At 35.5% G+C, this 72,089-nt stretch overlaps 2 protein-coding genes across 6 annotated transcripts; both read left to right on the forward strand.

The window, feature by feature from the left end:
• Positions 1 to 863: 863 nt before the first annotated feature.
• Positions 864 to 1,629, forward strand: LOC110871950 (probable calcium-binding protein CML25). Its single transcript, XM_022120720.2, has one exon. It carries the CDS (start codon positions 959 to 961, stop codon positions 1,499 to 1,501), a length of 543 nt encoding a protein of 180 aa, XP_021976412.1. The 5' UTR covers positions 864 to 958; the 3' UTR covers positions 1,502 to 1,629.
• Positions 1,630 to 15,435: 13,806 nt separating this feature from the next.
• LOC110870794 (NAD-dependent protein deacylase SRT2-like) lies at positions 15,436 to 34,961 on the forward strand. 5 transcript variants are annotated; one of them, XR_002553241.2, is made up of 8 exons: positions 15,436 to 15,715; positions 15,809 to 15,885; positions 15,989 to 16,084; positions 16,485 to 16,529; positions 16,866 to 16,937; positions 17,325 to 17,454; positions 17,548 to 17,613; positions 34,315 to 34,961. XR_002553241.2 is itself a non-coding variant. In XM_035976404.1 (8 exons), the coding sequence occupies exons 3-8, from the start codon at positions 16,017 to 16,019 to the stop codon at positions 34,325 to 34,327; spliced, it is 390 nt and encodes a 129-aa protein (XP_035832297.1). In that variant the 5' UTR covers positions 15,436 to 15,715; positions 15,809 to 15,885; positions 15,989 to 16,016; the 3' UTR covers positions 34,328 to 34,961. The 5 variants fall into 5 exon arrangements, 4 of the variants coding, with proteins under 4 accessions (XP_035832297.1, XP_035832298.1, XP_035832300.1 ...); XM_035976404.1 differs by having other exon boundaries at positions 16,866 to 16,933; XM_035976405.1 differs by having other exon boundaries at positions 15,820 to 15,885; positions 16,866 to 16,933.
• Positions 34,962 to 72,089: the final 37,128 nt, after the last annotated feature.

The raw sequence follows: 72,089 nt of genomic DNA on the forward strand, positions 1-72,089 counted from the left end.
ACCATATCGGGATACTTCACGGGCATGTTGACGGGTTAATGATTAACACTAACACAAAACTAAAGTTCTAAAGATGTCACGCACCTGAAATCATGTCAAACACATAATTCCAAACATAATACACGAACCAATGGGTTAACATAGACATAACCGTTTAACCCGAAATTTTATTATTTTTAAAATTTCATTTTAGTGCTCTAAAATTACAAAGCTACCAAAAAAATACAAATGTGAATTATGATTAATCTACTAAACATCATGCCCAAATGGCCCTTTCTCATTTATTTTTAAAATTTGATATAAAAAGTTCAATCAATCTAATTTGTAATATAAAACAAATATTTTAAAAATTATAAAAAATAATGGATTTCGACGGGTCAACCGCAAGCCAACCAGATTGACACGAACCTAACCTGTTTAGTTAAATTTGTTCGCATGTTTCGCCGAAACCAAACCTAAACCCATTATAATATGTCTTAACCCATGAATTTCATTTTACATTTATGTGGTGTATGAAACTGTCATCCCATCGGTAGGAAATATACGAACGTCTTTTATCTAAACATAAATATTTTAAACCTAAATACCATATAACCTTTATACCCATAAAAATTTAAACTCACATCATTTTTACGGGACACAACAACCACCACCAATTAGGGGGAAAATCCGGTAACCCACCCGTCTGTAAACACGACCGTGAAATTACTGGTAAAAAATAAGGACATATATATTAAAATTAAAAAGGGTATTAAAAGAATTTAATACTATTTATCCCCAACCCCACATAAATGTTCCAAAATACATGGAAAATTAGCTATATATCATACATATTGAGTCGGTTTGAGTTTCCTAATTATATGGACGTGCGCTACACACAAAACTCCCGTGAATCCTATACAAATACACCAATTACGCCCCCCTAAAACACACCCCAACCATCCTTCTTTAATCCATCATGGGTTTAAAGAATCTATTCAACCGAAAAACAAAGAAAAACTCAAAAAACACCCCCCAAAACGTCGTCGTTTCACGTGTGGTGCGTATGCGGATCGAAGAAGAGCTAGAACAAGTATTCAACAAATTCGATGTTAACGGCGACGGCAAGATCTCGTCATCCGAACTTGGATCAATGATGAGAAGCCTAGGTCACGAGCCAACAGAAAATGAGTTACAAATAATAATAAATGAACTTGATGGAGACGGGTTTATCGGTTTGAAAGAGTTCATCGAGTTGAATACCAAAGATATTGGATCCGTTGAGTTGTTGGAGACTTTGAAAGACGCGTTTTCTGTTTTTGATGTCGATAACAACGGGTTGATTACCGCGGATGAGTTGTGTAATGTGTTGGGGAGTTTGGGGGAAGAGTGTAGCGTCGAAGAGTGTAGGAAGATGATCGCGGGTGTTGATCGAGATGGGGATGGTATGATCAACTTTGATGAGTTTAAGGTTATGATGATGAATGGTGGTTGTTCAAGATTTGGTGTGATCGAAGAATGAGATGGTTAAGATTGGAAGATTTGGTTTTGAGATTTTTTTTATTAATTGCGTATCATGAAACATATGGGAATAAATTATTTCCTAAATTTGATAGAATGAATATAAAATCTCTCTTCTTTTATGTCTAATGTTTGGTTTCTTTACTTGTATGATTTTATACCTTTTAAACTCTTAAGTTAGTTGTACGATTTTATACTATTTAAACGCTAAAAAACGGAGTGAATTTCAAGTTTTATCCTTTATTTTTAGGCCACTTTGCAAGTTTTGTCCTTTATGTTTAAATTTGACGAGTTTTGTCCTTTATGTTTAAAAATCAAGCACGTTTTACCCTTTATGTTTAAAAATCAAACACGTTTTGTCCTTTATGTTTAAAAAATCAAGCACGTTTTGTCCTTAAAAATCAAGCATAAAGGACAAAACGTGCTTGACTTTTAAACATAAAGGACAAAACTCGTCAAATTTAAACATAAAGGACAAAACTTGCAAAGTGGCCTAAAGATAAAGAACAAAACTTGAAATTCACTCCTAAAAAACGCTCAAAGTTGGTTTTTATGAATATGAATTTATATCATTAAAAGATTTTCTCAAATTTACTTCCCTTATTTTTAACGGATCTTTCTCGAGCCGAGGGTCTCACTGGAAGCAGCCCCTCTATCCTCTATTCCTACAGGGGTAGATGTAAGACTGCTATCTTAGCTCTGCTATTGATGTGATTTATTGAGTATGATGATGATTTTTAAGGGATCTTTCGTTTATTAAAAATCACTTAATGCTCTAGTGCTATGAATTGGAAATTCAAGATAAGGACGTGTAACATCAACATAAAGTCAAATAACATCGCTATAAAGTTCGGATAAATATTAATATCGTGAAGAGAAAGATGTGAAACGTCCTTTTTTCTTAGTATATTACGTATCCTCTAGTCATACTCTTCAAATCTACACCAAAATCCACTATATGACCAGAACCCTCAAATACTTTGACGAGTACATCTTTACCACACACATTGATACCACTAGGGCTATACTCACTACTTTTGGATGCATAAAACCCTACACAAATTGGCATCATCGAACAAGTCTTTGTAGCCTAATTCTTGTAAAACCTTTTATTATTGATAAATGTTTGACACAAATTATAACAATTCAAAAGAAAAAATAATATTTAACCTTTTTGAAGAAAAATATTCAGAGAGAATTCAAGTCTTCATTGTCAACTTCTGTAACTGAATTAACTGCATGGTTTATCTTTAACCAGAAAAAGGTTACATATCAAACAAACGGGTGATGGTGGGCAGTTGTGTGATATCTATATAGAATTAGGTTGCCTAATTATATTTTAGTCGCTTAAATTTGCTTGAAATAATTTATATAACATGTCATCTTTGAGATATCATAAAAACTTTATGAATATATGCTTATCAATTAGACGTAAAAAAACGTATGAATATATGCTTATTGTTATATTATAGAGTAAATTACAAGTTTTTGACCTTGGTTTTGTGTAAATCAAATGCATCTAATTTTGTTTGGATTTTTTAAGCAATATTGACACACTTTATATTGTTTTGTTGTCACATTATAGAGAATCAAATTGATATTTTTTAACGACTAACGAATCATCCAAATGGGCTACTGGCGAAATTCACCACATCGGGATACACTCGCCTCCGAATCGAGGAAAACCCTCACCTAGGGCCGAAGCCCGTGAACACTCACCTGAAAGTATGACAGTGCGATAAGTTAAAACCCGTTCAGTTCAAGGTTTGAACTATCGATCGCCACATATTCACCTAGTCTACCATCATCACCGGGTGCCGCTGAAACTAAATGGTGGGGGGCTGGAATCAAACCTGGATCACTTGGAACACCAGGTCTCTCTCTTACCACTCCACCACCAGCTCATTGACTCAGATTAATCATGATTATCGCAAAATTTTTTAAGTTTAAGTTCAAGTCTTTTCTTTTACCATTATTGGAGATAGTGGCCTCAACACGAGATTTGTCCCTTAATAAATAACCCATTAGGGACGAGTTCATCGATGATTGACCCATTAAAGGTTGGGCTCAATGCATCTTCATTGGGCCGGGTCACTTCAATTGTTTTTTTCTAGAGCTTTCCGGTAACATGAAAACAACGGTTATTTTTCAAAGATGCTAGTAAAGTAGTAAAGGCGTGTGTTTTACTTCAATCCATTTTCTTAAAATTATTTGACTTTTAAGCTCAAACACGCTAATATTCAACTCTGATTCTAATATGATAACTTCTATTATTTATGTAAAACTGTGTGATTGGAATCACATCATCATCATACTCAGCAAATTCCACCACGTAGAGTCTAAGAAAGACAAGATGTAGATAACCTTACCTTTACTTCGTAGGAATAGAGAGACTACTTTCAATCAGACACTCGGCTTGATAGTAGTTTTGCATCAAGCTTTGAACATAAGGCACATAACACTCAACAATCAGGACAAGGCCTATTAGTGCATGTACCATTTTATCTTTCGGTTGTTAACGCCACCACATGATACATGATTAACCATTCCCCTCTTTTAATGCTATTGTCACGAAATTAGTAAAATAAAGCTAAAATTAGTTCAATTTCACTTTTGTCCCCCGAATGCCCACACATACATATATTATATATGCATATCGCAAGCGATACGTATGTGATTGGTATGACATCTAGCAATTAAAAAGATGTTTATGAATCTGGAATACGTTAACTACGTACATTTGAAATTTCATTTTCTAAAGGCATGTGCTTTACTTTAGTCGGCTTTATTGAGACTGAGTTTGGATGGACTTTAGTCGGTTTATTAAGATTGAGTTTGGAAATCACTTATTGAATTATTAGTTTTACTTATAACTTAAAAAAATGTTTGCATTGATATAAGTGCTTTTTATTTAGACTTTTTTTTAAGAAGGTGTAAAAAATTGTTTTTCAAAAGCCACAAAAACCTGTTTTTATCATAAAATTACCAATCTAACATCACCCATTAAAATAAGAATCAAACACGAAAACTTACCTCATTCTTTTTGGTCATTTTACTTTTTCCACTATAAAAGCTAATCCAAACACTTTTTTTTTTTTTTTAAACATCCTTTAGGAAAAGTCATAAGTCAAAAAGCACTTTGGACAAAAAGGACTCGTGGACTTAAATAAGCAATCCCAAACACCCACTAAAACTGTTTTGATTTTGTAGCTTCAAACTAGGGGTTTTTATGGTCCGTTTTGACCAATTTATGATGAAAATTTTGGCTACGGCTTTGAAAAATGACAAACTAAACCAGTTGGGTTTGGCCACTTTTGCCTGTGCGGCTCTTTCATGATTCGGTTTTGGCTGTTTGAAGCCGATTTGTTACTACTTTCCTCAAAAATACTTGTATTATTTTTTTTAGTCATGATCATAATCTATATACCTAACTACAGATAAGGGTTCCTGTAAAAAGGGCATTTTCGTACAAAGTGTAAGAAGTCTATATAGGCATGATGTTTTAAAATTTTAGGTATAATGTTTTACATTATTTTTGGCATAATATTATATAGAAAAACACCAAACATAACAATTTAAAACACAATTAAACACAATGCGAAGAATTAAATTAGTGTGTTTTAAATTTAATGCTTAGAATACATATGATTGTGTTATAAGTTGTTGTGTTTGATATTTTTTTTATATTATACCATATCAAAAGAATATAAAATAGCATACCTAAAATTTAAAACATCATCCTTACATAGACTCCTTACATAGACTTCCTACATATTCCAAAATAATATATATATATATATATATATATATATATATATATATATATATATATATATATATATGTAATAGCAAAGATTAAACAGCCGGTTCGGTTTACAACACCGATTCCAAGTTTTACAACGGGAGAACCAAACAACGAACCAAATTGTTTGGATTTCAAACCAGCCAAACCGGCTGATTTGCTTAAGTTTGGACGGTTTTGTTGGTTTCAAAAGTTTTTGAACACCCCTTATTCCTCAAACAAGCTAATACTCAGTTCTAAGATTGATATGAATTCTTCAAATATTTGAGTAAAAATATATTACATTTTACAATTTAATTTAACATGTAAATGATATGAGGCATGGGATCAAATACAAACTCTTGTTTTTGTAAGAACCATAAGAACCAATACATAAATGACAAGTGTTAATTCAATTAAAAATTAGTTTAGGGGTAATTTAGACATTTTGACCATATTTATTTATAATTAATTAAAATTAATTATCAAAATATCCCTAAATCCATGCATATTAATTCAAACCAAAATTTGAAATTTTGTAACATATTCAGATAAACAAACCTTCAGGAACCACAAAAAAAAAAAAAAAAACATAAGCACACCCACATAAACGACATTAGAACAATCAAAAAAGGAACTTCCATTATTAGCACTCCCGTTTCAATAAAAAAAAAAAGAACTTCCATTATCAACGACCTTAGCACAATCAAAAAACGACATTAGCATAACGTAAGACCATCCACATTATCATCATTCTCGTTTCAATCAAAAAAGGAACTTCCATTATCAACGACATTAGCACAATCAAAAAACGACATTAGCACAATCAAATAACGACATTAGCACAATCAAAAAACGACATTAGCACAATCAAATAACAATATTAGCACAATCAAAAACGACATTAGCACAATCAAATAACGACATTAGCACTCTCTTAACACCACCGTCTGGGCATCCGACTGTAACACCAACAAAACAACATTAGCACAATAAAAATACGACATTCCAACGAATTTATTTCTAAATAGGCTCCCGATAACAACATAAAAGGAAAAAAATAACAACAGATACTATTACATAACTAGCACAATTTCATTTTTTTTAATTTTATAAACAACACATATTGTTCTATACTAGCACAATTTCATTTTTTTATTTTATAAACAACACATACTGTTACATACTAGCACAATTTTTTTATTTTTAATTTTATAAACACATACTAGCACAATTTCATAATTATTACATAATTAGCACAATTTCATTTTTTTTAATTTTATAAACAACACATACTGTTACATACTAGCACAATTTCATATTTTTGTTTTAATTTTGTAAATAACACATACTATTACATAACTAGTAGAAAACAAATTTATTTATAAATATGCTCCCAATAACAACACAAAAGGAAAAAAAATAACAACACATAAGAATTACATAATAAAATAAGAGCATACGTATAGATTTAAAATTAACATAATACATTTTCATATTAGCACATTCCAACTACGTAACTAGCACAATTATAAAACATGTTTTTGTAACTTTTTAAAAAGTCATTTTTATAAATAAAAAAAGTATATCAATATGGTACTCATATTAAAGATAAAAAAATACTTGATTTTATGGTATAATTTTTTTCCAAAATTAATGAAATATATAAAAGTTATTTTAGTTTAAAAAACTTGGTGGAATTAGTATTTTATAGGAAATGACTAAATGACTAAAATACCCTAACTTGATAGTATTAATTATTAATTATTGGGGTTTTATTTGTAATCAATATCAACCCTTAATTTAAACTATCAATGGCTTAGATCTGTTCTTATGGTTCTTAGGGTCTGTTTGGTACGGGGTAATGGAATGGACGAAGGAATGGAATGGACGAGGTAATGGAATGGACGGGGGAATGCAATGGATTATTACCATTCCATGTCTTGTTTGGTTACCATGTGAATGGAATGAATTATTATTGTGTATTGTTCGGTAGGCAAGAAAAACGGAGTAATAAAATTAGCTGTGAGTGGTGGTGGTGGTCGGTGGTAGTGATTGTGGGTGGTTATAGGTGGCGGTGGTAGGTGTCGGCGGCGGCGATGGGTGGTGGTGGTGAGTGCCGGTGCAGCGGTGACGACAGTGGTGCTGGCGACAAGGTGGTCATTGGTGGTGGGTGGCAGCAAAGGTGGCGGTTAGTGGCGGCGGTGGCGGTTGGTGGTGGCGTCGACGATGGTGGTGGGCGGCGGTGGCGAGTGGCGTTGGCGGTTGGTCGCAGCTGTGGGTGATAACGGTGGCGAGTGGGTGGTGGCGGTGGCTGTCGGGGTGCGGTGGTGGCGGGTGGCGGCGGTGGCGGTGGCTATCGGGGTGAGGTGGTAGTGGGTGGCGGCGGTGGTGGGTTGTGGCGAAGGTCGTGGGTTGTGGTGGTGTTGTTGAATGGTGCAAGATGGGATGGAATGGAAAAAAAACATGGGGGATGGAAGGAATGATTTTGAGGGAATGGAATGTCTTTTGGAATGGATGATTCCATTCCTTTGACCAACCAAACACTCTTGTCTTCATTCCCTCGTAATCACTCATTCCATTTCACCTCTCATTCCTGCATACCAAACACTACCTTACGGTTAGCATTGTTTGTACAGGATCTCAACCCAATGATATGATATCAAACAGTCAGAAGATTTTTACATAACAAGAAGTACACACTCTTATGTACCGGGCCCAATGGACCCGTTATTCAGGCCTGATCAAATGATGTATGTAAGTTGAGATATTTTCAAACTTTTTTTTTTTTTTTTGCATCTTTTTTTTCAATTTAAGTTGAGATATTTTCAAACTTTTATTCTTTTGTTTTTTGCATCTTTTTTTTAATGTTATCACTTATCACTTCATCTTTTCTAAGATTTTAATATTTTCGGTTAGGTTCTTCGTTCAAGATCTCGTAACTAATTATCGGTTCTCGATAGAAAGCAAGTTTTAGAAAATTTAACCATCAAAGTGGTCCGCTGCTCGGATCTTGGTCAAACCGGACTCTTTTTGAGACTCGAAACCGGTATACCAGTGGCGGATCTAGGATTTCGACAAAGCAGGAACGTTTTATAAATAGGCGGTAACGAAATCGAAAAAACGTCAAATTTTTCCAAAATTTACACTAAAAACGTCAAAAATTTTCCGTCCAAGCGGTAGCGGAGGCTACCCCTTGGTCCTATATATATCCGCCCCTACGGTATACAAAAAACTTAGATGACCATTTCAATATGCAACTATTGAAGATGATGCAGATGAAAGAAATGATGCATGTAGACATAGCTTAGAAGCAATATAGTGCCCCTTTTAGGCACACCTACTTTACAATTGATGATCTATGCATAAAGCAAGTGCTATTATAGCTTATTTTGTAATTCAAAATTGGTTTGTAAATGTTGACTTATTATGGAAAAATCAACAACTCATATAAAAGTACAATATGTAAATATTACATAGATAAATTCATGTTTGAATAAGTAAGGGGTTGTTTGTTTACCTCTTAATAAGGCTCTTAATGGTTCAGACCTCTTACTGGTTCAACACTTAAGAATTCAGATTATTTGTTTCACGAGCAGATGTCTGAATGGTTCAGACATTTGCCTCTTAATGGTTAAGATTTATACAGAGTTTGAATGGTTAAGTCATTTAATCTGAATTGGTCAGACATTTGCCTCTGAACGGTTAAACATTATACAGGCTCTTAATGGTTCAGACATCTTACTGGTTCAGCACTTAATGACTTAGACCTCTTACTGGTTCAGCACTTAATCATTCAGATGTTGCCAAACAGCACCCCCTAAAGCAATTTGTATATGATTTTTCAATTTTTATTTTTGTCAGCCTCAAGATTAAGACTTTGGTCAAAAACCGTTAGTTATAGACTTATGTCTTAAATAGACTTATTTCTTAAACAAGGTGAAAATTATTGAATATTAATTAAGTTGTATTATTGTTTTAGTTAGTTTCAAATAATACGAGTCAAGTTTTTAGTGTTTTTTTATTGTTGATAAGTGATAACATTTCCTATAAGGGATTAAATTAATTCAAATGAAACTAAAATTTATTTTTTTTGATATAGTAGTTATTTTCCAGATATTTATCAAAACAGTAGTTCTGAAAGGCTGTTTTATTTAGATAGCATATTCTCACCGTATCAAGAATTCCAGAATATATTAAATTAAACCTAGAAAATTTTATCACTTGAGAAAACATTTTGAGAAACTTAATATTAAAATTAATGGCAGAAAAAAATACTTATTTACTTATAAGATACCTATTTTTTACATATCTACTTTTTTGTTACACTATATCTTGAATAGATTGATTTATGTAACATTATTTGTATATTAAATAAAAAATATTAGGTTTTATACGAGTAAAAATAGATAAACTATCAAGGATATAAAATTAGTCAATCACGACCATAAATCTATAAAATAATTGGAATCTATATGAGATATTTTGGCTGAAGAAAACTGGTGTGGATTGTTAGACTGGAAGGTATGGGGGCCGGCTGATGCCCGGCTAGGCCCGGCGCCGGACCCCCACACCGCCCCCCTGGGGCTCGGCCCAGCACAAGCGGCGACCCACAGCCGGGTCCGCCGTGCCTCTCTCCTTCTTCCTTCTCTCACATATACCTATACATATATACATATATATATATATACACAAAGGGGTTCATCCCCCACCCCCCTAGGTCCATCCTCTCCAAGCCACTCCTACGTGGCGCGTACGTGGCGGCTGATCCCCTCCAAGCCCATCCTCTCCATACCCTTTAGTCTTATTTTTAATTATTTTGTCTATTTGCTTCTGGTATATGGTGGTTGGAACTTGGAACAGTCTTGGCCAATATCAAACCTACACGTGTACAAGTTTTGATGCATAAGTTACAAACAAGTGAAACTTGGAACAGTCTTGGCCAATATCAACTCTTATTTGGTGCAAAGTGAGGCACTGGTGGGCAATGATAGGAGATCCAGGAAAATCTGGGTTGGATCCTTGAGTCAAACGAGTTTTACCGGTAATTTCACTGTCGTGCCTACGGACGAGTGGGTTACCGGGTTTTCCCCGGAATCGGTGGTGGACTCGGGTTACTCTCGGAGTACTCCGTTTGTCCAGTGGGTGCCCCAAGAATGCTCGAGATTAATTCTGTTGGCCGTTCAAAAAACAACCAAGTGAAACTATCCAAGATATTCTCATGACCTTTCATGATATTTGTTGCACAAGATACAAGTATTTAATGCACAGAAGACGAGACCGGTAAACAAATACCAACGGTAAAATTAAATAGACTAAGAAAAACCGTAAATAAAAATAGTGCACTATTCAACCATCAAAAGTATTTACATCTAAAGAGCAAAAACACCATGACCACAAATCATGACGATGAAAAAGAAAAAAACATCAAACGACTAGACAAATAGTCCATAAATATGCTAGTAATTACCGACGGATATCGGACGGTTGGAAATTCCCAAGGGCGAGCGGGAACGCTTCGGCTGCCTTGAGAATTCGCGTAAAACCGATCTGATTTCCGGGTGATCAAGACCCGCGGGGTGCATCGTTTTTTCTAACTCCAACTTGATTTTCCGCACTTGGCTATGAATAGCAACCACCCCACCTAACGTAGACTTGACGTCAACCTCTTCCTCCTCCGCGGTGTGGTGGTGGTTGTTGGTGGTGGCATCCATGGGTTGAAAAAGAAGAGCAAAACCTCACAAGGTTTTCACCTCTAACCGGTTTCTATATGTTTGAAAGATGTTATAATGTTTATATTGTAAACATATGGACTATTTATATGGGGTGTATGGAGAGAGAGAAAAAGGGGGTGTGACATGATAATTTCATGAAAGATTAAATTATTGGGAAATTTCCTACTTTATTTTGAGGCGGTTTTATTTTATTGGTGGTTTTATTTTTGTCAACTTATACATTTTAGTTATATGGTTATCTCTATTATTTAAAGAATATTGTAACATATTCTCAGTATCCTTAGATAAATGTTTATCCTTTTATATAGAACCAAAAAAAAAAAAAAAAAAATACTATAACTGGATATGATTAAGCAGTTCAAATGATGAGTATTTAGATTTGATCATGAATGGTGAATTAATTTTCAATTTAGGTATGATATTCTACATTTATCACCTCTATTAAGATTTAAAATCCGCATGTTACTTGCAATTATAACAAACTTTTAAATTTAGAATTTATTTATATGAATACTTAAATTTTTAAAATTTACATACGTGATTTTAAATAAATAATTAATTACACAACTTATATGCTAAATATATCTATTATTATGACAATAATCTATTAGAAGCAATTACCTTCTACGATTAGTAGTATTCAATTTTGAGTTTAAATCTAAAAGGTATGTAAAAATCTTTCTAACCATCCAATTTTAAATGAGGACTTATTTATAACTCCTAAAAAAACCTCACTCAGTCTAGCCAACCTAGCGCGGACCCAGTTAAGACAACGTAAGTCTGGGCAGACTTGGCTAGGGCCGTCAATTAGGCGATGTGACATTGGGTCACTCAAAAAGAAAGTCACCGTTCCAAAAAAGTTACTTTTATGTTAAAGCATGTTAATATATAGTCTTGGATTATAGTGAGCCAAGGGGATGTGATTTACATGATTGAAATAATTAATGTGATTGATTTTGTATTGACCTATGTAACTTAAAATTTCAGTTATAATGATAGGATATGAGTGAGAACCATTGTATGATTGTGATTAAACTGAATTCGATAACAAGGGCTCGAGTTTTACTCATCCGTCTTAAAAACTCAGGCTCATTCGATTATAGATTATGAAAGTTGGAGTTTGATTCAAGAAAAGTTTAATTCATTTTAACTTGAATAAGTAATAAATCTATTAGACGTCCCAATTTTATGGTGTGATAGATAGTAAGGTGTACTTCCTCTATTCAAAATACGAAGGGTTTAATAAGTTGAAGATATACGAGTACTTAAAAGTTAGTTTGTCATTAAAAAAATTTACAAGAGAAAAAAAATATATACTCAAGGAAAATAAAAAATACGATTTAAATTGAAAACGTTTGTTTGGTTCGGAATGGAGAGGGTGTCTCGAAGCGTGTCTAGTGATAAAGATATGTTGATGTGGCAAGTTTGACTATTATTAATATTCCCAAATTGCCCATAGATTGGATGAATAACCACCTAACAACCATTTGGTAGTTAGGTCAATCTTCTGTTTGGGTTGACCGAGCTTCATGTTTACTTCGTGATCAATTTGTGTTCTCACTTCTCACTGATCTATTTTTTTTAGTGGCAAATAATCTTGTAAATCTATTCTGTCCGAGGCTATGTCCAAGGTGGATTCATCAATTGTCATGAGACCCTTCCTCGTGATGCGTGGGAACCGGATAGAATCCGTAAACCCTCGGCCCTCGTCAGGTTCGAACTCGGGATTAAAGCCCCGATTCGTCCCTTCACTCATATGTCCAACGAAAATGGCTCGAGTGAGAATCAAACTTGCGTTTGCACTAGGGAAGACATACCTCTTACCACCGAACCGAATTCTAACTGATCTAATAAATTGTTTATTATATATCCACACATATTTTTTTTTATTTTACTTCTTTAGTAATTATTTTACATTAGACAACTTAAATGCTTGTAATAAACTATGTAAAGTGTGTCATTAAACATTATTTAATCTTCAAAAGTGAGAAAGATTGGCCAACCCCTTTCTACATATTTCACCAACCATAACCTATACTTTACTTTGACTCCATCTTTCCCATGCCTAAAATAATTGCTTTCCACACCAAGGGTTTGTTATTTTAAGAATAAAGTAACATCTTCAAGAAGTAACCTTATTAATTTAAGAAAAACTTAATTACATTAAGCTTGAACTTAAGGTCGAGTTTGAGCGCTATAAACTTGTTTGAATAAAAAATGCTCGACTAGATATCCAACTAGGAAAGCTCAAGTATAAATTTGTGGAAGCCAGAATCAACGAATCAAATACTCATCAACTAAATAAAAAATGAATATCTCCATCCCCATATTCACTAAGCTTATACTAGCATCTTCGACATCATCTTAGGAAAATGGAAAAAAATTATATCACACCATCATCTACGTGACTTTCAATGTTTGGAAAGCAAAGAATGAACGGGCGTCCAATAGAGTATATTTCTTCCTCTCAAAATTAAACGAGGAGAACAAAACACATTTGTTTTAGTGGATTATACACGGATACAAATAGTGAGATAGTAATCTATGTGTTGGTTAAATTGGTGTTGCTCCACGTTCACCTATTTCTAACTATTCTTGTTCAAGTTTTGTATTTATTTTTGTGTAGTTTTTATGGGTTCATCTGTTATATGGTTTTTTTTTCTTCTAATTGTACTCTTGACTTAGCACATTTAATTTTATCTAATTTTTACTAACTAGAATTACGACCCGCCGCAATGCGGCGGGGATTCTTTAGTTATAACTAAGTCGATTTAGGACGCACACGTTATGTTGAACCTGTCAGACAGGAAAAAATAGACGATGTAAAAACGTTATCTCTGACATTTTAATCCTTTGAAATATTGACCAAACGTAAATGTTCTTTAAAAATAAGTCAGCTACTCGAGCCACAAGCTAGCTCGAGTTGAAGACGATACAAATACGGAATGGTATTAAGAAAAGTCAAGAGGGTATGCTTGAATTAAGTCAAGATGGTATATTTGGATTAAAAGTAGAACATCATGTAATTGTATTAGCTGGGATGACTGGTGCAAATACCCTTTGTATATGTTTTAATTTTTTACCCTTTGCCCGTTTGGGTCGGGGGTGTGTGTTTTGTATGGTCTTTTGCCCGTTTGGGTTGGAAGTATTTTTTTTAATGAATTTCTTTTTTTTTAAAGTCAAACTAAATTGAATGAAAAGTCAATATGGAAAAACATTGGGTTCATATCTGTTTTCTTGTCGAATATTCCAGAAAGAGGAATAGCTGCCACGTGTTATAGGAATATAAGGGTGTACGGGGTGTAAGAGTGGAATGCATTCGGTGACCCCATTCACCTAAGGGGAACACCGCCGCCATCCCTTAGGTGAGTGGGTGAGGGGAGTGAAATGGGTGGGGGTTCACCGAAGAGAGGAGAGGAGAGAGGGAGGAGAGAGGGAGAGCTTGACCAATCAATGCTTTTCTTTTTCTTTCTTTTTTTTTTTTTTAAAAAAAACCAATTCACCTAAGAGGGGAGTGCCGCCATCAATTTAGGGTGTTAGGGGAGTTTAAGAGGGGAGTTGACGTGGCACACGAGGATTGGTTGGGCGTAAGAGAGGGGACTCACCTCTTAGGTGAGCACCCCTTACACCCTAAGTCACGAAGGGCAATCTGGACAATTCACAAGATTAAAAAAAGACAAGAGGGCGATGGCAAATAATATATAAAAATGATGACGTGGCGAGAACGTAATGGCGCGTGGTTGTTGACGTGAATTGGCGGGAAGGTCGTTATGGCGGTTATGTTTTGTGGTCGGCTGCCGGCTCATTTTGCGTCAAGCTTCCTCTATCTTTATTGCCACGTGTTTCAATTTCAAGTATAGTGATTATTATTACTACAATTCTTTTGAAGTCAATTTATATACGAAACGAAAAATATTTGTAGATAACAAAACTACTTTAACTTTATATATTTGCCGATGATATCTGAATCAAGTGGTGGAATGTTTGTATTTCTCTTAGTGAATGCATGTTCAACTCCTATTTGGTGCAGAGTGAGTCATTAGTAGACAATGTAAGAGATTCAGGGAACTTGAGTTTGATCCTTGAGACAAACAAGTTTTATCGGTAATTTCACTGTCGTGCTTACGAGCGGGTGGGTTACCGGGTTTTCTCCGGAATTTGTGGTGGACTTGGGTTACTCTCGGTGTACTCCGTTTGGTCAAGTAGATGCTCCAAGAGCGCTCGAGATTAATTCTGTTGGTCGTTAAAAAAAAAACTTTATATATTTGATTACATCATCTATAATACTATATAAAGCAAATCTCATGTACAAGATTGTAATTTTATCACGCGTATAAATTTTAAAGCAACATGTACAAGAGAGAAAAGCCATTTTAGAGGGGCTAAACTCAGACATATTCCAATGATTTAAGACGCTCGCGGGGTATTGTTGGGATTTCTTGGATTTGTGGATATGAAACGTGTCACCTTCCCTTTATCCTACATGCTTCCCTTTTCCTGTTACCAGCAGACTCTTCTGTTTCCTCTCAAAATCCTCGTGAATCCACCGGTAATGGTAGCTATGGGACTAATTGTTGAATAATACCACACATCAGCAACAAAACACCACGAACCGCCTTCAATTGTTGGAGCAAGCCTGGTGATGATGGCTTTGGAAATTATGACCGGTTGCTCTCTTCGTTCTTCCTTTCTTGAGCAGGTTCGTTGGGTATCCAATTGCAAATGTAAACTACTATTTTTTTTTTAATTTGAGATGTTATTGTTGTTTGATTGAATAAACCTGTGCCCTTAGGGTTTTAACAGCTTCAGTTGTTTGTGATTAAGGACCAATACCAACAGCTATATGTTAATATATAACCACTAGATCAGGTTCATTCTAATTCTATTCTATTCGTATTTGTAATTGTAAGTGTATTTGAATTTAGCAATACAAATACAAATATGAAAGAAACTCACATTGATGTCGATGAAGAGAGGAGCAGGGGTATGAAGGGAATAAAATGGTGAAAATTAGGGAATTTGAAGAGGAGACTCTTCCTATGCCATCTCAAAGTTGTTATACAAATCTGTAAGTTCCAATATGTTGCCGATACTAATTATCATTTTGTATTCTGTAGAGTTAACAAATGTTTAAATTAATAAATATGTGATACAAAATAAAGAGATTAGCTACACCCAATTGCCCAAATTGACGACTTTGTTTGAGAGTTTATTTGGTGTACAAAATAAAGATGTTATCTACACCCAAATTTGGTGTTTTGGTGCATGCAATATTTAAATTAATAATTATGTGATACAAAACAAACACGTTTTCTACACCAAATTTGGTTTTTTTGTTGCATGCAATGTTTCTAACGGGTCAGAGTTGCGAATGCTGGCTCAGTTTTCTCAGAGGATGTTTGATACAACTGTGGGTTTGTTGATTGATGTGTTGAAAATAATTAGTGCTGCTAATCGGTTTGTTGAAGGTTGTACTTTGGCACAAGAATGGTGATTATCCACATGGTCATAAGGTACACCTCTTGATGTATAAAACAACCTTCTATTGTGTAATTTTTGTCGTTTGTACAAAAAGTTTGTATTCCTGATTTTGTGAATTCGGTCGCGAGGGGGGGGGGACGAGTTGGGATTGTTGGAATGGGAAGTATTGGGCTTCATGTAGCAAAGAGGCTTAACGTGTTTGGTTGCATCATTTTATACACCTCAAGAAACAAAACAAAACCACACGTTAAGTTTCCTTTCTATCCTAATGTGCAACAACTTGCAGCAAAATGTGAGATTCTCATAATCTGATGTGCATTAAATGACCAAATGGAACAAGATTTTGAAAGGTTATTTTAAACTTACAGGTTGTACCCTGATGCTAATCCGGATGTTTTAAGTGGATTTCATTATCTACTCAATGGGAAACAAGTTTGTAGGTGATTCACCTCTTTATTTGTAAGGATGATCCTAAAAAAACAGTTACGTGAGAAATGAAGCAATGATAAACGCTTTTAATAATTTTGAACATGAAACTTTTTAGTCAAGTATCGTATGCTCATATGAACAAATCTTGTTTTGCCTATAACCTGTTTTGACCCATTATCAGAAGCTTCCCAGTTTGCCATCTGTAGTCACGTACCTATAAAATAGGACTGTTGAAATGGTCATAACACAATACACTAACAGTTCGACTTTTTTAAAACTACAAAGCTGTGTTGGTGGGTTGGCCCACTTGGGAAGATATTGTAAAGTTCACAGGAAAGCAACCAAATTATCATTTGGTGGTTCTGTAAAGTATGTTCAGACAGTTTGCATAATCTCAGCTCCTGGCACCACTTGGGAAGGTGTTGATATTCCACCAGCAGATTCTTTAAAAGATAGGAAAGTGGTCCCTGATTCGGATCCACCAAGTACTAAAGATGTTAATCTGCTGTATAAATTTGTTGATAAAAGGTAAGCGGTGATGCCATAAGATTTTATACTGTGATTGAATTTTTAATCTCGTTTAACCAGCGCTAGAGGCTTAACATTCCCGACGTTGTGCAGTACAAAACTTGTTGCGCCGACTGGTGCTGACATAAGCACGGAGTGTGGAATTCATGATTATAGAAGGTACGTCCAATCTATATCTACATTATAATACTTCTAGAGGTGGCAAACTGGGTAACCTTTTGATTGACGCGCTGGATCTGAAATACTTTTTTTCCAAAATAATTGATCTTTTTATGTTAATCAATATTGCGTCAAATGTGATGACAATATTGTGCATAATAATAGTCTAACTGAAAGTCAAAACGTTTATCGTAAACGATTGACTTTTTGGCTTTAAAAGCCAAATAAATGAACTAGTTACGAAATGAACACTTACAAGTGGTCCTAGGGACTGAAAAGAACTCAGAGGATGCTCCCATATAATTCTGGAACTTCCAAGATGAGAGATAGGAGAAAAGAATGATAGGTGCAAGGAAAATATGGTGAAGAACACCTCTATTTATAGTTTTCAAGAATCTCTAGGATCTTGCCAAGTGTTTAGGAGGGTTATGAGATCATTACATGTGTTATTCCAGCTGTTTAAAAACAACTAACAATCCATAGAATTTAATTAAATGGTTTGTTGTTAAGAATGGGGCTCAAGCAAAATATAAAACCAATAAAATAAACCAGCTTTGCTGCTGTTTCTCTTGCTGGCGGCCCTCGAAGACAGCAGGTCCATGGGTCGCGACCCGCGACTCTGTCCGGCCCAGCTCCAAAGTTTTGTTGTTTGGCAGTTATGGTGCCTCACATTCTTTTAGTCGTCATTTAGCTTTCAAGTTTTGTTATTTTTGGCACATTATTTTCTTATATATTATGTAATCTAAATATAAGGCATGAATACCCCTAGTGGCCGGTCTTAGGCACACCCGGGAGTACGATCGAACATCACGGAGTTCCCAGTTCGTTTAAAAGGTCTCTCAAAGGTGTAGATTTACACGTTGACGCTTATAGTCCTTTTAACGCACAAACTTGTGCGTATTATCGTTTAACGGCATAAAAGCCCTTAACGGCCAATATTAGGCATTCCCAAGAGTATGATCAAACATCATAAAGCTCCGGGTTTGTTAAAAGGTCACTCAGAGGTAAGAATTAACATGTTGACACTTTTAACCCTTTGATGCACAATCTTTGGATTTTATCATAAACGGTTTCATTTATCTAACAAGTGGCTCTATAAGAGAATACGAATACCGTGTAAGGTCATTCAGAGGCTTAGTTTAAGCATATTGACACTTTTAGTCCCTCTACATTCAAGCATCACGCGTGATGTTTCACATAACACCGCTGCCACCAACATATATCACGCGTTAAACTTAGCATGCGTGACATTTATCACGCGCTAAATTTCGAAAAAATGGAACGTTGGGGCTTGTTTCCGTTGAGAACATGACCGTTTGAGAGGGTTTTTTTTTATAAAATCCAAATAATTCTCCAACTCAATCCAAATATTCTTCCTTCAAATCCAAACATTCTTCAGTAGGTTATCAAACCAGTTTTATGGTTCACTTGTTATTTTTCTTTCTTTCAATGAAGTTCAACAATAAAAGCAGTTTCAAACAGTTAAACTGGCAAACACAAGTCCATTTTTTTGTAAACCAAATCTTTCAAACAACATACACTACATCTCAACTGTACTTTTGTAAACCAAATCTTTCAACAACATTCACATACACTTTCAATCTTTACCTGCCCCATTGTAACATTGCAATAGCTTCTGCGGCTTCAGCCTCTACCAATTCTTGCCCATGAACAGCCTCCACTCCTACAACAACCGCCTCTGCCCCCATGAACCGCTTCAACCTCTACCAATTCGTGCCCATGAACAACCTTCGCTTGTAATACCATAACCCTTTCTTTATCCCGACGATATGTGACCCAGGGCAATTGAACTTTGTTTTTCCCACGTTTTATCTCAGTGTCATGTGACTCTAGTTCCTCCTCATCACGATTTTGTAAATGCGATGTACTGTTGCATGACTGCTTGACCCGGCGTAATTCTTGCGCCATCTCTTCAGATGCTTTCTTGATAGTAACTAGTCGTTCCTTCATCATCATCACAGTCTGTTCCACACTTGAATCATCTTTAAGCTGACCCAAGAGTAAATCCAATTGTTCAATATTATTTTTGAAACCTTCGAATTCACCGACCACATATGATAATGTGGTCTCTGTTGAGTTCTTTGCGAGACTCGCATTGACCCATTTGTCACGGAGTTATTCTTGAACTCTCGTGCGACACTTAGAATACTTCTAAGTTCAGCCTCGTTGTGATGAATGTGTGGTTGATCTTGTCTTTGAACCAACCTCCATTTGTATTGATGCAATTGACATACCTTGACGACAAGTGTCCGTCTCTGTCTTCATTTTGTGAACTTGGTTTCTGTCTATGATGCAAAATTTGTTTGCAAACAGAATAAGAAAGGCCGATTCTTTTGCGAAGAAATCCTGGCCAAGCACGAAGTTATGTTCTTTTATTGGCACTACCGAAAGGTCGATCTTACCTTTCCATTTGCCGATTGTGATTTTGATGTCGTATGCCATCCCAAGTATTGGTTAGACGGGTCCATTCATGGTCTTTATCATTGCGTCTTGTTTTGTGACTCGAACACCGAGTCTTATTGCTTCATCTATTGAGACGAAGTTATGGCTTGCTCCTGTGTCAACTAGTGCTTTAACAGGTCTCCCGTTTACCACCATGTAGATGAGTTGAAGTCCTTCCGACTTCTTTTATGGTTTTGCGGTTGTGGATCTTTTCTTTTCCTTGTTCGGGAGCTTTTTGATGTTATATTTTTCCTGTGTTTTTTGGGAGTTTCTTGCGTATTTAAAGTGTCGATCAATTTTGCTTCTAACTCATCAAAGTTTTTGTGAAAGTTTTGGATCTTGGCGTCTACCTCACTCCGCAGCCTTGCGATTTCCTCCGGGATCATGGCTTGCATCTCGAGGCGTATGACTTCGATAGCGGTTTTGAAGTCTTCTTTGAGTCCTCTTAACTCATCTCGCAATGTTCCTAAAGCGTCTAGCATTTCCAAGGAGCAATTGACAAGAATTCCAAGTTGTGTGACCGAAGCTTCGACATTAATCTTCATTTTGTCTAAGGATCCAGCCAAATCCATAAACACGCTTTTAACTTCTTGTTGATTCTGGTTGTGATAACGTGCCTCTTCTTTACTAGAGATGATTTTCTTGTTCGTTGCTCCCTTCTTGCTTTTCTTCTTCGCCATCCCAATGAACCGACGCGGCTCTGATACCACTTGTCACGGAGTTATTCTTGAACTCTCGTGCGGCACTTAGAATACTTCTAAGTTCAGCCTTTTGGATGGGTTTAGTTATGTATAGCAGCGGAAGTCTTTGTTTGTGAGGATCACAAGTATGATTTTGTAGTGCAATACTACACCAAAGATGGTTATGTATTACTTAAACAAAGTTACAAGTACAAAGTGTTTACAAGAAGTTGGGTTATGAATGAGTTATGAGGGGGTTATGTGGGGTGATCTCAAAATGAGACCCTAACACCTATTTATACTAGTTTTAGAGAATTCTCAATCTAGAGAATTCCTTACATAATATTCAAGATATTTATGAGCTGAATTCTATAGCATTCTTGCCAAAATATCCAGCATTTTCAAGTGTTTTCAAGAGTCTTCTAGAGAGTTTTTGGCTGCAACTTTTGGGCAGAATTATGCAGCCTTTTCTAGATTGTTCCGAGCACTTTGAAGGCTGATCTAGGACCTTCTAAGGGTGCCAACACGTTCCAGTATTCTCTAGGCTGTTCTAGAGACTTTCGGGCAGCCCTAGACGCTTCCTTAGTGTTCCGGAAACTTCTGGAATGCTGAAATTTTGAGTTGAATTTTTGCGGGGCATGACACAATCCTTTCTTTCTTCAATTCTCATATCTTTCAGATGGGTTCTTGGATTCTTGCGTTCGCAGTTGCGCATGAATGTTTCATATTCAAACGCATTTTTTAAAAGCCCGATAAACAGGCATTCGGGATTGCATGATCTTCGTTGAATTTTACATGTTGTGCATGGGGTAAATGAAGATTTACCCATGTTTGATGAAGTTTTAATGGCTTGAATTTAGGGAGAGAATAAGAGAGAAAGAGAGAGAGAGAGAGAGAGAGAATAACCAAAACCAAACTATCGTTTTTATAACTCAACTGTTTTATTTATAAGCGACTAACAAACTTATACAACTGAAATTCAGGATTAATTAAGATCAAATTCAAATGACAACATCAATAAGGGGGTAGGGGTGGTCATCACTCATCACTCACAACATCCAATCAAGTTCCGCGATGACATCAACCATTATTTCATCACTCACAACCTTTTTTAGTGGAAATGGTCATCACTTGTGATGGAATTTCATCACTCACAACCTTTTTTATTTTTTAATTATTAATTAACAATAAAACACTAAAATTATAAATTTCATTTAAATAAAACCTAAATTACATACTAAAAAAACTAAACATTGGAAATAAAAAAAACCTAAAAAGACCGACTTAAGCGGATGGCATCTCCCACCCCCACTTTTCACATATCTCGCGTTTTTGTTGAATTACGACCGACTTAAACGGTTCGTCAAGATTGGTGTGCGGCTCTAACAAGATTTTTAAATCATTATGTTTTTCTATTGTGTTCAAGTGTTTAGTATACGCCTCCTCGCGTTGAAGTTTTGCCATCACAAGTTTTTCTCTTCTTTCTTTGGATTTGGTTATTTCCACCAATTTAGCCTCTTTGATTTCGGAGATCAACTCCACCACCGCTTCCTTTCCTTTACTTGACGAATCACCACTTTTCTTGCGGCGCAGCCTTGTAGGTGTATCTTCTTGAATGGGTTCGTCAACGGGTTGATTGGGTTCGTCAACGGGGTCATCGTCCAAATTCATTTGGGGCAAGTTATCAGACGCGGAAGTAGTTACCCGAGTCGGAGGTCTTTGATCTTTTGGGACCTTCTCTTTTTTTTTGTAGCCGTCGGCCCGCCCATGTCGACTAAATCAGCCGGTACCCACTTTGGGTGACGTCTCGCAACCTCCCATGCTGCCACGTGCAGAAAACTCATCTTTTTGTATAATCGGCAATACTCGTCGGTGGCGGTTTGCATGATAGTCGCCTCGCTCGCTCCACTTTGTGGATTTCGGTTCTACAAAAAATGAAAAAAAAAACATTTAAAATTGTTTTTTTGTTTTTTTTAAACTGTTTTCTGTATTTTATAAAAAACCAGTTTTCTATTTTTTTAACAAACTGTTTTCTGTTTTTTTTTAATTTGAAATAAAAAACAGTTTTGTGTTTAAAAAAACAAACAATTTTCTATTTAAAAAACAAAATGTTTCCTGTTAAAAAAAACAAATTGTTTTTTTATAAAATCCGAATTTCTGTTTTTTTTTATAGAAACAGTTTTCTGCTTTTAAAATATAAAGAAAACAATTTTATGTTATAAAATTAAAAAAAACAGTTTTAAATTTATAAAAAAAAAAAACATACCACTTGACTGAAACAACCGTTGAATTTACTAATTTTCCGGTTCAAATCGGTCCACTTCGACGTCATTTGATCCATGTTTCGGTTCGTTGAACCGGGAAGTTGGCTAAAATGAGCCATGACTCGTCTCCAAAACGTTTCTTTTCTTTGCTCGTTGGAGTATTTCTTGTTTTCGGAGGTGTGCAAGTACGCCTTGACCAAGGCAACCTCCTCCTCGCTCCTCCATTGTCTCCGAACGGATGATGAGACAACTTCTTGAACGTCTTCGTCTTCTTCTTCTTCTTATTTTTCTTCTTGAACGTCATCTTCATCGTCATCGAGATTTTGTTGTGGTTCGTGGCACGCACGTGCAAAATGATGGATGAGGGTGTCATCTTCTAGTGGGTCGACTTGGTGGGATTGGGTTTGACAGTGTGGAAACGATTGGGGTTGAAATTGGTGAGGTTGAAACGGTAGAACGAACGGTTGGTTTTGATACGGTTGTGATTGAAATGGTGGATATCGTTGGGTTTGAAAGGGTGGAAATTGTTGGGTTTGAAAATGTGGGACTTGGTCGGGTTCGTTTTGCAACGTAAAGCGCGCCTGTTCGACAAGATTCGCTCGAACCTTGGGTCGCACGATATTTTTCTTCGAACCCGTACCTCTCTTGCTTGGACCTTCCATCTTTGTATTGATTTTTTTTTCGAATTTGGATGAATGTTTGGATCTGAAGGAAGTATTGAATTTTTTTGAATATGGAAGAATGTTTGGATTTGAAGGAAGAATGTTTGGATTGAGTTGGAGAATTATTTGGATTTTATAAAAAAAAACCCTCTCAAACGGTCATGTTCTCAACGGAAACAAGCCCCAACGTTCCATTTTTCGAAATTTAACGCGTGATAAATATCACGCGTGCTAAGTTTGACGCGTGCTATATGTTGGTGGCGGCGGTGTTATGTGAAACATCACGCGTGATGCTTGGGCTATCACTCACCACCCTGGGTCACATAAGAAGGGTAAGAACAATTCTCGTTCATTGATCTTAGATTTGGGAAGGGTAAGAAGGATTCTAGTCCATTGATTTTAGACTTGGAGGGTTGAGATTAGTTTTAGGGAATCTCTCCACATGCAAGGCACATGCAAATTCCCTCATCAAATTTAAAACGTCCATAACTTTTTCATACGACATTTGTTTGTTTTAAATTTACCATAATAACGAGCGGTTTTTTTATCTTTACTATGAGTATGATGTTACCATATAAAAATAAAATAAAAAATTTCACTTTTACTAGGTTTTTTTTGTATTGTGTCTTTCAACGGGGTTTTGGTCCTTACATTTTTACTAAGGTTTCTATACATTGTGTTATTATCAAAACTTATAACACCGTGTTAATTTGGGTTCAGTTCATTGCATTTTATTAGAACCTATAACACAATGTATGACACAATAAAGATGATGTTATATTTGGGTACTCTATGCATTGTGTTATAGGTTCTGGTCATTGTGTTTATTCTGCTATCCATTATGTTTTAATATGTTGTTCATTGTATATTAGTCCGTTGTCTATTGTGTTTTGGTATGTTATCCACTGTGTCTTTTATCTGTCGTCATCAATTGTGTTTTTAGTGTATTTTCCATTGTGTTTTTAGTTTGCTACTCATTATGTTTTACGTTATATCCATTGTGTCTTTTATCTGTTGTCATCGATTGTGTTTTTGGTCTACTTTTCATTGTGTTTTTAGTTGATACTCATTGTGTTTTACGTTATGTCCATTGTGTTTTTATATGTTGTCATCGATTGTGTTTTTGGTCTACCTTCTATTGTGTTTTATGTTATGTTCATTTTGTAAGACGCAACTGGATTTTCTCATTGTGGTTTACGTTATGTCCATTGTGTGATACGCAACTGGGTTTTCGAAAGTTCTTTTCTAAATATAACAATATGGTACTCATATTAAAGATAAAAGACGCTTGATTTTATAGTATAATTTTTTTAAAAAACAAATGACGTATAAAAAGTTATGGACGTGTAAAAAATAGGGGGATATAGCATGTGACTTGCATGTAAATAATCTTTTTATTCTCTTTGACAAAATTACCCTCCCCACTTGATTACTTTTGGGACACTTGTCATTTTATAGTGACTTCTTACACTTCTTATTTTAATACTCCTTTATAGAATAACTCAAACCATTACACTTCTTATTTTTATACTACGTTATAGAATAACTCAACCCATGAAATTCAAATTGATCATGAAAAGTGATATCACTTCTAATTTTAATGTTTCATTTACTTTTTAATTCTACATTCAATATTTATGTATTTTCTTAAAAAAAAATTAATCATCTTATTTTTTTTGTTTCCAATAACATGTGTTTGTTAACTTTTCTGTAACGCCCTAACACGTTTTAACCGAAAAGACGCAGCGGAAATACGTACCATAAAATTTCTTTCATTATTAACATCTTAACTTACTTGAAGTTCATCTTAAGGTGACACTTCTATATTGAATACATCATTCGAACTCATTACGAAATAGAAACATAAACAGTGTTTACTAAATTAGTTATTCAAACATTCCCGTACAATCTAACTTGTGACTCGGTCTTCGATCTCCATCCCTCGATGATCCTCCGTGACTCGTACAACCTACACTTACCATACAAATTCAAACGTTAGTACACATTATGAACGTAACAAGGTTCATACACTTTTACTTTCCATTCCGTTATTCCTTTGCATTTAAGCATGTCCGTCTGAGTATACACTCCCTGGTGAAACTTCAACATTGTACCTGCATCATTCCTCATTCTCATGGTACACTGTTATTAGCATCAATACTTAATCGTAATAAAAACATACGAGCATACGTACTTACCTACTGGCATACAAATTATACATACATACTTGCACCCATATATATATATATATATATATGTTCCTACCTACACGCGTATGTACCTTCATACTTTAATACATAATGCTCACGCTCATACATAACTACTTGCGTACATACTTACACCGACACCTACATAAATACCTACCTTCATACATAACCACATGCTTAATTCATTACCCCGCATACTCGCTTACGTACCCCGTTCTTATCTGCACATCTTAAACGCCTTCAAAATATCTATCGGGTATGTCTCGGATCTTAAAAATGACTTTCATACTCATCCGTAACTTACCAAGCCATTTGGTAGGGTTAAGGAACATTATAAAGACTTAACGAGGCTTGGAATGGGTTCACGGGGTCTGAGTTCGAAGAAAAACGAAGAAATTACATAAACAATACTTTTAGACCTGACCTCCACCGTAAGCTACGGTGGCTACCGTAGCTTACGGTGGCCCCAAATGCTTACGGTAGAAATAAACTGCCTTACTGCAGAAATAAATGCCCAGCATCCACCGTAACTTACGGTGGCACCGTAAGCTACGGTGGTGCCCAGATCAGCACCCCACTTTCACACTAAAATTTGCATAACTTGCTCGTTTTTGATCCGTTTTACCCGATTCTTTTTCCTACGCGACCGTAATTTAATTCTCCATCACATAGAGTAAAAATCCAATATATGGACTACCTAACCTTATGACTTTTAAGCCTTCGGCTTATTACCCTTTTACCAAATTTTGACCCGTTCATGCATATATCAACATAACTTGTTTGTTTGACCTAAATTCCTCATGAACCTTATAATTTCAACGTCGTCTATCATATAAGGTCCCAGTCACGGGTTTCTTACAACATCTCAACCCATTTCCACTTAAATTTTATTTTGACCCGTTAAGGGTCTTTACGCATTTTTTAAGGACTTTGACTCGCAAAGATCATACTTTTCGCTTTCATACATGTCCAAAGTAATCATTTAATCTAATTGCTTGTTTCTAAACAACCTTTTAAAGTCATTCGCCCGATATACCTATCAAGGGCATTTTTGTCAACTTCGCTCCATCCTTTACAACAAAGGACTTCATTGCATATTTAGCCAATCTCACTACTTAACTATAACTCTAATTACACATACCTGGCTCGGATCAAAGCTATGACCCGTTTTAATACTTCATCCGCTAAATTGCTTGTTAATAGCAACGAATTTCCTTTCGCTATTCATTTTGTGAATTCACAACGCTTTGACAAAACAATTCATTAGTCGATATCGCCAAATGGTGATATCTTCACCATTTGACCCGTTTTATCTAAATATCCATTTTATCCTTGTGGGATTTTAATTATCCATCATCCCATCCCTGTAACTTATTCCTTTATTAATTCACAACCAAAATTACCATAATACCCTTTTATCCCTTTTTAACCATCAAACTTAGTTTCTTTTCATGAACACATGTTCCGACCCGTATCAAAACTTGTCGGAACTTCATACTCATTTATAAACTTATCATTTTCATAATCTATACAATGAATAGGTATTCTACAAGGAGGGTGTAAGCTTAACTTACATTGCATCCGAGTACGCTTCCCGTGCACATAAGTTCCATTTGACTCGCTTCTTTCCCAAGCTTCCATGTCGCTTATCAAGCATCAACTATCATATATCATTCTCAAGATAGTTAGCTTATTCATCATTCATCACAACCTTTTCATTACACGGATCTTATATGGAATTTACCGTTCAACCTTATAACATGCTAATCTATCATTTCTTATCCGATTTTTTAAACATTCACACACATGTTTGATTCCAAACATCATTAACATAAGTAAATCATCAATTTACATCACATTATCTAAAACCCACTTCATAACTACATTATTAGTCACTTACTAGTGATCTAAACTTAAGTTCTTCATAATATCATCATACCCTTGGTGTGTGTACTACCTTCTAAACATAAAGTACAACTAGTTCATGTTAGTGCACCTACGTCTGCTGACTACGTCTTCCATAGAGTCTTGAAGCTGAGCAGATCAAACATGGCACGGAATCCTAGAAATGCAAGTTGTATATGGATCGCTTATTAGTCTCTAGCTTAGGATCGCTCATGTGTCATAGGATTGTTTGGATCGCTTATATGTACATTAGGTGGATCGCTTATGTGTCACAATGTCGGACCGCTCATACGGACATGTCGTATGAGCGGCCCAAGCATGTCTATATATAGCAGGAGCGATCTAGCACATAGTTGATGGTGTATTGTTCCGGTACTCTGCCGAAGTGCTGTCTGATCGTGTAATCGCATTTGATATCAATAAAACAGTAGGATTAAAGTGAATACAGCTTGAATAGCACCGAATTATTAGTTTCCGCCTCTTAATTTGGATACGAACTTCTCTGAACGACTCAAACAGGTCGACGAACAATCCTACAAGTGGTATCAGAGCTCAGGAGGAGGAGTTCTTGCCATTTTAGCTGCTGTTTTTCTGATTTTCTACACTTTCTTCACTTTTTCAAAATTTTTCACGGTAAAACAAGCTCAAAATCACACAGTGCACTCGGAATCATGCATTAACAAATCCTTGAAGTTTTCAGAACTAAAATCGACCTAGAAAGTTGTTTTTTAGGTGATTTGCTTTTTCAGATTCGCGCAAAAGGTGACATCAGCATCTGGACCGCTCCAAATTACGTGTTTGGACCGCTTCAAGGATCATTTTTTAGTTGGACCGCTCGAAATTCTAAGCTTGGATCGCTCATTCGAACATATTTGGATAGCTCATTAGTACAGTTTATCTGGACCGCTTGAATTGAAATTGCCTGAACCGCTCGAATGAACAAGCTTTTGAACCGCCTTTAGTGACATTGTTGGACCGCTCGAACTAATCCTTGTGAACCGCTCGAACGAACATCTGTTGGGTCGCTCGAAAGAACAGTGTGTTTTGGACCTCTTATTTGGTCGGATCGCTCGAACGGACATTGTATTTTGGACCTCTTATTCAAACATTTATCATATAGTTGGTTCGCTCTTTTGGACAGAGATATAAGATTTGAAACTATTGTAAAATTGTGAACAATTTGAACAATGGATACTGAATTTTATAACGCTTTTGCTACCCCTGCCTCGATTACTCAAAGTGCTTTGATTGAAAATGAAACCGGAACGTCTCAGAAACCACCGAAACTCATGGATATTGATGATTACAACGTGTGGTCGGAACGATTCGGAAATTGGGTAGAAGCCTATCATCTTGATGCGTGGGAACACACCGAGGAACCATATGTTAAACCCACAAAGGATGATGTTGTGAATGGTACTCCGCTAACACTTAGAGAGATGAGTACTGCAGACAAAAAGAAATATCGAGATGAAAAACTGATGGTGAGTCTACTTCAGCAAGCGATAAAAGAAGATATTTTGATACTGCTTCAACATGACGGAACTGCATATTCGATTTGGACAGAATTGGAAGCAAAGTTTACGGGAAGTGACGATATGTTAAAGAACAAAATGTCTCTTATGAAGAAGGAATTTGATTTGTTTCGGGGATTGAAAAATGAAATCACCAAGCAAATTATTGATAGATATTGTAACTTGGTGAGAAATATGACAAAGTTAGGTATTAAGAAAGATACTGATGAGTTAATTGAAAAACTTGCAGATGCGCTTCCATATGAAATCTGGGGAACATTTTTGATGATGCTGAAGTCCAACAAAGTGGAATATAAAAAGATGAAACTAGGAGACTTCATAAAGCATTTGGAAGCTCAAGAGATGGAGCAGAGAAAGATCGCTAGGATGAAGAACTACGATGGAGAGCAGGATATCAGTTTGTACTACAAGCATGGTGCTACTGATTCAACAAAGTTCTCTCCTAAGATCGAAACTGCTTACAGTGTTAAAGATTCTACTGAAAAGAAGACATCTCAGGGATCAAGCAACAGCACAAGATTTTCATCTTTTGATCCTAATATATCTGTAATAAAGAATGGTAGAAAACTTCAGTGTAACATTGTGTTAAGCCTTGAAAATGATCAAGACTACACTGAAGATATTGCAAAAAATCAAATGTCTTTGTTAGGGATGATTTTAGAGTCTTATAGTTGTTTTGTTGCAGGAAAGATCGGTAATCCAATGCTCACGAAAGAGGATTACGATCAAATTGATGCTGAAGAAATGGAATTGATGGATATAAAATGGTGTATGGCGAGTGTGATAAGACGCGCTGAAAAGTTCAAACAAATTACTGGTCGTGATGATTTTCGTGATGCAAACGTTTCAACTTTAGGTTTTGATAAATCTAAAGTTACATGTTTTCGTTGCAGGGAAAAGGGGCATTTCAAGAGAGAATGCAAAAACCGTGAAGCTACCGGTGCCCAGAATCCTTTCGGAAACAATGATTATCACAAGAAGGCCATCTATCATCAAATCACTCAACCAGCACAACAGCATCAGGCACAAACAGCTCATGGGAGAGATGTGGTTGATAAAAAGGCATGTGTTGTTAGTCAGGGAAAATATGATAATTTTACCTGGGAAAAGTATCTTCCGAAAGAAAGCAAAGTGTGTTTAGCTGAACAAAATGACGAGAAGTTGGCTGAAGGATTTACTTGGGATGATTTCTGTACAGATCAAGACTTTATGGCCAAAAATACTTCTCATGCTTTCTTTGCTAATGCCTATGATTTGAAATGTGCAGAAAGATGCAGAAAAGTCATGGAAGCTGCTGAAGAGAGACAAAGAAAGAACAGAGAGGAGGCAGAAGAGGAAGAGAGATTGAAAGAAGAAGCAAAAGCTGAGAAATTGAGAAGATCTCAATTTTTAAATTCAAGCAGGACAGTGAAAGAGGTTCCTGAATTCGAGATTAAAGTGGATGCTGAACCGGTCTTGGTCCAAGAAAAGTGCATGAACTGTGAATCACTGATTAAGCAGAACAAAGAGTTGCTGCACAATATTCACAAGCTGAAAGAATCGTATGATACTATGAACAGAGAAATCAACAAATATACTGATTATGATGGTGAACAAGCTGAAGCTATGAATACTTTGAAGATAGCTTATCTGAGACAGCTTGATACGGCGAACTTTAACATAAAGAAATGTGCAGATCTCGAGCTTGAGTTGGCAACACAAAAGATAGAAACTGAGAAAGTTAAGAAATTATTAGACAGTTACTCATGTTCTACTTTTGTTGTTGACAGGATTTATCCGGTGGTGAAAGATTTGAAGACGTTCAAAGAAGAGCAGACATCGGATGAAGAAAAGTGTGTGACAAATGAAGAAGAAAAATTGAAAGCTTCTGGTAAGAAACCGAGTGTATCCTACAATAGATGTCCGCCCCCGGTTGAAAATGGATATTCACCTCGAAATCCAAATTCAGAAAGAGTCAATAAAGCGATCAATTTGAAATGGGAGTCTGGGTCGTCGGATAATTTGCCAGAAAGTATTGATGTCACATATACGTCTTCAGACACTGATCATGAGTCAAAGTTGATAAAAAGTATGGTCGATCAGGTGTTAGACACAGATGACAATGAGGAATCAAAACCGAAGTCTAAACCCGAGTCAAAGTCTGGGTCCAGTGCGTCAAAGCCAACAGTCAAAAAGGACAAACGGGTTTATGATAAAGAATTTTCACTTTCAAAATCTAATTTGAATGATGAATCGGTCAAAGTGGCATATACTTTGAAAGGTTCTGACAAATTATATTCTGATGAGAGTTTTCCAATAAGAAGTGTCAGACTTGAAATGATTCAAAAAGTTTTCAAAATAACAGAAATTAATATTTCTGAAATAAAAGATTTTAATCTTAATGGAAAACTAAAACAATACACTTCAAGAAATCAACAGAGAATCAACAAGAAAATGGGTTACAATTGTGGTTATAGTTTCCAAAAGAAACCAAACCATAATTGTAATTACAAAAGAAAAGGTCTTGGTTTTGTTCCACAGAAAAACTATAAAAATGAAAAAGTTTATAAACCAAAAACAATGTTTGTTGCAGGAAAAACTACAGAAGCTGAAAAAGAAAAATCTTTCAGAAATCAAACGAATCAAGAATTCCTTGCTAAGAAGCAAGAGGACATAAAGAAGAAGGAAGATCCGAAGAAGGTTGAAAAGAGATCTTGTTTTCAGTGTAAAGCTGTGGGTCATGTTGCGAAAGATTGTCCAAAGACATTTCGACCAAAACAAGAAGTCTCAAGAAAAATGAAAGAAAAAGTTGTTGAGAAGACTGAACTGTCAACCCGGAAGTTCACAGGCTTTGAGAATTCGACTTATGAAAAAGGAGAATCTTCAAAGAGTGCTTCAAAAAGGAAAGAAAATGTGCCAAATCAGAAATGGGTTGTGAAAGGTTCAGGTAATTGTTCTGGTGATGAATCTGATTCCATAAAATCAGAGGAGCCACGTGGTGAGAAAAAGGTTGAAAAGAAAGTTCCGAAAGTGGGACGATGTGAATTTTCCGCAACTAAGTGCTAAAAATTACAAATCTAAAATCGGAAAAGTTGAAATTTCAAATCAGTTTTATTCTGACAGAAAGAAAATTGATGTTGAAAAAACTTTTAACGGAAATGTAAAACGCATCTTTGGAAAAATGGTTAGTGGTAAGGCCCAAAGCATTCAGGATTTTTATGCTTCCAAAGGATGGGTTTACAGGTCGGTTGAAAGAAACAATTAAAACGATGAGGTTACACCCAAGGAAGGTCAGGCTTGGGTGGATATATTTTTTCAAGAATAAAAACCTGACTTGCCGGAGATCCCAAGATGGTATTGTGGATCATGTATCGGCATCTTTCTAAATCTGTTTGTGAGGTTTTTTGCAGGACTTGCCGGAACTCCCAGGTTTGTAAGCGAGGAGTAGGAATCGGCACCTTGAGAATTCAACCAAAAGATGGTAATTGGTTGAAAAACAGGTTTGAAAAGCTTAATTGCTAAATCTACAAGTGGTTGTATGGTAGTGATTGGTGTAAATCTTACAAGTGGTTAAATCAAGGTCATTAATTTGAACTTGAGTTAACTATCATTCATGAAATTGGTAAACAATGTGATGATTTTGCCCCATTTTTACAAAAGGTAAAAACAACAAAACTTATTCTCCGGAAAAAAACCATTCTGATTAAAACAAACTTAAGTGTTTTGAAATCATTATGGGAAAATAGTTTGTTGTGAGGGGGAGTTCTGATTGTTTAAGCCAAAACAAATGGAGAATTGAGGTGTTTCGATATCAGTTGTCATGTTCTGTATAGTTTGTTTTCAATTTTCATTAGATGTATTTGAATTTTAGGGGGAGTAAGAATTTTTAGAAAATCCAAAAACATCAGAAAAGTTGAAAAAGCCAAAAACATGATAGTACATCAGTGAACTATCACAGCATGCTAAAGATTCGTAAAGTCAAAATGTGATAAACAATCTTACTGCGGATGTGTCAGTAGATTTTTGCACATTTAGTAAATTGAAACGAGATATAAACCTAAATCAAAGTTACTTAATTCGTGGGTAACTATTCTTGAATATATGGGTAACCCCCGAAATCTTGTTTGAAAGGTCTCGTATTCTGAGATACTAGGTCTTTATGCTCAGTGATATCTGGGGTATTATTCCGGGACTTCTGCTGTATGGAAATACTGACCTAGTCCCCGAATAATACTTTCTGCTAAAAGTTTTGAAACACAAGCCGCCCTCAGCAAACTGATTAAACAATAAAATTGGTAATCTTTGCTGTTGTAACAAAAGATCCTCTAGAGGGGACCCACCAAAAGTCGAGCCGTCATCTCTCTGCTGAACGGAAGTTCTGACCTGAGCTCTCACGGTTTCGCATTTACCCCTTTACAGATATCATCTGTGGTATACTCACCTGTAAGACTGAATATTTGGGATCTAGATACAGGAGTATATTCAAGTGGAGTGATACACAATTAAGTTTAAGTCTTTAAAACATTAATATCGTATCTCGAATCAGTTGAAATTTGTGTGAAAATTTAAGTGGACAAATATACTAACAATCTAGGTAAATTGTTTAGAACTTAATATGTAATCAAGCTTAACGGTGTTTGTGATACGTTTCATAACTGATATGATCCTCTTGCACAAACTCACAAAAATATTGTTTGTAAATATTTCAATTTCTGCATTTACTTTTATTCAAAAATCCAAAAAGATTTTCAGTGTGTTTTAGCATAAATTGTGAAAAATCAAAAAGATTTTCGACAACTGGTGTTGAGATGCTGATTTTCGAAATTCAAAGTGCTAAACTTGAAGAACTGGTTTGGTAATGTTTGTGGATAGTAAAGTGGTTTTGATAAGAACTAGTAATAAAGTCTTGAATGCAAAATCATTATTATTTTGGTTTAACATAGCTTCTAAATTGTTGAAAAGTTTTAATATTTGTAGAAACTTATGGTTAGGTAGAGGTTGTGCAGGTACATGTGTTAAAGTGCCAGGTTACGATCTGGAACCTGATGGGAGCCTGTTAACGATCTTAGAACCAGTGAAAGTTTGAATTCCAGACTACGATCCCAGCTGTGTGAGAGGGGGAGTCTGAAGACACCGTATCAACATTCAAGAGAGAAGAGTTTGTTGATGATAAAGAGAGAGAACGAGGATTCTTGGAACGACAGATACTTCAGAGGTAGATTGTCAACTGATGAAGATTGTAGAAAGACATGTGTGAAGGCAGATTGGAAAGATATATGAAGACTCCGTCAACATCCGAGGGGGAGTTTGTTAGTGCACCTACGTCTGCTGACTACGTCTTCCATAGAGTCTTGAAGCTGAGCAGATCAAACATGGCACGGAATCCTAGAAATGCAAGTTGTATATGGATCGCTTATTAGTCTCTAGCTTAGGATCGCTCATGTGTCATAGGATTGTTTGGATCGCTTATATGTACATTAGGTGGATCGCTTATGTGTCACAATGTCGGACCGCTCATACGGACATGTCGTATGAGCGGCCCAAGCATGTCTATATATAGCAGGAGCGATCTAGCACATAGTTGATGGTGTATTGTTCCGGTACTCTGCCGAAGTGCTGTCTGATCGTGTAATCACATTTGATATCAATAAAACAGCAGGACTAAAGTGAATACAGCTTGAATAGCACCGAATTATTAGTTTTCGCCTCTTAATTCGGATACGAACTTCTCTGAACGACTCAAACAGGTCGACGAACGATCCTACAGTTCATGCAAAATCTCCTAATCTCATACATAATTCATCAAATTCCACTTCCTAATCAACATAAATCATTCATGCATAAACATCAAACATACTAGTATCACATTTCTTTCAATTCATCTAACAAGAATCCATATTATTCACATAATACATCAACATTCAAAAAGAATTAGACATGGATGATGACTCAAGTCATCATTTTCACCATGACTAATGGGTTTCATCCTTAAACATCAAATTAACCTAAATCATGCATAACCCATGTTCAATATGATGATTCTAACACACACCCATTCTCAATTTCATACAAATTCGCAATTTACATCATAACCCACTTCGTGAAAGATCACCAATCTAACTTTTAAGACATACCTTACGATCCCCTTGTGAAGGTGATCATTAATCCGTGTTTATTCAAGGATTTAAGCATCATTTAGCCTTTCAATTTGATGAAAATGATGAAGTTAGGGTTCTTGGCACCATGGGAGTCTCCTGCTCGATCTAGAACACACACGAAGTGTGTGTTTGTGTGTGTGTGTTTTGTTATTTAGTAACCCAACTTTCATCTTATCCCATTTAACCCCTCCATGTTTGCCACTAAAACATGATTGGCACAACTTTCATCTTTTAAATAGTTTTTATCATACAATTTACTAGGTTAAATAGCCTAGTCATTTATTTCATGATATGTCATATAGGAACATACGACAAACATAAGCATTCGGGTTTTGGGGTGTTACATTTTCAAAACATTTTAATCCGCATCAACGTTTTCTTTTCAAATGAAAATGAATATCGTGTCGTTGTGATACCAACCGAACCGAAACCGACAATGAATGGTAATTTATTGTTTTAAATATCTAATCTCATTTATACAACTCTGTACGGGTATTTATTTTTATTGTTTTTACTTTTGATAAGCTGACAGGTACTGTACCGAACAAAATCTATACCGGTACCCGTATTCATTTTGATTGTTTCTGGTTTCAATAAATTTTCATTTATACAACTTGTCTACGATGATAAATGAATTCCAAACCAATTCCATGACGATACCGTTCGACGACATCGATATAAACACGTGTTGATTTCTATAGCGAGTGCAATCGTCATGGTACTGTAGCGAATCGAACCGATACCAATCCAATGCTTGCGATAATGTACTGCCGCAACGCGCGATCAATTAACCTAGTTACAATTATACTAAAAGGACCCTGTACTTTTAGCAACTCAATTACACATATCAATACTTCCCTGTTAGACAAAATGACTCAAACTGGAAATCTGGAACCTGAGTTGGAATTCATCTCTATGCTCCCATGTAGCATCTGACAAATGCTTATTCTTCCATTGAACCAAGATCTGTCCAGCAACCCTATTTCCCCTCTGAACAATCCTTGAATCCAGAATCGCAGCTGGCATTAATGCAAATCTAGGAGCTTGTGGCATAGGAATTACAACAGTTGGAGGTCCAGAAGCCAAGTTCAGTAATAACAAATGAAATGTTGGGTGAATGTTAGCATCAGGTGGAAGATCTAATCTGTAAGCAGCAACACCAATCTTTTCTACCCCTAAGTAAGGGCCATAATACTTGGGAGAAAGTTTGTTATAAGCTTTTCCACGTAGTTAACTTTGAACATAATTTTGTAGCTTTAGATACACCTAATTTCCCACCTTAAACACTCTTTCACTTCTATGCTTATTTGTAATATCGAGGTTTTATTTTTTTATAAATATAAATAAATCATATTAAATAAGGAGTGTATCTATCTCCTATACTAAAGCAAAATAACTTAGCCACATGTCAAAATCTTAGGCCATATGATTGATGATGTGACATTGCTACTTATTGAGGGAATTGTATATGAGCGCCAATTGCATTTTCTCCTTCCTACGCTCTTTTTGAAACCGCCTAAGTTTCTTCTTTAATTTGGAAACCCCAATCAAATCTCAATCAGTTGAAATCGTTCTAAAAAATTATGAATACGTTTCCTTTATCACTTATAAACGCTATATGTGTAATCAGATTATTCAATCCTGAATTAGCTATATCATATTCATCTTCTTATCATCAGTGAAATATTAGGTAATTTATGTGTGTGTGTGTGTGTATATATATATATATGAAAATATTAATAGTAATATCAAAATTCATGGTAATATAAGGCAAAATACTACTAGGAACTGCTAAAGAAATAATTATGAACCACCGGCGAATTAGGATTTAGGAAGTGGAAGTCCAGCGATTTCTAGATATACGTTTAATTTTGTTGGCTGATGAAGAACCAGTGTCCAACAAATGAAGCCTTTAGGCATTGACTTAGGTTTAATTTTGGGTTAGGGCCTTTAGTTTTGGGTTTATTTCAAACCAAAAGTTGATTAATATGGGCTTGTGGGCTGAAATTAAAAAAAACCCCGCTAAAAGCAGTGCTACGACCGCTATATGGGTTTCAGAATAGCGGCCTTTAGTACCGCTAATAGCGGAACTTCTATAAGGGGCTACCATTTGAACCGCTATGAGATCGTATGTCCACCAAGCGTTATAGCGATACTATAGCACCGCGATAACACGCTATTGACTGCATAGCTCGAGCCACATATGTCGATATATGGGAATTAGATGGCCTCATTACTGGTAAGCAACCTTAACTTAAAGAACCTATTGTTCCTATTGTGTTGAATTCAAAATTAATGTGTATTTGCCCATAATTATATAATTATTGATATATATATATATATATATATATATATATATATATATATATATATATATATGGTGGGAGTTGGCTACAAAGTCCATTTTTCATACAAAGTGTAAAAATTAATAAAACACCATAATGTCAACCATAAAACATACTCAAAACCCCCCAAATAACAAAGTGAAGATTACTAAACGCCATATTTGTGGGTTTTGTGTTGTGTTTTGGATGATAAGTGTTAGTGCATATGTCTGTTGACTTCGTCTTGTATCGAGTCATGTAATAGAATAGATAGACCAGGACGTGTAGTACGAGAAAAACGGGAAACGGGTCTGAACCAGCAGGTTCATGCGACCTGGCCAGTTCGTGCGACCTGGATATGTCTGGTTCGTGCGACCTGGGCTTCCTATATATATGAGTTCTTGGGTCTTCATTTGTAACATTCTGATTCCGGTAGCGAAACTCTGCCGAAGTGTCGCCAGCTCGTGTAACGTTGTGAAATCAATACAATCGACATTTAATCTACTTCTAAGTGTAAATCAAGCTGCAATGAAGATCAAGTCAATGAATTCCGCCTTTGATTTGGTCTAGAACTCTTCTGATCGACTCATTTGATCGAATCCCCAATCCTACAAGTGGTATCAGAGCTCAGGAGGAAGAGTTCTTACCATTTCAGCTTGTTTTCACGAATAAAAACTGATTTCTTCTCATTTCTACTCATTCTTCTACACTTTTCTTCAAAATTTCAACGAATTTACGGCTAAAATGACCTGATTTTGTGATATAACACGTAAAACACTGTTTTAAACAATCCGTGAACAAATCAGAACCTATTTCAACCTAAAACTTGATAAAATTGACCAAACCGCGTGAAAAACATATCAGATCGTTCGAGAATCATTCAGATCGTGTGAAAGAATCACCAGGTCGTTTGGAAATCATTCAGGTCGCACGAGCTGAACATCCAACTCGCACGAGTTGATCAGTTTGCTTGAAACAACATCAGGTCATACGGTGTGAACAACACAGGTCGCACGGATTGTCCAAGTCGTTTAAAATTTGTACCAGCTCGCACGGTTTGAACAAATCAGGTCGTACGAACTCAGTCAGATCGTTTGGAGGTAGGTCAGATCGTTTGGAGGTAGTTCAGGTCGTTTGAAATTGAGTTCAGATGGTTTGAAACAGGTCATCAGGTCGTTTGAGTTTGTTGCCCCAGCTCGTTTGAAAAGTCTGTTTTTGTGAATTCTCGATATTGAAACATGGACAACGAATTTTATAATGCATTTGCTACTGCCCCGGGTACTCCTGTTACTGTTGCTCAGAACGTAAACATGGAAAATGAAACGGGAACGTTGCAGAAACCCCCTAAGTTGATGAGCATTGAAGAATATTATAGTTGGCAAGAACGGTTCGAGAATTGGGTTCAAGCAAATCATCTAAGGTCTTGGGAGTGTATTGAAATTAAGTACGTTCGACCTCGTAATAATGTGGGAGTTATAAAGAATATTTCTGAATTTACGGAAAAAGAGAGAGAAATGTACAAGGCTGAAAAAATGATGATCAGTTTACTTCAACAAGCTGTGAAAGAAGACATTTTCATATTACTTCAACATGATGATAGTGCACATTCGATTTGGGAAGCACTTCGTACAAAATTCGAAGGAAGTACGGAGATGATCAAGAATAAAAAGTCACTATTAAAGAAAAAATATGAATTGTTCTCAAATTTGCCGGGTGAAACTACAAAGACTCTTATTGAGAGATATTGTCATTTAGTACGTTCAATGAGTCGGTTGGATATCAATAAAGATCGAGAGGAATGGGTTGAAAAATTAGCCGATGCTTTACCTCAAAAAGAATGGGGTACATATCTTATGATTTTGAAGAATACCGGAGAGTATGATAGATTGGCAATTGCTCAATTCATTGAAAAACTTGAAGGACAAGATCTTGAACAACAAAAGATCACTAGAATGAACAATTCAAGTGGTCAACAAGATATCAAGATGTATTTCAAAGGTAATGTTCAAAATGTTGAAGCAAGTCCGAAGATCCAAACCGCTTTCAGCGCAGAAAACTCATCCGGATCACTCAATCAAAGCTCAATCAACAGCAGTGGATTTTCTTCATATCCAAGTGTTAATCCTAATGTTTCAACTTCAAATTATCAGTCTCAAAGCCCAAACAATGTTAATGGTCATGTGCTACAATGCAACATCGCGTTGCATCTTCAGAACGGTCAGAATTTCTCTGAAGAAGTCGCTAAAGGTCATATGGCATTACTAGTTACTGTGTTAGAATCATATGAGAGTTTGCTTGCGGGGAGAATCGGAAATCCTATGTTAACAAAAGAGGATTACGATCAGATTGATGTTGAGGAATTGGAACTAATGGATATTAAGTGGTGTTTAGCGAGCGTGTTGAGGAGAGCTGAGAAATTTAAGCAGATTACCGGAAGAGATGACTTACTTGATGCTAATGTTTCTACTTTAGGTTTTGATAAGTCTAAAGTTACTTGTTTTCGGTGCAGGGAAAAGGACATTTCAAGAGGGAATGTACTAACCGAGAAGCAGGTGGAGCTCAGAATCCGTTCGGGAACAATGAATATTATCGGAAAGCAATATATCATCAGGTAGCTCAACAACCGTCATCATCCCGTGGTATTCCGATTGAAGATGGAAACAAGAAAGCTTGTATTACTATGCCTCCAGATAAAGAAGATGAAAGATTGCCAGAGGGACTTAGCTGGGACAAATATATTCCGGCTGAAAGTAACTCAAAGTTTAGAGCATTTATTGCACAGATCATTCAAGAGCCAGAGTTGATGAAAGAATGGATGGATATGTTTGCAAATGATGAGAAAAGTCAAGATGGAGAGTCTGTCTCTTCAGAAGATAGTTCAGAAAAGACACCAGTCTTTGATCAATCGTCAATTGATAATAGTGATGATGATGAAGAATATAAACAAATAAACATTGGTAAAACTCATTTATCTCCTGAAAGTTTCAAATTTTATTTTGCAGATAAATTGGAGAAGCTAAAGGTGAAATGAGCAGCAAAAGAAAAGAAAGAGGTAAAATGTGAGAATGTTGCTCAGGAAGAAAAAAATGAACAGAGTGAAGAGGTTAAAGTTATTGAAAAAGATTGTAGAAGTCACAAAACCTTGTCTGAAATGTTTGGAACCATGCAAACATTGTGAAGAGAAAGATAAAAAGTATAGTGAGCTAGACAAGATGAAAGAAAAATTGTTGTTCGATGTTAAGTACGTGAAAGAATCTTATGATGTGTTGAACAGAACAGTTAGCCAGTTGGAAAAGACAAACTCAGAAAGGGAAGATGCTTTGACAATGATGAATGCAGTGATGATGTCTAAGCAGAAGGCCATCAATCATTATATTGATGAGTGTGCAAAGTTGAAGCAAGAATTAGAGTCTGAAAAGATTGAGAATGAAAGAATCAGACGATTGCTAATGAGTTACTCAAGTTCTGATTACTTGATTGATAGAATCTATCCGACAGTAGCAGGTTTTGAAGCTTTTCAAGATAAGAAGTCGGAAGATACGGATACTGGTAAGAAACAAAGTGCAAATTATAACAAGTGTCCGCCTCCGATCTGGGAAGGTTATTCTCCCAGAAAACCAAATTCGGAACAAGTCAAAAAGGCAGTCAATATAAAGTTAAAGTCTGAAACAACTGATGAGTTACCAGACAACATTGATGTCACATTCACATCGTCTGACACTGAACATGAGTCTGAGTTAATAAAGAAAGTGGTCGATCAGGTGTTGGATAAAGATGAGGAGTCAGAGTCAAAGTCTGAATCTGAGAGCTCAAGTTCATCAGTTGACAGTTCGAAATCATCGGTCAAAAGGGTTTACAATAAAGATTTTCTGATATCAAAAAATAATTTGAATGACGAAACATTCAAAGTAGCATATACTTTGAATGATTCAGACAAATTATATTCTGATGATGAATTTCCAATTAAAAATGTGAAAATTAAAAATATTAAAACAGTTTTTAAATTGATAAAAATAAAGTTTTTAGAAATAAAAGATAAAATGGGATTTTCAAAACCTAAATATACTTCTAGAGTTCAACAGCGTTTAAATAAGAAGAAAGGTTTCGGTCCAGGTCATTAAAAGAAACCGAATCATAAAAGCAATTTCAAAAAGAAGGGGTTGGGTTTTGATGTTGAAAATAATCAAAATATTAAAGATTTTAAATCAAAAACTGTATTTGTTTCCGGTGCCTCTTCAGAGGAAGAAAAAGAAAAAGCTTTCTGGAAACAGTCTAACAAGGAGTTTCTTGCTAAAAAACAAAAGTTTGAGAAGACTGTGTTTGGAACCAAAAAGGAAACAAGAACTTGCTATAAATGCAAAAAAGTTGGTCACCTCGCCTGGAACTGTCCAATGGCAACCAACATAAAACAGGAAGTTCTTTCTAAACTTAAAGAAAAAATTGTTGATGAAACTGAACCACCAACTGAAAAATTTTAAATGTTTAAAAATTCAACATATGAAGTTGGTGAGTGTTCTAAAAGGTTTTACAAAAGAAATGTGAATCTTAACAATCAAAAGTGGGTTGTTAAGAAATCAGATGTTAAATCTGGTGATGAATCTGACTCGTCAAAGTTAGAGGAGCCACCAGTTGAGCTAAAAAGAGAAAATTCAGTTCCACCAATGGATGATGTCAACTTTCCACCATTGCGCACTGAAAATTTAAAACAAAAAGTTGGAAAAGTAGAGATTTCGAATCAATTCTATTCTGAAAAGAAAGAATTCGATGTCGAAAAGGCTTTCAATGGCAAAGTGAAACATATTTTTGGAAAAATGATCGATGGTAGGGCCAAAGGGGTAAAAGATTTTTATGAATCAAAGAGGAGAACTTACACCCCGAGTGAAAATAACTCGGATGCACCCAAAGCTGGTCAGGCTTTGGTGTCTGTATTCTTTGCTTGAAAATCCTGACTTGCCGGAGCTCCCAAGTTGGTAATCGTGGAGCATGAATCGGCATCATTCTTGAAAAATGTTTCTGTGAAAAACCTACAAGTGGTTAATCAAGGTCATTGAATTGAACTTGATTTAACCTTCATACAAGTGGTTAAAGAAAAGGAAAAGTGATAACTTTTACAAGTGGGTTAAAAGAACAATGTGATGAAACCCCATGATTTTTTATCATCAACAAAACTAATTTTCCGGAAAAACCATTTTGATTAAAACAAACTTAAGTGTTTTGAAATCATAATGGGAAAAATAGTTTGTTGTTAGGGGGAGTTCTGATTGTTTAAGCCAAGTGAATGGAGAAGTGAAGCAATTCACATCAGTTTGTCATTTTATTTGTACAGTTTATTGAAAGAAAAATGTAATATTTTCAAATTTTCCTTGAAAATCAAAAATTGAAACATATTTTTAATTTAATGAGAGTAAAAAAAATTAGAAATTTTGAAAAATTGAAAAATCCAAAAACATGATAAAATCTAAAAACCAAAAACATTGAAAAATCAAAAATGAGTTTTGTTGTGAAAAAGAGGAAATGATAGTACATCAGTGGATTATCACAACATGCTAAAGAAATGGAAAGTCAAAATGTTTTTAAACAAATCTCACTGATGATGTGCCAGTAGACTTCGCACGACTAGTAGATTGAATTTGAGATATAAACCTAAATATCAATACTTGCTTATCTCGTGGGGAACATCTCTCGGATATATGGGTAACCCCCGAAATCTTGTTTGAGAGATTGCCTGATTCTAAGATACTAGGTCTTTATACTGTTTGATATCTGGGGTATTATACCTGGTCTTCTGATATTGCGGAAGCAATGGCCTAGACTTCGTATAATACTTTACGCGCTTTAAAAGCTTACCCTCTGCATAAAAATTGAAAAATATCGAAAGATATGAATTAATTGAAGTTGAAGAAAAGATTCCCTAAAGGGAACACACCTAAAGTCAAGCCTTCATCTCTTTGACTGAACGAAAGTTCATACCTGAGCTCTCAAGGTCTCGCACTAACCCAGATACAGATATCAAATTGGTATACTCACCTGTAAGACTGAATCTAGGGAATTTTGATACGGGAGTATATTCTGAGGTGGGACACGCGAATAAGTTTAAGTCCTTAAAACACTAATTCATATCTCGAACCAATTGAAACTTGTGTAGAGGTTTAAGTGGACAACAATACTGACAATCAGAAGTGAATTTGTTTAGAACTTAAAGTGTTTAAAGCTCAACGATGTTAGTGATTTGTCTCATAAACTGATATGATCCTCTTACACAAACTCACAAAAATATTGTCAGTAAATATTTCTTTACTGCTTTTCATTAAATAAAAATCGAAAAAGAATGTGTTTTAGCATAAAATTTTGAAAAATCAAAAAGATTTTATTTCATCTTATTTTCGACAAGTAATGTTGAAAAGCTGATTTTCAAAATTCCGAGTGCTAAACATGATGAACGACAGTGGATTGGGAGAGTTTGTTTGAAATAAGAAACGATTTTGAAATGATTAAATGGTTCATTAATTTGAAACCAAATTTGTGTGTTACGAATACAAGTTATTAAGCAGAAGATTAAAATTGTTATAAATAAAAAATCTTATGTTTTGGGTAGAGTATGTGCAGGTAAAAAGCTTTGAAAGAGCTAAGTTTCGACTCCTGGGGATTTTCCGCATAAGCGAATGCAGATTAGAGCCAGGTTTCTGATTCTGTTGCTACGGAGAGCCAGGAGACGTTCCTGAACCTGTGAAAGATGTAGATAGAAGATCCCAGACTGCGATCCCAGCTTATCGAAAGGGGGAGTCTGAAGACAGAAGAAGATAGAGATTGATGAGGATGTTTACAAAGAAAGATACTTTGGAGAGAGCGAGAAGACTGAAGACTCGACACACTGAAGACTCGTCATCATCCAAGGGGGAGTTTGTTAGTGCATATGTCTGCTGACTTCGTCTTGTATCGAGTCATGTAATAGAATAGATAGACCAGGACACGTAGTACGAGAAAAATGGGAAACAGGTCTGAACCAGCAGGTTCATGCGACCTGGCCAGTTCGTGCGACCTGGACATGTCTGGTTCGTGCGACCTGGGCTTCCTATATATATGAGGTCTTGGGTCTTCATTTGTACCATTCTGATTCCGGTAGCGAAGCTCTGCCGAAGTGTCGCCAGCTCATGTAACGTTGTGAAATCAATACAATCGACATTTAATCTACTTCTAAGTGTAAATCAAGCTGCAATGAAGATCAAGTCAATGAATTCCGCCTCTGATTTGGTCTAGAACTCTTCTGATCAACTCATTTGATCGAATCCCCGATCCTACAAGTGGTATCAGAGCTCGGGAGGAAGAGTTCTTACCATTTCTGCTTGTTTTCACGGATAAAAACTGATTTCTTCTCATTTCTACTCATTCTTCTACACTTTTTCTTCAAAATTTCAACGAATTTACGGCTAAAATGACCTGGTTTTGTGGTATAACACGTAAAACATTGTTTTAAACAATCCGTGAACAAATCAAAACCTAATTCAACCTAAAACTTGATAAAATTGACCAAACCGCGTGAAAAACATATCAGATCGTTCGAGAATCATTCAGATTGTGTGAAAGAATCACCAGGTCGTTTGGAAATCATTCAGGTCGCACGAGCTGAACATCCAACTCGCACGAGTTGATCAGTTCGCTTGAAACAACATCAGGTCGTACGGTGTGAACAACTCAGGTCGCACGGATTGTCCAAGTCGTTTGAAAATTGTACCAGCTCGCACGGTTTGAACAAATCAGGTCGTACGAACTCAGTCAGATCGTTTGGAGGTAGGGCAGATCATTTGGAGGTAGTTCAGGTCGTTTGAAATTGAGTTCAGATCGTTTGAAACAGGTCATCAGGTCGTTTGAGTTTGTTGCCCCAGCTTGTTTGAAAAGTCTGTTTTTGTGAATTCTCGATATTGAAACATGGACAACGAATTTTATAATGCATTTGCTACTGCCCCGGGTACTCCTGTTACTGTTGCTCAGAACGTAAACATGGAAAATGAAACGGGAACGTTGCAGAAACCCCCTAAGTTGATGAGCATTGAAGAATATTATAGTTGGCAAGAACGGTTCGAGAATTGGGTTCAAGCAAATCATCTAAGGTCTTGGGAGTGTATTGAAACTAAGTACGTTCGACCTCGTAATAATGTGGGAGTTATAAAGAATATTTATGAATTTATGGAAAAAGAGAGAGAAATGTACAAGGTTGAAAAAATGATGATCAGTTTACTTCAACAAGCTGTGAAAGAAGACATTTTCATATTACTTCAACATGATGATAGTGCACGTTCGATTTGGGAAGCACTTCGTACAAAATTCGAAGGAAGTACGGAGATGATCAAGAATAAAAAGTCACTATTAAAGAAAGAATTTGAATTATTCTCAAGTTTGCCGGGTGAAACTACAAAGACTCTTATTGAGAGATATTGTCATTTAGTACGTTCAATGAGTCGGTTGGATATCAATAAAGATCGAGAGGAATGGGTTGAAAAATCAGCCGATGCTTTACCTCAAAAAGAATGGGGTACATATCTTATGATTTTGAAGAATACCGGAGAGTATGATAGATTGGCAATTGCTCAATTCATTGAAAAACTTGAAGGACAAGATCTTGAACAACAAAAGATCACTAGAATGAACAATCCAAGTGGTCAACAAGATATCAAGATGTATTTCAAAGGTAATGTTCAAAATGTTGAAGCAAGTCCGAAGATCCAAACCGCTTTCAACGCAGAAAACTCATCCGGATCACTCAATCAAAGCTCAATCAACAACAGTGGATTTTCTTCATATCCAAGTGTTAATCCTAATGTTTCAACTTCAAATTATCAGTCTCAAAGCTCAAACAATGGTAATGGTCATGTGCTACAATGCAACATTGCGTTGCATCTTCAGAACGTTCAGAATTTCTGTGAAGAAGTCGCTAAAGGTCATATGGCATTACTAGTTACTGTGTTAGAATCATATGAGAGCTTGGTTGCGGGAAGAATCGGAAATCCTATGTTAACAAAAGAGGATTACGATCAGATTGATGCTGAGGAATTTGAACTAATGGATATTAAGTGGTGTTTAGCGAGCGTGTTGAGGAGAGCTGAGAAATTTAAGCTGAGGAATTGGTCTCTCCATCTCATTGAAGATAATCAATTTCAAATCCAGTATTTTTGGTCTCTCCATCTCGATGAAGAACAATCTGTCGCCGACTTCAAATCCGTTTTTTGTCTCTTAATCTCGATGACGAACACAGTGCCGCCGACTTCAAACCCAGTCTTTTTTTTCTCTCCATCTCGATGAAGAACATTACTCGTTACAACCAGAAGATTGCACCAACGAAATAGAGTGCTGCCGACGAATCTTCAGGCAATTTTAACAGGTGCCGCCGTCGAAGAAGAAACCTACCATCCGACCGTTCCGGTCTACTGGTGTATGACGATTCCGATACTGGTGTACGACGAATCTTCAGACGATTTTGTGACAACCCTCAAAATCCCATGTATTCCGTACAAATTATTAATGATAATTAAAGTGTCTGACGACTGTGTGGAATTACTTAACTGCTTTCTGATATCTGTGTTATGCTTACACGTATTTGTTAATATCCTTAGGAATATGCTAAGGAATATGCTAAGGAATATGCTAAGGAATATCCTAAGGAATATGCTAGGAATATGCTAGGAATATGCTAGGAATATGCTAGGAATATGCTAGGAATATGCTTGGAATATGCTAGGAATATGCTATATGGAAGATCTTATAAATACCACCATTCCACCAAAACTCTCTTTCTCTCCTCTCCTCCCTAGCTCACGGCCGAGACCCCCCTTGAACACACCACCATTTTCGGCTCTTGATCTCCTCATTCCAAGCATACACAAGTCTTTCGGGTCACGCATAAGGAGTCTTGGAGCTAACGGAAGGCGAAGGACCTCGTTATCTTGCTTTTATCCACCACTTTTACGCCTTTGATCTTCCCTAGCCTTGTGCTAGTTGTAAGTGCTTCTAATCAACTTCTTGTTCATGTTTGATGTGGTTAATAAGAGATTAGTCGGTTAAAAATTATGAACATACAAGATCCAAATCTAAAAGTCTACTAAAATGATGAACAAGGTGGTTAATGAATGAATATTAGTGTAAAGCATGTAGATCTTGTGTGATTATGATTATTGGTTGATGATCTGAAGTATTGCTGGATAATATTAATGTTTGATGTTGTTGTGAATACTAAACTTGTTAACGGTATCGATCGAACACGATTTAGAAGGTTAAACACTAAAAATCAGAATCTGTCCAAGTTTTACAGCCAACTTCAGTTGGCTGTAAACAGGTCATAAACCTAACGAAAAACTGATATTTTAAGTCTACAATGTGATATTATGAAATACGGTTCTAATAGCACCGGAATCGTAATTTTTGGACTTCGTTTACTATTTTTAAAGTGTTAATTTGTAACAGCAACTTAAGCTGAATTTTGACAGCAATAAATGGGTGTCGTACTTTCAGTCATAACCTGAGTTTTGTGATGAATCGGACCATGAAATTTGTACAGTAGATGAAAACCGATGCATGTGTAATTACCCCACTGGAATTTCGTAAATCGGACACTCGATGAATTTTTAATAAATTGTTCCGTGGACTGTGGTCAGAAATTCATAAATCTGAGTTCAGTCCGGAATATGATTTTTTTATAAAATATTGGTAGTGAACCGGACCCCGATATTTTTACACAATAAAATATGGAACGTTTAAGACATCTTGTAAAAATTTGGGAATTTTTGGAATAATTTAACTATTTTATTCAAAACGTCCGAAAACAGCCGGTTTTGAATATTAATGCTGAATTGATATAAGTTGTGACCTTGCGTGTCTAAATGTCGAGTATGCTATCCGTGAATGATCTAACATGTTATATATGTTATGTGCATTATCGTATGTTTGATTTTGAGTGGGGAATGGATGGGAAACTTGGATGGGCATAAACCGTTAAAACAATGCATGTTATGTGATAGATACGTGTAGGAACTTTGTGTTCTATTTGAAAGCCACTAAATGACTAACTGGTAAATTATATTAGGACGTGATTGACCGACCTTGACTGTTAGCTATATTGAGAATCTAACCGAGCAAACCGAGGTGAGTTCACACATTTTCTAAGGCATGGGATTCCCGGTGGTTTGGGAATGGTTTAAAGAATTTAAAACTGAATCTACATATCCTCCTTGGGTAGGATATGTACGGCCATCCTCCTTGGGTAGGATGCCAATATTACTCCTGCGTATTCTCTTTGGGTAGAACTACGCACGTTCGTCCTCCTTGGGTAGGACAACAACCTTACAACTTACTAGACAAAACTCTATCATAAGTCCCTCATTTTTATATCGACTTAATCGCCGAGGCCAATGGCGAGCGGGTCATTAGTTAATAGCGCTATTAGGTTTAACAAACCTCACACCGTGCCAGTCGGACGGGCGTGTACTAATGGACTATGGCAAACCATCAGTGATGATAGACACTGATGTAGGGCACAACTTACTTGCGTAGTAGTCGATACCATACGGTCTAGTAGTTCACATGGGGAAGCCCCCACTAATCATGAACAAGGTATGGGTAATAAAGAATGAACTGGTTAAACTTTCTTTCAACTACGGGGTAACCCCCACGGCAATTACACCAACGAAAGACAAACCACGTTTTCGGAAAACAACTTAAAACTAAACAACCAAACGTGAACTCACTCAACTTTGTTGTTGACTCGTTGTTACATGCCTTACAGGTCGTTAAATGCTTGGAGCTTGCATATGGAGGTGGCCGTTGTGGGATGCGAACTGATATGTCCCGTATTTAATGAATAAACTTTATGAACTTATTAAACTTACGTTTTAAACTTATGAACCATGGACTATGGACTATGTTTTGAACTTATGTTCTATGCTTCCGCTATTTAACCTAAAATCGGTTTACTTCCTTTTGGTCACCAACCGTATTGTATTTGGTTTTAATTACTTAATTATGTTGTTCGATATGATTGGTGGCTCGATCCTGGTCATGTCACGCCTCCAAGCGGTGGTACTCCGCATGGTGGATTTTGGGGGTGTGACAGATTTAAATAGTGTGCCGCCGACGAATCTTCCGGCGATTCCCATGAACATTACTCGATACATCTATTCAATATCATTTTTTTTGTTTTTCTGATCTACTGGTGTACGACGGTTCCGATTAAGTTGTTTCGTGTTTAATTTTTGCAAGAGTTTTGTTTCGATCCTGTTGATTTTTTTTCGATCCGACGATTCCCCTGAATATTACTCGATACATCCTGTTGATTTTGCAAGAACTTTGTGTCTGTTGTTTATGTAAATGGGGTGCACACCTGTGTATACGGTGTTTGTACATTTGTTGTATACATATGTATGCAAATTGATTGTAGGTATAAACTATGTATACACCTGTGTAAATTGGGTGTACACCTATGTATATTATATTAAATTTAAATACACATGTGTACTTCGGGATTCATGCATGTGTGTACGTAATCGAAATCTGAGTTTTTTTTTATCGATGAAGAAAAAATACATGATGATGAAGAACTGGTCGATTGAAAAAAAAATTCGAGATTGTTTTGAATGGTGATTATGATATAGATCTTGTTTAGATTTAAAAGATAATTTTAGTAATCACAAAAATAGAAAAGTGTAACTTCCATAGATTAATTAAAATAAAAAAATAAGTTAATTTACAATTACAATCCTATCATTTTCAACAAAAAAAAAAATAATCAATGACTGTGATCAGTTCACACAGTTAACTCTTAGGAGGTTGTTCACTCTAGAACCCTGCTATATATATATATATATTTCAGAACTCTAAATAACTACAAACTTTCAGAACTCCTATAAACAATCATTTTATATATAAGTTTTTGTATTTAGGATATTTTTATCATCTATTATATGTATTTCTATGATTACATACATGTTAAAAGTAGTTTACATATGTTTAATTGCCAAAATTATATATATGTGTCATAACTAATTACATATATGTAAAAAAACTAGTTTACATATATGTAATTATAAAATTACATATAAAAATGATAAAATTATTCTTAACATGTATGTAATCGTAAAAATACACATAATAAATGATAAAATTATGCTAAACATAAAAATATATAAATAAAAAGATTGTTTATTAGGAGTTATGCGAGTTCTGTAAATATTTATGGTTCTGAAATAATCCTGGCCCTATATATATATATATATATATATATATATATATATATATATATATAGGGAGAAGATCATGCGAGAACCACCTCTTATTGTGAGAACCGCGAGAACCAATGTGAACACACCAAAAATGCCTAAAAATAGCTAAAAATCACACAAATTTTTTTTTTGAATTTTTTAATATTTTTTATAAAAAAATCGCTACTTTTCGAAGCCAAAAAAAAAATTATTGGCTTCTAAAAGTAGCGATTTTAACATAAAAAATATTAAAAAATTCAAAAAAAAAATTTAGATTTTTTTTTATTTTTTTATATTTCTTTTAGATTTTTTAGGTTTTTTGGGGGTTTAGTTTTTAGCATTTTAGCTTTGGGGGGGGGGGGGGGGTGGGGTGGGGGGGGGGTTTGTTAGGTTTTTTTTAGGTTTTTTTTAGCTTGGGGGGGGGGGGTTAGGTTTTTTTTGGGGGGGGGGGTGAGGGGTTTAGGTTTTTTTTTTGGGGGGGGGGGTTGGGGGTTAGGTTTTTTTAGGTTTTTTTTAGGTTTTTTTTAGGTTTTTTTAGGTTTTTTTTTAGCTATTTTAGGTTGTATTCACATTGGTTCTCAAGGTTCTCACAATAAGGGTGGTTCTCGCATGAGCCCCTCCCTATATATATATATATATATAGGGGAGGGTTATCTTAAGAACGCTAAATATCGCGAGAACCGTTAGAACGAATGAAAAAACCAATCAAAACCAATTTTTTTTAATACAAAACACATTGTAATTAAGATACAACATCAAAGAAAGAATTTACAACATCAAATAATTCATTTCTCGTTTCAAAATCACTCTTTTTAGATTTTTTACACATGTGTAAATGGCAAACTTACACATGTGTAAATTTCTTTATTTACGAATTCACGTAAATTTAAACGTGTAAATTAAATTTTTTAAATTGTATTCGAATAATAATGATAAGTGTAGAAAAATTTTTTTAATTTGAATTGTTTTTGACCATGTTCTCGCGGTTTTTTCATTTGTTTTCACGGTTCTCACAATATTTAACATTCTCATTTCAACCTTCTCCTATATATATATATAGGGGAAGGTTCAAATGAAAACCACTAGTTATTGTGAAAACTCGAAAACTAATTAAAAAAGCCAAAAAAGCATACCAATTTTTTTTGCATAATAATGTTCGCTACTTTTAGTGTATAAAAAAATCAAAAAAAAATCTTTTTTGTAGTGCACATGTGTAGTACACATACACATGTGTAGTATTACACATGTGTAATACAATTTTTTTTTTTTGAAAAAAAAGTTTTTTTTATATACAAAAACTTGCGATTTTTTATAAAAAAATTGAAAAAAAATTGGTGTGTTTTTTAGGTTTTTTTTTTAGTTAGTTTTCGAGTTTTCACAATAAAAGTGGTTTTCATTTGAACCATCCCATATATATATATATATATATATATATATATATATATATATATATATATATATATATATATATATATATATATATACAGAGAGAGAGAGAGAGAGAGAGAGAGAAAGAAAGTATAATGTACAAAAGCGCTAATCATACTTCACATATGCGACTATCCTGACCGTCAGATTTTGTGTCATTATCACGCATGGAGCAGATTATCACGCATGGATCAGTTTTTTGTGATTATCACGCATGGATCAAATAATCACACATGTATATAATAAGCCACTGAAGTAATTACGCATGTGTTAAATAATCACGCAAATGACTCATGTATCAAACACTGAAAAATAATCACGCATGGATCTGAAACTGAAAATAATCACGCATGGATCTGACGGTCAGGATTGTCCCGTCAGATCCATAACGTGCGTATAATGTACATTATGGCTTAACCTACATTAACCTACGCGACCAAATACATAACGTGCGTAATTATATTATTTTTTTACCATCATAACGTGCGTGATTTTACTCCCCATGCGTGATTATCACCTCCCATGCGTGATTATCACCAAATAACTGATCCCATGCGTGATTATCACCTCCATGCGTTATTATAGCCCTCGTCCGACGGTTACCGTTGTCGGATACGTGAAGTATGATAAGGGCTTTTGTATGTTAACCTTTCTCTCTCTCTATATATATATGTTTAATAGTTAAAGAGATCCGGGCTCACCTGATCAAAGTCATTTTAACAATAAGTAGGTTCAATTAGACAGATTAGCCATATTCCTAATTTGACTATTCAAGGTCACCATAGAAAGGTTCCAAATTAATTTGTTAGCACACTCAACTAAATGAGACTGAAACATAAAAACAGAAATTTAGGTAACTAATTGCAGCATTTTTCACTTATTCAGTGACAGAGATACCTTTCTAAGCAATTGTTACACAAATGAATCAATGCATGACTCATTTCTAAGCAATTGAGCCCAACTTTTACTATTGTAGTATTTAACCTTTGCCCTGTTATCTAACCCATCATCTCTACCATTATGATTTATGAAAGAGTAAATTATAAGGATACCTACTTGTGTCTTCTTGAAACAGGCATTGAAGGATTCAGTTGTAGAAGTATTCAATTGCCAAACGGTTAGATTCTACTTGATCATTAGTATGTTTTTAAAGTTCTTTCATGTGTACTAGTGGTGGCATAATGGTCGGGCAGGGTAATTTATAAGTATGGGCAAAACAGGTTACAATGGTCGGCAGTGGCGAAGCTTGAGATTTCCGACGGGAGGGTCGAAAACGTATATACCCAAAAAATTCTATAGAACCGGGGGGTCGAAAACGTATATACCCAAAAATTTCTATACGAAAACTACATATATAACGCTACTGAACGAAAAGTTCTGGGGTCGACCCCCAGAACCTTCTATACTTCGCCCATGTTGGTCGGGCCGACCACAAACTCTCATTTTGTATTTTTTTTTTCTTAATATTCTTAAAACAGTAAATATATTAAAAGTTGCTTGAAAAACCATATCATTGCAATGATAATTGGAACATTAAAACAAAATGATTCAGTTTTATACGTTGTGATTACACTCATGGTGACTTTTAGCCTGTTTGTCACCTATTCTACTGCAATAGATTCTCAACCTTATACTTAAAAGTAAATAAATGGTCTTTAACTCATTTGACTAAAATCAATGGTCTCTTTCACTTTGAAAATCATACTCTTAGCAAAGTGCTACATCACTCAAATACATTCGACATGGATCTTCACATGTAAATTGCAAACGTTGCAACCCCTTAGGACTCTTCATTTTCACTTCGATGTGAATCTTAGTTCCTTTTTTCCTAATACATTTGACATGGATCTTCACACGGATACTTAAACTAGTACTTATAAATATAATAAAATTTGTTATACTTCTATTTCTAAAATTTCCTAATAAAAACTTTAGTCCTATTTTTTTACACACATGTTTTACTACTAGGATGATATTCGTATATCGTCTCGTTATCCCTATTTTTTCCTAATATACTATTTATATCGAAGTTATTATTATATTAATAATAAGAGTAAATTACGTTTTTAGCCCCTGTGGTTATATCACTTTTTCTATATTAGCCCAAAATAAGAATTTTAAACATATATGCCCCCATGGTTTCTATAACTAACTATTTTGGCCCCTAAGTCTAGAGATCATGGTTAGTTATAGAGACCATGGTGGCTAAAATGGTTAGATTTAGGGGCCAAAATGGTTAGTTATAGAGACCATTGGGGCTAAAATGGTTAGACTTAGGGGCCAAAAATGGTTAGTTATAGAGACTATGGGGGCAGATATGTTAAAAATTCTTATTTTAGGCTAATATAGTAAAAGTTATATAACCACAGGGCCAAAAGCGTAATTTACTCTAATAATAATATACATAATATAAATTAATTACAATTTATTTGCTACAACCTCATAACTTACAAGTTAGGTTAAAAAATTAGTAAAATGTTATTTTCATTCCTAAACTTTTGCGACTTTCATCCATGAGGTGCCACTTTCTTCCAAAAAGTTTGAATTTTTGTCACTTTCATCTCCGAGGGCTAAATTTCAAGGGACGAAAGTCGCAAAGAATTGCCAAACTCAAGGATGAAAATGACAATAAAACGCAAACCTGAATGACTCATGCGCACAAAAAAATCAATTTGGATAGAACAAGCAAAAATAACTAAACCTAAGAAACGATTTTGACAGTTTACTCTTTAATAACACTTACAGTCTTATCATCGTTATTTTTATTTTTTAGTGTTAATGTTTTATAGAAATAAATAATAAGATGGTTATGGGGACTCAAGATAAGGGTGCAAATTTTGAAAATTATATTTACAAAGTTGGATACGTAACTTTTCATTTTGTTACCTATATCTTGTGTAATAAGTCATTTCACTATTTCACAAATAAGGATTGTATACAAATTTTCGATTTATATTTTGTTTCGATATTCAAACCGCGTAATACAGATGTTTATAATTGAGTATAATATAATACTATATGTCTCTGGTTTAGTTTTATTAAGTAGGCTGTGAGCCTGTGAGTTTATTTAAATGTTTGGTTTGTGAAACAGGTTCAAACTTCAGTTCAAAGGTGTGGTCCTTTGAATATGTAATGTAACTAGGCCTGGATAGAAAGCCCAAGAAACAGGGCCCAGTCTAAGTTCGCAACTGAATAGCGTGTTGTTTAAAGATTCAACAAGTAACTACTTTGAAGTGTACCAACCTTGAATAAAAGTAACAACTAACAATGCATTATTAGTCATAATTTAACCACTTCTGATTTGTTATGTTGTATCTAAAGTTACTGTCTCTGCATATGCTTATACTTATAAATTTGATTATAAGTACGCCAATTATGCTAATTAAAATATACAACTTGATATGATTATTTGATAATGGAAAAATTACAAGTTTTGTCATTTATCTTTATACCACTTATGAGACGGTGTCCTTTTTAACGAATTTTGACAAGTTTTGCCCTTTACAAGAAATTTTGTTGCACATTTTGTTCTTTAGGCTTAACCCAGTTAGATTTTCTTGTTGAATCTTGTCACCCAAGGGTATTTTAGTCTTTTTACCCATTTATTTAATATTATTTAAAAGAATAAAACAAAATATTTTAGGGTTGACTCTTGAAATAAATTAGTAAAAAGACTAAAATACCCTTGGGTGACAAGATTTAACAAGAAAATCTAACTGGGTTAAGCCTAAAGGACAAAACGTGCAATAAAATTCCTTGTAAAGGGCAAAACTTGTCAAAATTCGTTAAAAAGGACACCGCCTGATAAGTGGTATAAGATAAAGGACAAAACTTGTAATTTTTCCTTTAATAAAAATACATGACTTGTAGAAAATTCTAAACGATTTGTAAAAAATAACTTATATTGATGTTTTTTTATTGATATGAAAATTGGTTATACTATAGGCGGTTCAGGTGCTCGTTTACTTATAAATTTTACCCTATAAATTATCATCAGTAAAGTAATTTAAACTTTTGGGATCAGCTTCTTGTTGGGTTCGTCTTTCTATTTTATATAGATCTCCGCAGTTAAACAATAAAATAAAATAAGGTTTATGAATATATGATCTTTTTCTTGAGAATTGATTTGACACGTTAGGGTGGAGAAATTTGTGAAAAATATGTATTATAATAGAAATTAATGAGACATAAGGACTTTGGTCTAATCATGCTTCAACTTTGGGACCACATAGATAGCAACTAATGACCCAGTGATCGATTTGGACATCTATACTAATGATCATTTGACCCAGTGTGTAGAGTCCGTGTTCTACATACATCATTTGTGGTATTCATATGTCAATAATAAATAAAAATTAATAATTGCGAAGTGGCATACCATAAAATTTTGGTACCATGGAATTTGTTTACCATCTTGGGGGAGCATGCTAAATTGTTTGCATAGTGAGAAAATGCAAAAATATGTATTTTTAGATATAATAGCAGCGTTTTCAGACCCGGACCGGCTGGTCGGACCGGGAATCGTAGATTGGGCAAGCCCGGGTCAAGGTATCGGACCGGAATTGAACCGGTGGTTGGACCGGGAAACCAAATGGGCTTGGTTTAGACCTATTGGGCCTACTAGGCCTAGTTTGGAAGCAGTTCAACTCGAGAGACTTGAGCACCTTGTTGTTGACTTCTTCATTACATCTCTAATTGTCAAGATCTATGGATTTGTCTTGTCTAGTGGATCTTCATACATCTCTAATTGTCAAGACCTATGGATTTGTCTCGTCTAGTGGATGATTCAAGGAATGACTTGGTCAAACCTAAGCTAAAGTTCAGCACCTTCACTTCGCTTCGGGGTGTTCTGGAGTCCAAAGATGCCTAGTTGCAGGAGGGGGGGGGGGGGGGGTCGGGGGATGAAATATCTATGGCCACCTATTTTATCACCCGTCACACTCCATCACATTTCACTCATCATACTTGCAACACCTGTTATATTTAGTCACTAACTTTTTTTTTGTCTTTAAATAAAATATAAAATTAAAAAAACCAACATTTTCAAAATACATTAATATAAAGAAAACTACTCTTCGTCGAAATCGGGCAATTGGATTTTAAACCAAAAACGTTTTCCGTTAGATTATATCGTAGTCGAAAATGAGTGTCTTCGTTCGCAACTCCAATTGAATATACTCGCTAACTGGTCCATGTGTCAGATGTTCCAAAATGTAGTCTGGTGATATTGCACGCCCCTCATTTTATGATCATATTGTGCAATATGATACATGTGTACACCACGCTCCTTATTTTTGGTGGTATAACTGTATGCCCCAATCGATCAATTATACCCCATTTACCTTTAGAAACACCAAATGTTCGCCCAACGTGTTTTCTCGTCGATTCTTGTAACTTCTTGAACACTTTTCTTTGGCGTCGGTTGAAAACAAATACGCCTTTACAAAAACATATCAAGTTGGGTAAATACCATCAACGAGATAGAAATCGCGTCTATAATGTCTCTCGTTGACCGTAAACGGACACAACGGTGTGGTTCCTTGTAACTTGGCACTGAATATCAATGATTGATGTAGAACATTAATGTCGTTGTTTGATCCGGGGGCGTAAGCATGCCAAATACATAAATCATTCAACGCCACCACTTCAGGGATGACCATCAGTTTTTTGTGGTAACCTCTCATAAGTTGTCCTCGCAAACTCGTCGCGCAACTTCTCCAAATGATGTGCATACAGTCGAGGCTACCAAGCATCCCCGGAAAGAGCCATCTAGCTTCATGTGTGGCGTACAAACGTGATATGTCGTGTCTCGTCGGCCTTCGTAAAAATTCTTTAGCGTATAACTTAATAACATTGCCAAAAAAATTCAAGAGATTCACTAGAAGTCCCGGATGACATAGCTAAATATTCATCGTATTCGTCAGGAACATTACGAGTTGCAAGTTGACGAACCGTGAACGTGCATTTTTGTATTGCCGTCAAACTCTTTTTCCCCCTAGCGTAGCAACCTTCTTGAAACCATTCAAATTCAACATCTCACACAACTTTAAAAATAATTCTTCAGAACGGAACCTCGCTTTAAATGTATCGGCATTATACTTTTGGTTTTCAACAAAGTAATCTTTCATTAGAACTTCATTTGCCGCTACCCGATCGCGACACATAATTTTTTTCTTTGATCGTCCCGTATCTTCAATCTCTGCGTGCTCACAAATATTTTAAAAAAATCCATATTACCACCCGAAGAGTCGGATGAACTAGATGAATCGGTTGAAAATGTACTTGGGTACTCCATATCCCCCATTGGTATTATTCAAAAACTATAAAAACAGAGATTTTTTTATAGAATTGAGAGAATTAAATAAAGAACTTTTAAAGAGTTGATTGTAAGGCATAAATCGGTAAAGGTTGGGTGTATTTATAGAATATTAAATAGCCATTTTCAAAGGCTATTTTCTTCGAACAAAGAACAACATTACGCCACAACCACCATCACATTTCTCCTCTATCACCACGTGAAACCCACTTACGGCGATGTATCACGCCATCACAGATGTGATGGAGGTATATCACAGGACCACCTGAGTCCCCTTAAAGAAACAAAGCACATCTCTAACTAAGGTGGTTTCCTCAATGAAATCGGAGCATTAACAATGATTCGATGAAGATGCTCCTAAAGAAACAAAGCCCATCTCTTCATATAATGCTTGGTCGCTAAAGAGGGGTGGAAGTCAAATTTATAATTATTTGGAACTACGAAAAATGCCATAGAAATTTCACCGACTATATCTATTATTATTGTATTATAAATTTAACAAATTTCACTTTTATCTTTACAATTTAACAAATTTCACTTTTATCTCTAAAACTTGTTCATTACATCTTATCCAGTCATTCCCCATTTTATCTTATATCTAACAAAATAAATTTTTGGTCCCTTTTTCATTCTGTTTTCTTTATCTTGCACTCACAAAGTTATGGGTAAACGGATAGGATACAAGGCTACACGGTATCGACCGTCCCCCCTCCCGTCCCCTGCCGAAGACGGCGTCCACACCATACCGTCCCCCCCGTCCCCGTCCTTTCCGTCAACATATAGACGTTGGCGACGGTCAATTTGTGGGGCCCATCTTTGAAAACTATCCGTTGTAAAAAAAAAAACAAATTTCTAATTTAATAAATTCAATTTAAACGTTAATAATTCAAAAATATACCCCATTCACTCCCACTTTTATAAATACTTCTCTCTTTTACCCATTTTTTCACAACTTTTCACCCACTACAACCCCATATCTCTCTCACATTTTATAACCCCTCTACCCTTTTTAAAAAAACTCATCTAATTTTATACCATTTTTACCCGCTACCACCGCATCTACCTCTAAAAAATTATCATGTCTTCACATTCTTCCATTTCTTCAATTTCTTCGATTTCTTCATCATCTTCGTCTACGTGGTATTCTTCAACTTCGGAAGAGAATGCTATTATGCATAAAATGGTTATGAACGCGGTTCAGGTCATCATGGCGGGTGATGAAGCGTCGTCCCAAAGGCGGTTTAGACGACCAAAATTAAAACGAGACCAAGAAGGTAGTTTAGTATTTTTTTTCGTTATGTTTTATATAGATTTGAAAAAGTATTTTATAATTAATTTCATTTTTGTTTCGTTTTAAATTTATAGCCGCCCACGCTAAACTAGTAGCCGATTATTTTGCCGACGAACCCGTGTACCCAGCCGATATTTTTCGACGTCGGTTCCGCATGAGTCGTCCACTGTTTTTACGTATTGCAGGCGACATGGCCCAGTCTGATCCGTTTTTTACACTGCGAAACGACACTAGGGGGCAAAGGGGTTTCAGTAATTTACAAAGATGTACGTCGGCCATTCGACAACTGGCATACGGTTTCGCACCCGATGCGTTAGACGAGTATATAAGGATGTCTGAAAGAACCGCACGTCTATGTTTGCACAAGTTTTGTCGATGGGTTGTCAAATTTTATAGCAAGCGATACCTGCGGAAGCCGAACACAAACGACGTTCAAAAGTTATATCAAGCACACGAACAGAGACATGGTTTCCCAGGAATGCTCGGGTGCATTAATTGCATGCACTGGGCGTGGCAGAACTGCCCAGTTTCATGGCAAGGTCAGTATACCAGGGGAGATCATGGACATCCGACTATTATTCTTGAGGCTGTTGCGTCACAGGATCTCTGGTTTTGGCATGCTTTTTTTGGTCTACCTGGTTCGCTCAACGACCTTAACATCATATACCAGTCACAGATATTTGAGGATGTAGTGGCGGGTACAGGTCCAGACACAAGCTTTACGGTTTCGGGTGTGGAATACAGGCGAGGTTACTACCTAGCCGATGGGATATACCCAACGTACTCGACAATTGTTAAAACTATTCCGTACCCGACGGACGATAAAAGAAAAAAGTTTGCGAAGTTTCAAGAGGGTGCGAGGAAAGATATTGAGCGGGCTTTTGGTGTTCTACAAAAAAAAATGGCAAATCATTGAACATCCAGCACGTTCGGCTACACCAAAGCGGTTACGAAACATTATGTACGCTTGTATCATCCTTCATAACATGGTCATTGAAGACGAAGGTAGAGCGATATGCGAGTAAGATGAAAACGCGTCTACTGGAAATTCTGTTCCAGTTAGTGGGGAACAACAAAATTTGAACATGTTCGCTCTACGTAACGAGTACACACATCATAACCTACAAGCGGACTTGGTGGAGTACATTTGGAACAACGCTCAAAACGAACCTGACAATGACATGAAAGACGAAGACTAGTAGCTTATTTTAATATATTAGGATTTAAGTTTATCTTTTTTTTAAGCTTATGTTTATTTTTTATTTTTTATTTAAGTTTTTTTTTTAACTTTATGTAATGGTTTTTAATGTTAATGAAAATATTTTGTTAGTTTATTTGTTAAATGTTAAAAAAAACTAGAAGATTAATAAAAAAAATATTAAATTGGTGGGAGGACTATGACTAGGACCATCCTCCCATACCCTCTAGTTTTGGGGGATGGAGCATCTTTGGAAGGACTATGACGTGGCGCCTACGTGGCGGATAGTCCTCCAAGGATGGGATGTCACCATACCCTCTAGCCTAAGAGGAATAGAATATGATTCCTAAAATTCATGCATATTTTAGGGGAATGAAAGTTCTTTATTTGTCTTAACCGAACCCATGCTGGTTTCAGAGTTCGGCTTGAGTGTTCCCTAGGAAACTATATCCACAAAAGCTGAACACTCTCTGACGTAACACACGGTGGGACGAAAACCCGGGTGGGCTCAATATAGAACCTGACACCTCTGCAAGAAGGCTAGGCTCTATCTATTATTACCTAATCCAACAAAGTGACATAAATGGGGATTGAACTTACGCCTTCATTCAAGAACCCAAGTGTTCGTACCACTAGGCCACAAGTGGTGATCCACCAAAACAAATTTTTAGTCTTCAACGTCCTTCAAATTTAATGATTTTATTTTTTTAACATAATCACCCTTTGTAATGGAAATTATCTTTTTAGAAAATGAAATAAATGAAGAAAAATAAGGGAAGTTAGGAAATTTACCATTACCGAAGATATATGCTTAGGCAACTTACCATTCATTTATATGTTGACGAGTTCAATATGAAGATACTTTGTAAGGTCGTAACGCAATCAATCTTAAGCCAAATGATGGTTGACTTTAGGAAAAAGGTTTAAAACCTCATTTAATGAGGTTGCCTTCTTTATGATTAAGACCATATTTATTTTCATACTACTTTAATGATGTTTCCTTCATATGACAAAGGACATCTTAAATTCATCTTAATGATGTTGATTATATCGTTATACATGGGTCTAAAACATAAAATCTTGATCATGTTTGTCAAGATAACACATAATTATGAACATGAAATTATAGGCACTTATACTTATAGGAATGGTTATCTTCGCAGACGATAATGAAGCCACGATCCCCGTTATGATGCCTTTTAGTGATGGAGACTAAGAGAGAATTCTTTATTTGGTGTTTTAAGAATTTTAGGATTGTTTTTACTAAAATCGTAATATGCCTTCTAGTGATGTATATCCACTAAAATTATGTAATCGTTTCTCCTCATCTCTTACGCTACTTTTTTTACCTTTCGCCATTTCATGTACGATGCATAGATGATTATACGGTCATCGCATTTGTACGGTATAAAAGAATTAGTAGTAGATATACATACACAACTGACCACTTTGAATAAAAATTAAACCTTCGTTATCACCACTCAGTTAAGGTTAGGCTACTTCTTCATAATTGAATAAATATAAACAAAATTCTATATAAAAAAAAAACATATAGATGCATACATAAATGGAGACCAAATAAATTATCTTATTCCATTCCACTTGCTTGGAGTGTGCCCATACAACCCAACACAAATTTGAACACATAGAATACCTTTTGACTTTCAATCCGCCACCACCCGTTTGACAAATCTAATTGCATTTTTACGGCTTGTGATTGTGATCAAACTTCGAAAAGGGAAACTCTTGCCGGTCAACAATATTGTTGGCAATATTAACTGATCGTGGGGCAGTGGCGGGATTGGTAGTATGTGGCCGAAGGGGGTGGGGTGTGTAAGGATAGTCGGAAAGTTGCTTTCTCAGTTATGAATTTTATTTTCGTCAATAGTTTTATAGCTAACATCAAGTGTTTATCCCTATCAAAATAGTATAGCTTTAAGTTCTATAAAATAATCGATGGTTGGATTTAAGGGGTGTATGTTCAAAAAAAGTTAGTAACATATTTTACATCCACTAAAATATAAATCTATCTTTAAAAATATATTTTACACCTTTATGTATGTATAAGGAACCTATATATAGGAATGTTTAGTACATAACGAATTTTACACCGCATACACACTTATGTACGTGTATTGCTTTAAATATCATACTTAAAGACGATTTTTTAGTTGTTCCTTTTACATTATAACTTTTGTTAACTATTGAAACATGTACAATTTGCATAAGTTAAAATGGCAGATTATCGTTTGAGTTATTTGTTATAATATTTTTAATTGTTTGTTTATTTTGTTTCATGTGTTAGGGTATCCTTCATAATGCTATCATTTACAAATTTATGCAAACCTTCATCTAAGCATGACATCATGTTCTATCAGGTTTTAAACCTCACTCAAAACCCCTCATTTTTCTCACAACACCAAACCTCTACTATTAATTATATCAATATAATATAATATAACATATAAAACTACTTATGTGAGAGGGAGATGAGAGTAGGGGCCACATCCACAAACCGGACCGAGTCCTTTTCTACGGGCTTGATGCTCAAATTCACAAACCGGACCACATCCACAATGGCGAAAGTACTTGGAAGGTTGGTCCTTGAATTCAGACTTTGCCACGTAAGCATGTGTTGGGTGAGAGTAGGGGTCACATCCACAAACTGGACCGGGTCCTTTTCTACGGGCTTGATGCTCAAATTCACAAACCGGACCACATCCACAATGGCGAAAGTCCTTGGAAGGTTGGTCCTTGAATTCAGACTTTGCCACGTAAGCATGCATTGTGCATGCTCTAAATTAGAGCATGCACATGTAGTACTGGTTGAACCGTTCGGTAAAACTGGTTAAACCATTTCCAAGCTCAACCCGTACGGTAAAAAAAGGGTTTATAAAACATTGGCTCTTATAAAGTTTGAGGGTTGATTATGTGTAAAGAAGAATCTACATGGACTAAGTGGGAGTAAAATGGAAGCTAAAGGTTAGAGCTGTAAAAAGAGGGTGGTGATCTACCAAATGCGGCTGACCAACTCATTAACCATTTTAGGCCTTTGAGTTGCTACACCAAATATAAATTGTTTATCATTAGTTGTTACTCTACTAATCATTTTCAATCAAAATATACTAATATCTTTTCCTAAAAAGAAATAATTCTCAAAGATGCATGACCATTAAAAAATTATTTTCCGTGTTTTATGTAGGTGTACATAAGCATACTGCATATATCTCTTGTTTATTAACACATAGAAGAGACAAATCTTCATTTAATCAATATTTCTAGAGCACCTAAAAAGTTGTAGATTAAGTTTGTTTACAATGACAACTCACTTGCAACAAAATCAAATATACAATGGTAATCACTTCGCTTTTAGACGAATTTGATTATCTCTGATGAAGTTTAATTAGAGAAGGTTGTGAACGCCAACGGTGATCTTTATTGGATTAGAGATAAAATAATGAAGTGCTACTCTTGGTTGCTACTCTTGTTGACATAAGACAGATTAATTAATATCCATGTAAACACGATACATCTTCTGTTATCTCTTTCTTTCTGACTCAGATAGGGTAGGATTTCTGCGAGAACTAGCTTTAAGGAGGAAACTTGAGAACTAGTGTGAACACAAACAAAATAAACCCAAAACAAACAATGAACCCCCCACCCCACCACCACCCAAAAACCTAAACCCCCACAAAGCTCAAGCCTGGTCGAGCTTAGGCTCGGCTCCTTTGCACTCCTACCTTTGTTTTTTGGTAGTGTTTACTTTGTATTTTTTATTCTGATACATTTTGGAAATGAAATTGGGAAACGTTTTATAACACAATCGCCAAGGACAATACCGTACCAAAGACACGATATTGGGAAAATGGATAGAGATTCGTCGAAAGGTTGGGAAGTTTACTAAGGGGTTGTTTAGCAACATCTGAATGGTTAAGTGCTGAACTAGTAAAAGGTCTGAACCATTAAATGCTGAACCAGTAAGAGGTCTGAACCATTAAGAGCCTGTATAATGCTTAACCGTTCAGAGGCAAATGTTTGATCAATTCAGATTAGAGGTCTTAACCATTCAGACTCTGTATAAATCTTAACCATTCAGAGGCAAATGTGACATCTGCTTGTGAAACAAACAATCTGAACCATTAAGTGTTGAACCAGTAAGAGGTTTGAACTATTAAGAGCCTCGTTAAGAGGTAAACAAACAGTCCCTAACATCTATAACAAATACTGGAACAACTAGGGAAGTGGTACAAGTGATCTCACTATTTATCAGGAAGCATGTGATGAATATCAAACCGAATTGAGTCGAGCAATTTCTCAAAGACCAGTTGGGGAGAACTTGAGAAATTCAACAAAGTGGGTGGTTACCCCGTTGATGGGACAATCATCAAAACGGGCACAAACACCACCGTCCAACAATTATGCCATGTCCCAACGCAGTTTGGATACCCGTTATCATATTAATTACAACGACACTAATGACAAGCTTAAAACCTAATAGGAATCGATTCACCCACCCAGAAGGAATAACAGTTGGAAGCAAACAACATTTACAACAGAAACCAAATACAATAAGAGTTTGGATAAACTAAATCGACGAGACGTCAATGAGTTGAAGAGAGAAAGACAAAGAAACTCAGGTATGAAGGTGCTTGGGACTAACATCGATCAGAATGGGGTCGATCATGAACTTTACAAAAAGACGAAACAAGAAATTAGGAAAAAATACGGCATGCAATAAGTTTATTATAGTATTTTATATAATGTATTGTTTTTTCTTTGTATTAATTAAAATATATTAAATTAGCATTTGTATTTTAAGGTAAAGGATCCTGTACATTAATCCAGAAGTGTGAAAAGTATGAGAAGTGTATTATAACATTATATATAACACTATATAACACCATATAAACACAGTATAACAATAGGTAACACCAGATAACACCATATAACACTATATAACACTATATAACAAATAACACTATAGTTTGTCTGATAGCATGTCTATAATAGATGTATAGTGTTATATAGTGTTATATAGTGTTACATAGTGTTATATGGTGTTACATATTGTTATACAGTGTTTATATGGTGTTATATAGTGTTATATATAGTGTTATAATACACTTCTCACACTTCTGAATTAATGTACACTATCCCTACCCTGTATTTTAATTACTTTTTTTAGTTTTCTTCTAGCTTTTAGTTATATGCTTAATCACATTCCATATTTCTATAACACTTATTAATGGATGTAAAAGGTAAAACAACTTCTAGCTAAAACAAAAGTTGAGGATAAAATGGACAATAGATGGCGATGAAAACTCGAGTTTCCTTCATGGTATGGTAAACCACAATAATTAGAGCAAAGGGATTAACGGTTTATTAATCAATGGTGTGTGGTTTGATGATGATAAAGTGATTCTAGAAGAAGCTTTTCGGTTTTACAAAGAAAAGTTTGTTGAACCTAAGAAACTGAGGCAAAGATGTATATGTCATCCATTTAATCAGCGTGATTTACAAGGTAATAGCTAGGGCGCTTGCAAATAGATTAAAAAGGTGATTCAACCGGTCATCTCGGTGGAATTGATAGGGCTTTTGTCTTCAAGAAGTATACTAGATGGGCCACTAATGGTGAATGAGGTGGTGAATTGGCTCAAAAAATAGAAAAATAAAGCCATGATCCTAGAAATAGACATTAAAAAGCTTACGATATCTTACATTGGGGGTTTGTGGACTCAATAAGGGAACAAATGAAATTTCTCGTGAAGTGGATGAGGTGGATTACAGGTTGCTTGGCGTCTTTAAAAGTATCAGTCCTTATAAATAGAAGTCCCACTTTAGAGTTCCATTGTGAATGTGGGTTAGACAAGGGGATCCCCTCTCACCTTTGATTTTCATCACCGTAATAAAGGCGTTTAAGGAATCAATCCACAAGATAAACTCCTTGGGGATCTGACGGACATCTAAGCACCCAATAATTAGCCGGTACTATCACACTTTTTATGCGGATGAGACTTTCCTTGTGGGCGAATGGACTGGGATTAATATTCGCAATCTCAACTGTATCCTTCAATGCTTTTACATAGCGTCCGGGCTAAAGTTAATTGTTAATAAAAGCACAATTTTGGAATTAATGTATATGTTAAATAATTTCAAGAAATGAGGTATATTTTGAAATGTAAGGTACGCTATCTCCCGCTCACATACCTTGGTCTACAAGTAGGAGCTAACATGAATCATGTTGAAGTTTTTGAGTCAAAGCTTACTACCTAGAAAACCAAAAATTTGTCCGTTGCTGGAAGATTAACATTAATCATCTCAGTACTTGATTGTTTACAATTGTCCTATTTCCAATCATACAAAGCACCGAGTAGTGTGATTGAGACCTTAGAGAGGATCTGACCGAAGTTTTTATGGAGATGACATGTGGATAGCGCCAAAATCAACCGAGTTGCTTGGAATATGATCACAAAGTCAAAGGAAGACGGATGACATGGTATTGGTTCATTGAAACTTAACAATGTGGCCCTACTCACAAAGTGTTGGTGGTGGTAGTTCATAACTGAACCATACGAGTTGCGGAGGGGGACGGTAGCAGCAATTCATCGACGCCGGGATGAAGGTAAGTATTTACCAATTTAGAACTTTCATGCGAGTGTTTGGAATAATATATGTAGTACTGGGGATAATTTTAGGCTTGAGAGCCAAGGATATTGTGGTCTAAAATGTGATAAAAACAGTAGTAGGTTCCAACCGGGGGGGGGATTGTTTCTGGTTGGATCTTTGGGTGGGCAAAATACCCCTTTGTGAACAATTGCCGAAATTTTTCAATTTAGAAACAAAGAAAGGTTGCTTCATTAAGGACCGATACACATTAGTAGGCGGGAAAACAATATGGGAATGGAGGTGGAAGAGAGCCATAACAAAAAGCAAATAAAATCGCAATATTGGAGCAGTGTCTGTCACTATTAGAAAACATTGAAGTCTCAAATACTCCAGATAAATGGGGATGGCAATTTAATACTCAACGAATGTTCACGGTGGCATATATCCAAGAAAAGATGACTCGATCAATAGTACTAGATGAGGTTTTCAGATTTTAGTGAAATAATTGGGTTCCAAAGAAAGCAAACAGACATGCCTGGCGTTCAGAAAGGGAAAGGATCCCTATAGATGTTGCACTCGTCAAAATAGGTGTAGAAATAGAATCGGTAATGTGTAAAATGTGTGGTGATGCACCAAAGACGACGACACACTTAATGATCCATTGTGAGGTGGCAAACACAATATGGCCGGCTATATCACAGTGGGTTGGAATTCGAGCCATTTATGCATTTCCCTTCAACGATTTGGTCCAAATTCTCAAACATGGAGCAAACGATTAATATAAAAGAAAAGCGATTTATGTGGTCATCTTGACAATAGTTCGACTACTATGGAAAGCAAGAAATGATGCGGTGTTTAATAATAAGTAGGTGTTGATCCAAAAACTCATGGGAGACATCAAATCACTTAGTGTGCTATAGGTCAAGAAAAGATCATCAACGCATAAATTTAATACTAATAAATGATTCAAGTTAATCTCACTTGACATTCTCTCCTTAAATTTATCTTAATGTCATGTGGCATTCTCTCATTTAACTACTACTACTGCTGCTGCTGCTACTGCTACCGCTACCTGCCTGCTGCTACCTGCTACTGCTACTGCTACTGCTACTGCTACTACTACTGCTGCTGCTCCTGCTGCTGCTGCTACTACTACTACTGCACCTACTACTGCTGCTCCTGCTGCTGCTACTCCTACTCCTGCTCCTGCTGCTCCTGCTGCTGCTGCTACCTGCTACCTACTACTGCTACTGCTACTGCTACTGCTACTCCTACTATCATTATTATCATTATTATTGTTATTATTATTATACAGTTTATTGATTTATACACAACAGCAAATAAATACGTATTGTTATTATGTCATATTAATATATCCAATTTATTCATATATACATACTATAGATAAATACGTAATGCATAAAAATATTTATCTTATGTTATTGTGGTATTTTATTTATTTATTTTTATTTTCATATGTGACATAAAATTTGTATATTTTAATCATTGCGGATCAAACCAAATTAGGTTATATACTTGTAGACCTAGATTGTTTAACCTAACCTAATAATTTGTTTGCGAATAACTACACGTAGGTATCTCTTAATTTAGCAATATTATTATTTTATTAATAATATATATTATATTAGTTCAATATCCAATTTTTATTATTAATATATAACACACGTGATGTCCGATAGCAAAAACAAAACTTTATTGCGAACATAACTCTGTATTTAACGAATTTTTATACTGCCACGTCGATAAACCTATCAAAAACGAATATGGTATATAGTTTCAAACTTAAATTATATTTTATATAGTTTAGATTATATTTCAATTTATTTTTGTAATTTAAAATCAACAATGATTAAGTGAAATCTCATTAACGTAGAAGATACTTAACCTAGCTCCTTAAGTTCATATTTGACCGATAATATAAATTAATGGAATGAGTTTTATTTAGATTTTATTATTATTTATTTGTAATTATTATATTATTATAATTATGAATTATTATTATCTTAGTTATTAGGTTATAGTCTCATATATTATATAAATTTACGTAAGATATTGTCTTTCATCAATCCATATAATATGTAGATCTGTAACCTAGTTAACTTGAACAAAGTGGTGTAATTTTAATTTAGTTTCCATTTTGTTGTATAATAAAAAATCTGCACTCGGCTTTCAAAAATAAGAACTAACATTGACATAATAGCACTTCATTTAAATAATTTTATCTTTCAACCATCCGTAACACATTCAAATATTAAAATGAGTGTGAAGACAAAAAAAAAACTCATTGATTGACTCAACAATATCTGTAAAGTGATAAATGGTCTTGTTTGACACATATAATACGTTGGAATTTTACACACGTGTTTGAACTTTATTATTTTGCGTGTTTGTGTATTCTTTTCAACAGCAAAGACTCGGCTCATTTTTGCGCCCAAAAACATAACATGGTAACCAGACCCAATTGTTCAGGTTATTTCAGCTATTCATGGGCATCGGAGATCATGGGATTTTCTCCCTGTCAAGACCTCGTTGGGAGGGGTATGGGGTACCATTGTTAAAGTGGTTTCGAGCCCTGTTGTCTCTGGAGTTTGGTTTCGGTGTAAGATTAAATATGTTACGTATTAATATTTAATCTATAGCCATCATAATCATTTACATTATAGAGATCAAAATATATTAGAACCTATTATTTAATTAGTTGGTAATTGTTGATGGACCATATTACCCTTAGTAACTAATTAGGTTTCCTCCTGGGTGCTTATATAAGGAGAATTATGTGGAGGTTTAGGGGTTACTCAGTTACACAATTCACACACCCCATTAGCCATAACATCATCACGAACGACCTCCTCTCCTAACCGATATCCCTTTTCGGTTTCTAAGTCCCCATCATCAGTTAGCACCCTAAGGAGGAACCAGATCACCCTGACAAAGATGTCGAACTCCATGTCGTCTTCTCTCACTGGATTCTCCACTGCCCTGTCGGCCATAACAGGTATGTTTACTGTTTTCCTTCATGTGCAAACAGAACTGAACCAACATGTGGTATCAGAGCATATGTTGATTAGTCAGTTCTGTTTTCGTATCCATAATTCTGGGATTGAAACTTGGAAAACGGAATTTTTTTTGAAACCGTATGAATCTAACAGCCGGTTTCGAGTCGGTCATGTCCACTCGAGATCATTGTTTTCGGAAAAAGATTAATCATATGCTCATTCGAAATTAACTGGGTTTATGTTTTTCAACCGAAATCTGTTTAGAAGTCTTAAAAGTTTCAGGTTTCGGGTTCCAGAATTTCTTTTTTATGATTAGGGTTCATCATGTTCATGAGAAAATTCGAAAATTCTATTATGTTTTGGAATGATTTAGGATTAATGGGTGTTTTTTCCATGTTTGATCTAAATTTATCTTTTAATTTTATACGAAACTGTTATTAGATAAACAGTTACCATATTTTTCGAAACATGTTGATAAAATTAGATCATTTTAAAACAGGAAATAATATCTCATAATCCCTTAGATTTCGAATTTTCAGTTATGTTATCACAATAAACAGCTGTAACAGGAAGTTTCGAGATCATCAGATTGCGACTAGAGACCATCAGTCTCGACTCGAGACCATAAGGTCTCGACTCGAGACCATAAGGTCTCGACTCGAGACCATAAGGTCTCGACTCGAGACCATAAGGTCTCGACTCGAAATCATAAGGGAGCAAAAGGTCTACAACTCGAGACCATAACGTGATGACTCGAGACAAAGGTCTCGACTCGAGACCGTAACGTGATGACTCGAGACAAAGGTCTCGACTCGAGACCATAACGTCATAACTCGAGACCGTGGTTGCGACTCGAGACCATAACGTCATAACTCGAGACCGTGGTTGCGACTCGAAACCTCATTATTTTAGGCTGTTTAAATGTGAACTAAAGAAAAATTTTTGCTATTAAATAATTGGTTTTGTAATTTTTAGTTAAATAATCAGAATCAGATAATGTAATGTTTTGCAAAACCAAAATAGCTTAACTTGAATGAGCTTCTGATGTATCATTTCTGGCCAAAGCTGACTTGATACATCTCATTATCGTTCAAGTATTACGAAAGCTATGCTAAGTGTGCATCATAAGCATGAATGTTTTAATATCTGGCCAAAGCTGATTTAATTCTTTCATAGATGGCATACTTAGCAAGTGCATA

This window comes from Helianthus annuus, chromosome 8, assembly GCF_002127325.2.
Source record: "Helianthus annuus cultivar XRQ/B chromosome 8, HanXRQr2.0-SUNRISE, whole genome shotgun sequence".
NCBI classification, from domain to species: domain Eukaryota; kingdom Viridiplantae; phylum Streptophyta; class Magnoliopsida; order Asterales; family Asteraceae; genus Helianthus; species Helianthus annuus.

Bases quoted from the DNA above. Each gene is read 5' to 3' on its own strand.
- LOC110871950 (XM_022120720.2), top strand. From the start codon at position 959: ATGGGTTTAAAGAATCTATTCAACCGAAAAACAAAGAAAAACTCAAAA.
- LOC110870794 (XM_035976404.1), top strand. From the start codon at position 16,017: ATGGTGAAAATTAGGGAATTTGAAGAGGAGACTCTTCCTATGCCATCT. The intron at 16,934-17,324 runs GTAGGTGATTCA...GCATAATCTCAG, and splicing joins ACTCAATGGGAAACAAGTTT to CTCCTGGCACCACTTGGGAA. The intron at 17,455-17,547 runs GTAAGCGGTGAT...GACGTTGTGCAG, and splicing joins TATAAATTTGTTGATAAAAG to TACAAAACTTGTTGCGCCGA.